Source organism: Nipponia nippon, unplaced genomic scaffold (assembly GCF_047370975.1).
Source record: "Nipponia nippon isolate SJK-2023a ecotype South Korea unplaced genomic scaffold, ASM4737097v1 scaffold_25, whole genome shotgun sequence".
NCBI classification, from domain to species: Eukaryota; Metazoa; Chordata; class Aves; order Pelecaniformes; family Threskiornithidae; genus Nipponia; species Nipponia nippon.
Genome location: NW_028262342.1, coordinates 7,025,698 through 7,094,192, shown reverse-complemented (window position 1 = coordinate 7,094,192; position 68,495 = coordinate 7,025,698). Strand labels below are relative to the sequence as shown.

The window sequence follows — 68,495 nt, the reverse complement described above, 5'->3', positions numbered from 1 at the left end:
ACATCAAAACTAAACAGGGCAGCAAAGAAGCTGGTGGTGGCTGGCAGCATCCCCGCGGGCGGGCAGGGGCAATGTGGGAGGGAGGGGCTGCAAGGGTGGGGGGCACCCGCTGCAAGGGGTGGGGGGGCACCCACTGCAAGGGGCTTGCAGGGGCTGGAGGATGTGCAGTGCAAGGGAATGGGGGACACAGTGGAAGGGACAGGAGGGGACATGTTTTTCCTGCCCTTCCCAGTGGAAGGGCTGGCTCTTCCGTCCCCTGGAGTCCCCTCCATCCCCTGCGGTCTCGGCAGGCCCCAGGCGGTGGGGAAGGAGCCCCCCGCTCCCTGGCCAGCCGGCAGCCCCACTGCCCCACATGCAAAGGCCACCCCGAGCTGTCCCCGCTGGGCACCCAGTTTTGTGCGGGGGCACGTCCTGAGCTCATCCTCCCGCTCGGGGCAGCACCCAGGGGACGCTCATCAGCCGCACTCTGGGTACCTCTGGGACAGGAGACCCAGCCCAGGGGACGCTTGGGTCCGGAGCCGCTGCTGCTTCCCCGTTCCTCCCGGAGGGGTGTTCCCAGCACCGTCCCCCTGTGCGTGTGCGGGTGTGTGGACACAGCACCGTGTACTTGTTTGCCAGGGGTTGTGCTCGCCGCCAGTGGTCCCGAGTTCACTGTGGCAAAGGGGACGTGCTGGAGAGGCTGCTCCTTGTCGGAGCTCCAAGAAAACACTTTTCCCAGCCAAATTCCTTGACACTTTCCCTTTTACTCAGCTCCGGTTGGAAAAGCATTGGGGGCCGAGGGACTTCCCTCCGTGCAGTGACTCAGGTGGCGGTCACGCGTGACTCAGCTGCTGGCAGCGTCCCCCTCTCCGGGGGCCCGGGGGCCCGGGGTGACTGCAGAGGCAGGGAAGCGGGAGTGGAAGGCGATGCTGGAGGTGACAGGGACGGGGGACGGGGCCAAGCTGGCTGCTGGTGTAAAGGAGGGAGCCGGGAGCCGGAGCAGCCCTGTCTCTGCTGCGGATGCTGTGGCTCGTGTCCCCCTCCATGGGCTGGGGTGTTTAATTAACGGACTTTGAGGGAGATGGGTGACGGCGGGCAGTGGGTGCAGCACCTTATGGGTCAGTAAGTGACCCGAGAGGCCGCAGGGCTGGGTGGGATGGGGTGTCCCGAGATGTGACCGGCGGGTTTTCCTGGGGGGAGAACTCTCCCACCTTGCCGGAGCGGGTCCCTGGGGCGAAAAGGGCTGGAAAACTGTTTTCTGGCAGAAGGAAAACCTGCGTGCCCCCCGAGCCGGCGGCCCCCGCGCCAGCGGGCGGGATGCGGCCTCGTCCCCGGGGCGGGGGCGGCGGGGCCGGATCGGGGCATCCCCGCCGCATCCCGGGGCCGCTCGGCGGTGGCACCGCGGTCCCCTGCTGCCACCTAACGGGGAGAGGCCTCTCGGCAGCGGGGCGGGCTGGGGGTGCGAAGCCCCTTCCCCGGGGCCCTCCTTCCCCGTGGGGCGCGCCCACGCTGCCGTGGGGCGCAGGTCACCCGAGGGCCGCACCCCCCCTGCAGCCGGTCGGACACGCCGGAGCAAAGGGAGCATCAGCTGGGAGCTGTGGGGTGGGGGGACCCGTCCCTCTGCAGTGAGGGGAAACTGAGGCATGCAAGGGGATGATTGCACTGTGGTTGCAGAGGGACCTGGGGATCCTAATGCTCATCCCAGCCCACGCCTGGGTGCTGCTGGCACCTTCCAGCCAGGCTGGCTGCACCCAGCTTGGGGCTGGGGCTGCGGGAGCCGCGGATTGAGCCCAGCTGGGAGCCCACAGAGGTGTGAACTGGTGCTGCGCCTGCAGCTGGTCCCTGCCCCTCAAAGGCAGGGTGGGCAGGAGCTGGCCCTGGCTAGTGCCTGCCCCGCACCCTGCCCCGCAGGCCTTCGCACCCTGCCCCTGCCTGCAGGCAGGATTTGGCTGTCCCCAGGGTGAGTCTCAGCATCCCCCACCGGGGAGCAGGATGGTGCTGGGGTGGGGGGCAGCTGCTGGGGTGGGCGCGGGGCAAAGCGGGGCCGGGCAGGGCAGGGCTGAAACATATCCCTGCCTCTGCCAGCAGGCAGCCTGCCCGTGGCAGTCCCCGTGGGGGCTCGTTTGGTCCCCACGGGAGGGGACAGACAGGGGGATGCTGGTGACCCTGGCTGCAGCGCTGAGCCCTCCGCAGGCTGCTTCTTTGTCTCCCAAGGACTGCAGGGGCAGCGTGTTTCTCCCTAGCAGGGGACACCCAGGCATGTGGCGTGTCCCTGACCCTGCGATGCGTCTTGCCCATCCCTGGTGGGGACGACGTGACATCCAGCCTGGCCAGAGGATTAGGGCTGGCTATAACGGGCTGGGTGGTCACTGGTCGTTCCCGTCTCCGGTTACGCAGCGCCTGGCCTGGCAATGCCAGGGGTTCATCTTTCAAATGGCACAGACACACTGGCGGGGAGCTGGCGGGGTCACGAAGGAAAGGGGTGAAGGGCTGGGGGGGCTTCCACAATGCTGGAAGCCACCATGGGGCTGAGCATCCCACCGCTCCGTGCCCCGAAACCCACGGCAGGGTGCAGTGGGCTGTGGTTCCCCCCGCAGCCCCTGCCCAGGAGGGGGGTCCCACACGGCGCCTGCCGCCTTCATGGCTTTGTTGCAGGGGGCAGGAGGCTTCTCGCATGCTCCGGTCCCCCTCCATCCATCATGAGAGCAGCTCGGTGGGAGTTTGCAAGGCTGTCACCCACCTTCCCAGCTGGCGCCGGCTTAGCAACTGCTCGCTTAGCAACTGCTAATCTGTATGTAGGTGCTGAAGCCCACAGAGGTGCACGCGTGTCTCCCCGTGTCTCCCCTCGGAGGGGAGCATCACGACGGCGCGGGCTGGGGGGTGGATCGGCGTGACTCGGAGCCGGGGGAGGACAGCAGTGTTCCCGTTCCTGACGAGAGGCCCCAGGGTCCCTGTGGAGGGAGAGTACCCCTGAACCGGCCCACCCTCCGCCAGCACCCACGCATCACCCTTAAATAGGATGTATTTAATGGCTGCCTGGAGGGTCTCTGCTCCACAGCACCCTTGGGGAGAGCTTGGGGTGCATTGGCTGGCAGGGGGAATTTTTCCTTGAAGATTTAGGGAAGGCTCCTGGGGGGGTGTTGAGGATGTGACTTGTGTTTCACTGGGTGGGTGACGGGAGCCCGGCTGCGCAGGCGTCGCGTGCTCACGCTGTGCAACACCCTTTGCACGTGGGGGAGGAGGGGACGGTCCCCACCGCGGCCATGCATGAGTGGGGTGTTAGGCCGGTGACTTGCCCCAGATACCTTCCTGCCTTTCTCCCCGGCCTGAAGGGAGCCCAGCGTGGCCGGATCCGTCCCGCAGCATGGCTGCAGTGAGGACGGCTGCCACAGGAAGGCACTGGTGGCTTTTGCTGGAAGTCCAGGGATGTGAGATGCGGAGTCCAGGTTTGGGACTGGAGTCCTGGTGTGGGAAGCGTGGGCTGGGTGTGGGGCAGCCTGTGGGCCTGGCTGGGGGTCCCAGGGACCGGCAGTGCTCCCACGGGACCCATTCGTCGCTACTCCCAGCCCTGGCCAAGGCTGGCTTTTGGTCCTTGCTGCACAGATTCCTCCAGGTCGTTTTTCATTGCTCAGTGAAAACCCACCTACTGTGCTGAGCCCCCCTCCTTGTAAGCCCCGTCCCCTGCTGCCGGGGTGCCCTCTCCCCCTGGGACCCTGCAGCCCCCTCCTCTCTTTCCCTACCGCTGAGGCCCCTTGGGGCTGAGCAATGCACCCACCTTCATCTCCCCCCTTGTCCCAGGGGATGGATGGGGGCTTTGCTGGACCTTGCTATAGCCAATGCACAGGAGAATCCCCGGGATGCCTCATCCGGGGTGCAGGGAGCTGTGCGGCCCCAGCATGGCCGGAGCGCCCAGCTCGGGGTGAGGTTTGGCTGCTGAAGGCAGGCTTGATGGCAAAGGCTTTTTTTTTTTTTTTTTTTTTTTTTATTGGCTTATGGTGTGAGGGACCGTGAAACCTGGGCTGTGTTTTATTACAGCACATACTGCACTGGACAAGATGGGAGTAATTAAACGCGTGCTGCCCCTTGGCCCTGCTCAAGCATGGGCTTGTCCCCAAGCGGTGGTGGTTAAAGGACCCCTCTGTCACCAGGCTGGGTGCTCCACTTCAGTGTGGGTGTCCCCATGTGCCCCCGTGTACCCTGCCGGTGGCTGGGGAGATGTCCCCTCCACGCCAGCGGTCCCCAGACCCGCCTGCCCCGGGGGTTTGGTGCCTGGGTGCTGCTGAGCATATCTGGCTGCCAGAACCTCCCGTGGGAGCCCGGCCTGAGCCGGGGTTTGACTTATTGCCTGCGAATTGATTGGGTTATGGGTTAGAATTTTTTATTAGTTAATTTTAATAGCTAGGTCAGAACGGTTTCTCTGTGGGAAGCTGTTCTCTCGGCAATAAAAGCATCTTCAGCTGATGGTGCCGACCCTAAATTTCCGGGTGCAGTGCCACCGAGCACCCTGCATGGGCTGCGGCTTCTCCTGCTGCCGCTTCAGCAAAGCTGCGCCAGCTGAGCTGATGCAAGCAAGGGAGAAAAGCACTGCTGGGGGGAGGCTGCTCCGTGCTCCCCGGCTGAGCACTGGAGCCAGCGGGAGGTGATGCCACGCTGTGCCACGAGCGGGGGCCTGGGCTGGGGACGCGGGACCCTTGCTGCCCCGAAATGCTGCTCAGAAGCGAGCTCCTTCATGGCCGGCTGCTCCCTCCCTAGCACGGGCCCCCCACCCCCCACCCTCCTGGGCTCCTGTGACCAGACCTTGTGGTGCTGCCAGTGCTGGGAAAGGGAAAAAGCAAGCAATAATAATAATAATAATAAAGGGTTTGAATATTGTGCAGCTGAATGGGGCTGTGGCCCTCTGCCGAACTCTGCAAATGGAGCTAAATATGAAGGAGCCCTTAATTAATTGACCAGCATCCAAATCGCGAGCAGAAAGAGGCTGGGGGGTGCTGTCTGCCGGCATGTAATCACAGGCACGTCGGGCTGTCTGTGCGCGAGGGCTGTGGGCAGGACTGGGATGGGGCCAGATCGGCTCCGGGGGGATACGGTCCCTCCTGGGGTGGCTTTGCTGGTGCAATGAGGTGCAACCACGGAGATGGGGAATCTCTTGGGATGCCACTTCATGGTGCACATCCAGCCCACCTCTTCCCAAGCCCTTTCATACCTCTTCCAAAAGGCACTTTGTTGCACGGGGGACACACCCCGATACCGGCTGGGGGGCCCTTCCCGGCGCGGCCCCTCTCGTTGCAGCACCCGATCGATGAGGAACATAATTACTCTTGGAAAGGCAAATCTGTGCCGGCCTTGGCTGCTTGGTCGTGCTCCAAGGAAGACAGTGTTTCCTTGCAAAGTATGAGACCATGAATATTTTATGCCCGAGGAGGATATTTCTTCCAGGAGGTTGTTGCATGAATTATGGAAAAGTTGGGAGGAGAAGATGGGTGTTATTTCGACGGGGTTGGCTCCGTGGGGGAGGCTGCCCTGGTGCCACAGGGCTTTGCTTGCCCGGGGTCCCTTTCCCTGGGTGGGGGCGAGGTCTGCCCCTCGCCCTCCACTGCAGCCTCAGGCAGGGGGTGCTGGAGGAGCCCTTCGTGCAAATCCATCCCAGTTTGGAGTGGTTTGCTTTCAGTGAATGAAGCACAGTGAATGCACAGTGAATGGGGCAATTTTTGCATGGCGTTGGATGCAGGTCAAGAGCTTTAACTGCTGGCTTGGGGGCCTTTGAGAGGGGTACGGCGGCTGCCCCAGCTGCTCAGAGGGGAGAAGCAAGGCAATGGCAGCCTTGCTGGCCTGCTCCATGCTCTCCTCCTTGCTTTCCCACATCTGCTGCATATCCTTGTGCCTGGCTGGGGGCGTGAGATGCCGATGCTCGGTGGTGGGCCCCTCTGGCATCCCGTGGCTTTCCAGCACTGCGCCCTCCCTGACGGCTCGGGGGCTGTTTCTGGCTGGGAGCCGGCGATGTGCTGCCCTCCCGTCAGCCCTGTCCTGCATCCGGGGCACTGCTGCTGCCCTGCTCCGGCAGGGCTGGTCGGGAAGGACGAGGGGATTAACCACCCGCACCATCAGTGGCTTTCACGTTAGTTAATATGTAAAGATTTTCCTCTAATTGTCCTGTTGGTGCAGGGGGAGTATGTGCTGTCTGGCCGTCACAGTTAATTTTACCACCAAATGTGCTCTCTCCATCCTTTTTCTTCCTTTTTAATTTTTCTTTAAAGAAAGCATTTCCAGCTGCTCATGATCCCTGTGGGTGGAAAAACCCCTCCTGCATCCAGATGGAAAAGCAGCTGGAGTTGTCTGCCCTCCTCTCCCTGGGAAACCACCCCATGCCTGGGTTGGGGCCGTGTCCGTGTCCCCGGGGTGTTGCACTGGGGACAGGGGGACATCTCTGGCTTCGAAGAGAAAATTCGGGGGGGGGAGAAAAGGAAGGTTGGTCGGGGGGAGCTGGGCAGCATGGCCGGGACCCCTGGCACCTCCGAGGCTATGTGGGGGGTGACTTCTGCGCCGTGCCAGGCTCTTGCTGCAAGATGAAGCTTTAAAAACAGGATGGGAATAGAAGCCCCCACTCATTGCCCCCAGCCCTGCTTCAAACGCAGGTGCAGGTGGCTTCTGCTTGGTGCACTATTTAGCCTAAAATACACGGCTGCGCTAATGACAGCAGCGTGGCCAGTGCTGCCGGCCTGTCAGGCAGCTCCGTGGCTCGGGTCCTGTCCTGCATCCCTCCAGGGCTTCACAACCCTCATCGGCTGCGCATCTTTGCTGTGGCAGCAGGACAGCAGCTTCAGCGAAAGCGGCATCACCAGCATCCCCAAACCTGTGCTCCTGCAGGATGCGGGTTGATCAGAGCAGGGGTGTGATGAGTTTGAGCCGTCTCTGCACCGGTTCAGGTGTAGGTCCTGTGGTCTCTGGAGCACCAGCAAAAAAAAGGTGCTGAAGGTGCACAACGAGAGATTTCCAATGTAGCATTGTGCCTTGGCTCTTCCTATTTCTGTATTGTTTAGACCCAAAAGCTGGAGTAATCGCTTGCCCAAAATAGCCTCTGTCTGCTCAGCTGCGTCCCTGGGCCAGCACCACGTGAGCCTGCGCTCTCCAACACGGAGCAACTCCTGCAAACCCATTAAATCTGTCACGGCTATTTCATTTTTAAGGACTGTTTAAAGGGTTTTAGCATTGAGGAGGGGTGGCTCGATGTCAGCGGGAGGCGAGAGCAGGAAGGTGCCGCGGGGCATTTGCTGCCGCTCAGCATTAGCCAGAAAAGCATCGACGCTGCTTTATGCCGGGGCTGGATCCCAGGACGAGAAATCTGTCTTCTCCCTTTTCCCTTCTTTTCCCCATCAGCTTTCTCAGGAGGGGGGCAGCAGCTTGGGAGGGGAGGAGGGTTGGGCCCGGTTTCCAGTTTTCTTTGCCTCCGGGTGAGATCTGGCATTTCGCTCAGCCGCGGATCCCAGTAGGGAGGAGGAAAAATTAAATCAATGTGTTTTGTCAAAGACTTTGTGTGTGTCCATGGACACTTTCTGTCTGGAGATGTCCCAGCCTGTCCCACACTGGTAGCAGCTAAAATAACCCTGAGCTTTTTGTGCCACCAGCTCGGCGGCTGCTCGTGTGTGAATCGGACCCAGCGAGTTAGGCACCGGCTCCTTTTCATCCTCCTTTATGAGCCGTGGCTTCCCACGGGGGTGGGACCAACTCACCAGTTACGTTGAGTGGGTCAGACTGGAGAGCACGGCCAACAGCAGCCCTCGTGCTCACCAGCAAGCAGCAAAGCGGGGTGCAAGCTTGGGGTGCACGGCTCCCGCATCCCCTCTCCCTTCCCGGCGCGGCCGTGCCGGAGCAGCAGCCACAAGAGGGAGGCAGGACATCACCCAGAGGATGGAGCGGGCCGAGGAGGGAGCAGCGGGGTGGAAAACCCCCGTTTGTGCGGGTCCTGGCTTTGCGGGGGCTCCCCAGGGAAGGGCTGCGAGCGCAGGGCTTGGCCCCAGAGGGGTATAACGTGGGGGTACAAGTTATGGGTTGTGCGGGGAATAAATGCAGCCCAGGCGATGCTGGGAGTGCCAAACGGCTGCGAAGTGTGTGGTGAAGCGTCACGCTGTCCAGGCAACGTGTGCCGGATTGGTGCAGTTCTGTCACAAAACTGCCTTTCTTATTTAATCGAGCAAAACCCCCCATTGCTGGAGCCTCCGGTACCCGCTCACAAGGTCGGCGCTGGGGGCAAAGCCGCAGCTTTTCCTTGCCTGAGGTCTGAGCCAGGCTGGATCCATCGGTGCACTGAGCTGTGCCAGAGTCTGCTCAGTGCCTGGGGTGCGATGTGGGTGCCGTGGGGTGGGTGGCCCTGGCGCCGAGAGCTGCCTCCTTGCCCGTACGCTTGCCGTTAGGTGGAAGCGTTGCAGAGGAGAAGAGCGCTGATGCTGCCCGACTCCGGCTCAGAGAGCAGCGAAAGCCAGGCATGAGTCCTTTGTCCTCCTGAAATACGGAGGCACTGAGGTACAAAGGGGAATTTTTGGGCTGGATACATTCAGAAAAGAGGAATAAATCCCTGACAAGAGGCTTGGACATGGTGGCTGGAGGAGGTTTGGCCAGGGATGGGTATTGCCATGAAGCATCAGTGCCTGCTGCTGCCCTCGGCTGCTCACGGAGGAGTGGGGCCGGATCCCCAGCACTTGCTCCATCCCCTCAGTGCTGGCATGGGTTTTTTTTGGAAAAAGCCCACAAGCCCAGGGAAAGCTCCCCCTTGGTGAACTCCAGCAAAGAGGCAGGTTGGGGTCTGGCTGCTTGGCCTCAAACGGGGTCCTGCCGGGGTCCTGCCGCAGCTGGCTGGGATGCAGGCACCAGCCGCTGGTGGGGGCTTGGCAGCCCCCAGTGCAGGGAAGGGGCAGCCGGAGGGGCTGCCAGGGAGCTGGCACGGCTGCAGCAGCCTTCCTCCTGAGGAAGAGGAGGAGCTGTCGCTCACAGCCTGCAGCCGCATCATCCCTCTTTCATTGCTAATTCCTCCCCGCAAGCCCGGATGGGCTTTTTTTTTCTCCCCATTTCTTTAAAATGCAACTCTTTCCATCGAAATCTGGTTAGTCATGAAGCGTATAATGAGTTTTATATATATTTAAAATGGTCTGACATTCGGCATCCCATTATCCTCACTCCTCAAGAGAAACATGGACTCAATGTGTGAATGTTGATCCAATAAGAACGCAGTCAGTACCATTTTCACTCGCTGAAATATCCATATCTATTACCCATATTCATGTGCTGTTTGTGTGTAGGAGTCTCTTTCTTGTGGAAAAAAATCCAAGGCTCGTTTTTTTTTTTTTTTCCTTGGGCCTGTTATTTAGGTATTATTTTTGGGCAAGCCAAATTATTTTGTCGCTTGGTTTTATTTTGCAATTTTGTTTCTTCCTTCTTCCTTCAGTAAATCCCATCTCCAGCTCTAATTGCCCAAAACAGGAAAGCTCGGTGGCTTTTTGCAAGCAGCTCATGTGATTTCTGCTGGCAAATGGCTGCGGGGGGCTGAGCCCGGGTCACCCCGCTCGATACCCAGCCCGAAACACCCTACCAACTTCCAGCAGAGCTTTTCCCATTCCCCATCCCCTGGCTGAGGCTCCTCGCTGCCTGACACCAGTGGAAACCTTCCCTTTGCTGCAACCCCTCCGCAAGGAGCAGGACAAAGGTGTCGATGTGTTCTTCTTTCTTTCCTTTTCCCTCTCAAATCCTTTTCCTCCTCTCTTCTTGCAAACCAGCTTTTCGCTTCCTCCTGTGTCACTGTCACCGAGCAGGAGCCCTCGACCTGCCGGAGCCCGCGTCCCTTCACTGCTGCTCCTCCCGGCCACGTTTCTCCCTCAGACAAGTGGGACACCAGAAAAACATCCTCAGCTCCCCCCCCCCCCCTTACCCTGCAAACATATTTTTGTTTAAATACACATGAAAATAGCTCTTGCTGGGACTCCTGCATTTTAATTGTGTAGATATTACAGCTAATTACAGTTCTATTAATATTTCACTTTGAATTAAAGATTTATTTTCCCCACCCTTCCATCCAGGAGGGAATTAAATCGACACCGAAGGCAATTGCAGGTGCTGGAAATGCGACCCACAGATAAAAAGGGCCGTGCGGGGTTCCCATGCCTGTGTCTCTTTGACGTGAGTGACCTGTGAAGAGGAAGGAGGTGGTGGTGGCTTGGCCATAAATTATTCAAAGCCCTACTGCACAGCCGAGCCGGAGAGTCCAGTCCATAAGATGCGGTTTCATGTTTTCCTATATTAAAAAAAAAATAAAATAAAAATTGCAAGCAGCATGTCTCCCTGGAGGTGCTTGGTGGCTGTAGCAGTGAACACGGTGACCTTCCTCGCTGGAGAGGGGCCAGGGCATTGGGAGGCTGGATGCTACGCGGCCGGAGCCGTGCCTGTCCAGGGGACAGCTGCGGGCTGAGCGGGCTCAGGGCATGGCAGAGCCCCGTGCCGGGGGTCTGTAGGTCCTGGAGGTTCGGGGAAAGGCTGCCAGTGGCCCTGGAGATGCTGGAGCACCCTCCAGTCCCTGGACGGACATGAACATGGAGCTGGGAATCGGCTCAGGGCGTACCCCGCCAACCCTGCCTCTGGGATGGGAGAGGCAGCGACTTGTTTAGTTCCTCTTGTTTTGAGCCTGATGAAGTGGTATTGATCCTGCGGAGGATGGCACTGCATCCATTTGCTGATGGCATCGAACTCTCCTGGAGTGTTTGATCATGTTTTGACCCACGTCCCGAGGAGGAGCCCTGGCTGCAGCAGCAGCGACCTTTGTGGGATTTGCTGAACCACTCTCAGGGTAATCCTGTGCATGGGCTGCTTCCCTGGTAGCGCTGGGGCATCTCCCGTCTGTCCCCGAGCCCTCCCACCCGTCCCCCTCAGCTGCCACAGCGTGGCCTTTCCCGTTGTGCCAGGGGAAGCTCGGCAGCATTGGCCTGAGCCGGGTTTCCAAATGTTAATTGGGTTTTAACGTTCTCGGTGGTGACACAAGTGCTGATGATATTTTGGCTTCTGGCTGATGGCGGGGAGAGGCGTGTGAGAAGGGGAGACGTGCGGTCCGTGAGGCTAGGAGAAAAGAAGAGAGACTCTGCCAGCTGCAGCCACAGTGGCAGGAGCATCCCCAAATCCCTGGGACTCAGGTCCCCAAGACTGGGGGGGTTGGATGATGATTATTTTCCATCGGAGCCAGGGGAGCAGGGACCACCAAGCATCCCTGGGCGAGCAGGCTGCCGGAGCAATTCAGGTGATGCTTCAGCCCAAACTTCTGCATAATTTAGCCCAGCCACCTTCCCCCAGCGATTCCTCAGGACCTGGGCAAAGCAGAGCAGGCTGGCCTGGTGGCCTCGTGCCGGGGGGCACAGCCCTGCCCTGGTGCTGCAAGACCCCAGGCTGTGAGTGGGATGTCCTCTTTTCTCCTCGAAGGCAGAGCGCATGTCTTCAAAATCCCGCGGGAGCCGAGGGCTTCACCTGACCCGGAGCAGAGAGCTTGACCTCAGGGTGCCTCCGAGAGCTGCTTCTGGCGAAGGAATTTGCGCCAGCTTATCCCGCAGTGGCCGGAGCCCCCTCAATCCTGGCTCATGTGTGACCCATGAGCGTGGGCCACTGGCTGGTGCCTCTGGTGTGCCCCGAGGCTCTTCCAGGCTTGGGGCAGGGAAGGGGCTCCTCTCCTCCCAGGGACTCGGTGGCCCTGGGCACCGATGGGCGCAGACCCCCCTCCTGCCCATGAATCCCTGCCCTACATCATGCCGGTTCAAATAGCCCCCACGGGTCACCAGGTGATCCCAGGTGTGGGTCCTGGCTGGGTCCCGGGGGGCTCTCCCAACCCATTGCGGTGTTCCCACTGCTGCCCGTGGTGGGGACAACGTGGCTCCTCGACGGTCGGACCCCCCACTGGCTGCCCTGCTCCCTGCGCAGAAGGGCAAGGGCGAGTCCTCGCCCCCTGAGAGCCTTTTGGAAATACGTCAGGGACCCCCAAGACAGGCAGACGCTGGGTGAAAGCTGCTGCCCTGGAGCCCTGCTCAGGAACAGGAGGTTGCTCCTGGCAGGGCAGATCACAGCTAAGAGCGGGGCTGTCACCATCATCCCTCCTTGCGTCCCCTCCCCATGAGCCACAGTGCAGAGGTCCTTTTGGTTTGATTCCTGGCATCGGTGCTGGCACGGATGAGGGTTGCACGCCCTGTGTGCATGCGTGGGGGGGGCTGGATGGGGCTGTCCCCCTCCCAGGGCTGCCTTCCCCTGCATCAGAGCAGAATAACAACGAGAACTGCTTCAGCTCTCGCTGTAAATGAAATCACTGCAACAGCCTGGTCTCTCTGCAGGAGATAGTGCTCTGGGCATGATCCCGTGAGCATCTGAATCCATGGGAATATCGCCACTTATTTTAATGGCAGAAGGGCGGCTGGCCAGCTTTTCAGGCGAGTGCATCTTGCTGGAGAGCACGTAGCTCCTTCAAAGGCCTGGCCAGGGCGTTGCGCTGGGAGCTGGGCAGCCCGGAGTGCTTCTGGAAAATCACCTTGTCTCCAGCCCCCTGAACAGGATCCGGGTGACAGGGCTGCGATCGCCAGCGCCGAGCCCGTGGCAGCAGCACCTTCCTGCCCTGGACCTGGCTGACCCCGCACCAGGGCTGCTATTTCGCTATTCCAAGCAAGCAACACAAATCAGCCCTTAGGGAAGATGAGGCTGGAAATGTGGGATGGAAGGGCTGTGCTTTGCTTTTTGGTGCTCGGAGGGGCAGGTGGAGCTGCAGAGAGCCCCCCTGCAGCCAGGTCCCCCACTCCGGGGTCCCTGCATGGGCTGGGTGCTCTCGCAGCCCTGGTGTGCAGGCAGGTGTACTCCCTAATCGCCACGGTGACCGATTATCTCGCAGTCATTACCGTGATGGATCGGAGCAGTTAATGTGTCAATGGCCATTACTAGGGGGCTGTGTTTTCTCCGGATTAATGAATTGACACACCACGATGGGCTCCTCGGAGCCGCCGGGGCCTGGGGGGTGGTTTGATAGTGAAGGGAGGCGATGCACGAGCCGTGCGCTACGGGGTGTTGGCATCATTTTATGGGAGGCTGAGGAGAAGGGCAATGGTTTGGAGCGAGGTGGCTCTGGTGAGAGCCTCCTCCCTTATCCCTGCCCCGTGGAGCTGCTCCCACCGTGGGGAGGGGAAATTTGGGGATGGCTGTTAGCGCACACAGTGGGAGCCGGAGCCTCTCAGCGGCCTGGCGCAGGGGACCCTTCCTGTGCCCACGCCATGCACCCAGCTCCTTGCAGGGTCCTGCAGGGCTCGGCAAAGGCTGGGGCGTTTGCACCCATGGGAGCTGTCGTGGGCCTTCGCTTCTGCAGATGCTGAAATGAGAGGATGTGACCTGCGGGAAGCTCTTGAGCACGGCGGGGTCTGGAGGCCCGGACGCCTGCCAGTCCTGCTGCTGCGTTCGCGGCCGGGATGGTGGCTGTAGGTGACGGGCAGGGATAGAAGGAAAGGACAAGTACAAGCAAAACGCGTCTCGATGCTCAGGACCAGGAGGGGAGAGATTCTGGGGACAGCGGGGCATGAGGGGGGCAGGTCCATCCCTCCTCCCGCCGGCCGGGGCTTTTGTAGCCCTTCGTGCCCGGTGCTGCTCGGTGGAGGGGGCGTGCGGGGCTGCTGCCGCCCCTCCCGCGCCGGCAGCCGGGGGCGGGTGCGGGGGTCCCCCGCCGCCTCCCCGCCGCGGTGCGCTAGTGCTTTAAAAGGCTGGCAAAGCCGGCGGCGGGCTTCCCAGCGCCTCTTCATGCAAAACTTCCCCGGCCCCGGCCCTCCTCCTCCTCCTCTTCCTCCTCCTTCTCCTCCTCCTCCTCCTCCTCCTCCTCCTCCTCGTCGCGGCTGCGGTGTGCGGAGCGCGGCGGGTCCCGCCCGGCTGCGGCTCGCTCGGCTGCCCGGGCCGGGGCCGGGGCTGGGGCCGGGGCCGGGGCTGGGGGGGCCGCGGGCCGCCCCCGCCGCTTGCCGCAGGGCCCCCCCGGGCTGCCCGCGCCCCGCCGGGGCCGCAGCCGGACCGCGGCACCGGGCACCGGACAGCGGCCGCGGGCGGGGACGGGGTCGGCGGCGCCGCCAACTTCGCGCTGCCCGCGGGTAAGTGCGGGGCGGCGCGGGGGGGGCGCGGAGCATCCCCGGGACGCCCGGTCCCCCCAGACCCTCCCGGCGGGGCCCCCTCCTCCCCCTCCCGCAGCCCCGCTGCTCCCCCCCCAACGCTCCAGCAAATTTTCCGCCTTTCCTTCTTTTTTCTGTTTTGTTAGGGGGGGCTGCGACAGCGGGGGCTGCAGCAGGGACCCCCTGAGCCCCAGCCCGTCGCCCCCGGCTGCCCCCACCCTCCCGCGGCAGCTCCCCTCTCCCACCCACCGCGTTGTTCACAGTTGTGGGGCTGCGGAGCGCTGCCCCTCGCCTCCCCGCAGCATCCCGCCGTGGGGGGGCACGGGGGGACACCCCCTCTGCCCCAGTCCCCAAGCCTGCCACCTTTGTCCCCAGAGGTGCCCGTGGCCCCGGCGGGGGCTGCGGGAGGAGGCCGGGAAGGGGTTCGGGGCAGGGGGCACCGGGCAGGGGCTGGTGGCCGTGGCGGAGCCGCAGGCGGGCGGCTGCCCTCGCCTCGCCGCAGCGGGCAGGGCCCGCAGAGCCCGCCGCAGGCAGGGCAGGGGGAGAGGCAGCCGGTGCTTTGCCCAGGTCAGTGGGGAAGGGGCTGCCCCTTGGCGCTTGGAGGGGCTTCGGGGGGGTAAGACCCTTCCCCGCAGCCGTGGAGGTGTCCCCGGTTCGGGGCAGGGTGCCCCGCTCCATGTGCAGACACACGCTCTCGGGCTTGTTTTCCTCTCCGGAGCACTCTCCCGCTCCTCGGAGCTTTTTGGGAGAGCGGATCTGCGTGGCTTCGGGAGCCGCTGGGGAAGTTGGCAGCCGTGGGAAAAAAACGGAGAACTCTCCCACCGCCTGCCTGGGTGCAGCCCCGCCGCCCTCCTCCTCCTCCTGCTGTGATGAGTTTGCCGTGCTCTGCCAGCCGCGTTTATTTTTCTGTGGGCTGCTTCGGGTTTGGGGGGGATGCCCACTGCCTTCAGCGGCGGCTGCGACAGAGAGGCTGCGGAGTGAGTCATTGCCATCGCCGCTGCCGGGTGACCTGTGGCTCGGGGCTTGACGGGAGGGATGGCACGAAGCAGGGCTGGAGGGACCGGCGGAGCTCACCGGCACTGGCCACTGGCCCGAGGGAGGGCCCGGGGAGGGAGGGAACTGAGCTGATCTGTTGAACGCAGTGAGGAGCTCAGGAAAATGCCAACAGAAGTGCCAAAAGGAGAAAAAAAAAAGCTCATTTCCTTCCCTCCCTTCGCTCCCTGTACACGGGGATTTATCCGCACCAGGGCAGCGGGTGGGGGGTGCAGGGGGACATGCTGGGCAAGGCTCCGGCTGGGGGGAGAGCCGGGGGGGGACCCTGCTCCCCGAGACCTGCTGCCTCTGTGCCGAGAGCGGCGGTCCGATGGGACGTGCAGAGAGGCTGGCTGCTTCTGGCCAGCCTGGCCGAGCCGGGGGGATGCAGTGCTGGGGGCCGGGGCGAGGGTCTTTGCCAGGGTGGTGGGTCCCCACAGGCAGCAGCGGGCTCCAGCTGCCCCAGGCTGGCGGGCACAGGCGAGCGCATTTTGGGGAGGGCAGCAGGTGCTGGGCTGGTGGTGCTGAGCTGCACTCTGGGGTGTTGGGGCAGCTGAGGGGGAGCTTCAAGGGGGTTTTACAGTGGGAACCAAAGCTTGGGTGCAGCCATGGTCTGGGCCCGCGTCCCGGGGGCCAGCGTCGCCCTGTGGAGGAGCTTGCTGGCTCCCCAAAAAAGGGTGTCACGTGCTTCAACTTTGGCATCAGGCAGGAGGAGGATGGATTTGTCAGCTCAGCCACCCCCTTCCAGCTCTTCCCAGAAAGGCAACGGCTTGAAGATGTGGCAGGTCCTAATTATAACATATGCGAACCCGCTCCTGCCGCCCTCCCCGGCTTCATGCCCGCTGTGGGCACCATCTCTTCCTCTCGGGCTTCGCATCTAACGGAGGGGTTTCCTCTGCGGGGTGGTCCGGTTCCCCATGCCCCTGTGCTGTGGATGGCCCTGCACAAAGCCCGGCTCAGGACAGGGGTCTCTGCCCCCACCGGGGCTTTCCCAGGCTGGGTACCAGCAGGGTCTCATGCTGCCAGATCTCAGTCTTGGGGCATAGGCGTGATGGGGAGCAGAAACGCCGGGCAGTGCCGCAGGCACCGCTGGGGACCGGCAGTCAGGCTGCGCTCTTGCTCTGAGCCAGCGCCGTCCCAATTTGCAGAAGGTGATCAAAAATTAATTGCGGGATTTCGCTGCACGTGGCAGGAGCGGGGATGAGCGCCGGCTCCTTCCCTCCCTCCGGCCTCTCCCAGCTGGAGCTCTGTGCGTTGGCTGCCGGCAGAGACCCCGCACCGCCTCCCGCAAGGTGAGCCGCTGCGATCTCCGCTTGCTCCGCGGCCGGATCCTGCTCGCCTTCCCCTCGCCGCGCCATCCGATCCTTCAAAGAGAAGGATTAGCCCTGGCCTGCTTTGCATCGGGGAGGGAGGGGGAAGGAGAGCGCTTGCCTGCAGTTAAGGAGATAGAGGTATATATATCTCTCGTGATAAATATTCCCTGGGTCTGCTCTGCGCCCAGTGGGAGCCTTTTTCTTTGGACTTCAGCATCCTTCAGGGGATGCTCCAGGGCAGCGAGGAGGGTGGCGATACCGGCTTTTCCCCCCGTGGGGCTCCGAGCCGGGCGCTGGCAGAACCCAGTTGCAGAGGGGTTGAGTCGGCACCCTGGCGCTGGGCTTGGGCTTGCGCAAGCGTTGCGATATCGTTTCATGCATTGATTGAGGGATTGCTGGGGGGGAGCCACATCTTGGAGCGCGTCGGGTGGGTTTTGATGGTAAAATCTGGGGTCTCTGCTCACCGCTGCCTGCTGAGCCGCGGCCTTGCTTTTCCTCCGAGTGAACGCTGGGGTACTTGACCTGAATACTTAAGGTTTTGCTTGTCGAGAGAGAACTTCACCTGGCGTCCCTTCCTTCCGTGTCTAAATTCTGCTGTACTTCATGGAGCTTTTACAATTAAAAAAACCCAGGAGCCAAAGCGAAGTTCCCCGTAATCGCTTGCAAGTGGGGAAGAGTGAGTGTGCGCTAATTGGGATATTGTGCTGCGTGCCGGCTGGCCTCGCTTGCCGAAGGAATAGCAGGTGGGGAAAGAAACGGCCTTGATTTTCAAAAAGATGCTGGCGAGCTTGCGGCAGCCAGTGCAGCAGAAGCCGTCACAGCCCTCCCAGTGCCGGGGCCGGGCTGGGGAGGTCTCCTTGGTGGTGGGCTGATGGGCGGTCGGCTCCTCGGCTGTGGTCGTGCAGGTGAGTGCTGGGTGCAGCCTCTTGGCCGCTTCTTCCTGCAACTCCTAGACCGTGTCACCAGCTCAGCCTTTGCCTGGTTTAACAAGCCCCGATGCAATGGGGTGGGCTCGGTGCAAAACCAGTGAGTACCTTCGCTCTGAACTGGAAACCAACAGGTCCTGCACTACCGAAGGAGCCCGGTCCTGCTGCAGGCAGAGCTCTGCGGTCTGTGGGAGCAGGGTCTGCTCAGAGAGGGGTGGGATGCTCAGGCTGCCCTGCGATAAGCCCTGGCTGCGATCCGAATAACTCGCCTCTCGGTGTTGCCCGCTGCTGGCGGTGATAAAGCTGCGGTGATTAGCGCTTAGCCGGCACTTGGGTTGATGGCACATGAGATGTGAACTTGCCTGCCTGCAGCGGCACGGGCTCCATGGAGCTAATGGCAGTAAAATGACTTGGTTTTGACTGGGAGTCCTGCAGGGAGCAGAGCGAGGGAGAGAAATGGGCCGTTTCCTTCTTTATTTATTTATTTCCCCCCCAAAGGAAGTTTTTTATCGCTGCAAAACCCCAGTGTTGAGGGGCAGGTTGGGGAGCTCTTTGCCGTGCAGCCGCGATGGGCCAGGTCTCCTCTGGCCCCAGCGCTGGGGGTCAGGCTGGGAGGCCGCTCTCTCGGAGCGGTCGGTGTGGTTTGGGGGTCCCTCTGGGCTGTTTGTTCCCAGGGCTGTTGCAGCACCAGGCTGGGGAAGGGAAACTTTGCAAACAAAATCCAGGTGATGTGTGCGGGGGGGGGCTCCAGCTGCCTCTCCTGGAGGTGCACCAGCCCCGGGGAGCGACCGCAACCGCTTGCCTTGGCTCCAGAGCCCTGGGGTGCAGACCCCTGCGACAGGACGGGCTGCCCGGCTCCAGGGCTGTGTGTCCGGCGCAGCCGGTGGTGATGCAGCCGGGGATGCATCCCAGTGCCCGCAAGCACCTCTGGGCTCTGCGGGATGTGGCGAGCCCGAGTTGTGTCTCTGCAGCCCCGTGGGCGCTGGTGCAGCCCCGGCTGGTGCGATGCTTGCAGGGATGCATGGAAGGAGCCGTGGGAAGGAGCTGCAGCGATGAAGGCCGGGGTGGTCGGTCCCTGCTCCTGGCACTGGAGACGGTTTTGCAGCCGGACTCGGCGTGGCGCAGGGGAGTTTTTAATCAGCGTTGGACTTCTCCTGCCCAGCTGAGCCCTCGCCCTGCCCCGTCCAGGGGCCTCCGTGGACGGCGATGCCGGTGCGGGCCGGTGGCTCGGTGGCATGGCCACCACTAGAGGGGGGCAGGATGCCACCGTGCAGGACCGGCCGCGTGTCCCGGGCTGCGGGGGCCCCGCGGGGCTGGGGCGCAGCCCGGAGCCCGGCGCTGCCCGCGGCCCCTTGGCTCTCGGTGTTCCGGGGCGGCGGCGGCCCCGGCGCCCGCTTCTGCAGGCCTGACCCCCGTGAGAGCCGCCTGGCTCGGGCCGGGCGGGGACCCGTGCCCGGGATCCGGGGATCTGCTCGCTTTGGTTAGTTCTTGTGCCGCTTGCTGGATGGCCGCTCCGGCTGTGGCACGGGGCGATGGAAAGGCTCGTTCCTCACCGCTTGTCGGACGCGGGAGGAAGCAGCATCGCTCCTTCCTTTGGCGTGGTGATGAACGCCACGCTGGGCATTTATCCCGCCCCGTTCATTACCACCCTCGGGGGTGCGCACCTGCACCTGGCTTGTTGCAAATCTGTAAATGGTTTTCCCCCAGGGTGGTGCTGCCCCCGCGGAGCTGTGCAGACGGGGCAGGAGGGCAGCTCCGTCCCCTCGCTGCCTGTAGCAGGTGGGTAGGGCTGTTCCCTGCTCCGTGAGCATGTGCTGGAGGCAGGCGTCTCGCTCCAGATGTGCATCTCCCTCCAGATGTGCAGGACCTGGCCTCACGGTGGAAGGGCTGCTTTGGGGAGGTGCAGGAGCTGGGCTCCCTGGGGATGCAGAGGCTGGTCCCACACCTTGGAGGAAGGATGGGTTTTCCTCCTCCTTGCCCTTGAGCTTTAAGGCCTGGGCTCCTGCTCGCCCAGCCCCACGCGCTGCCCACCCCTCTGGGCAGCATCCCAGGGCTGGGCGCATCCCTGGCACCAGGGGGACGAAGGTTTGGGCTGTGTGGGGAGCAGCGGCTGGTGTGCGGCCGTGGGGATGCCCGGGGCAGCGGAGGGGGACGGGAGGAAGGGGATGCTCATCTCCTGTCCCTTCCCAACGCGTGCTCAGGCCGTTTGCAGCACAGGCTCATCGGGTAATTCAGGCTGCATCTCCCCTAATGATTCAGCGAGGGATTCAAACCAGCTCTCCCCTCCCCTCCCCATTATTTGTGCTTTCTTCTTGCCTGCCGTGATATTTTTACCTTCAGTTCGTTCAGATTATATGATCAAAGGAGGCACAAAGGGGAGAGAACAGAGAGGAAAAAGCTTAAAAGAAGAAAGGGAGAGGCTGTGGGCTCTGGGGGCACTGCCAGCTCTGCGGGAGCTGCCGTGCGCTTGGAGATTTTTCCTGGGAGCGGGTCTGCATGGTGACCCATCGCACCTTCTCCGATAGGCAGAAATGTCGTGACTCCTGGGGTAGGATGCAAGAAATGACCTGATTTCAGCTGGCGTGGGGCTGCAGGGGGCGGCTGCAGTTTGAGCATCACTGGGTCTCCCCATCATCTGCCTCCTTGCCACGGGCAGAGCCTGACCCGCTTCCAGGCTGCAGCAGGAAACACTTTACCTGGCTCCTGCTGGCGATGCATGGGATGGTTTTGCAAAGGAGATGGGACTGTACGGAGGGTTGATCCCTGTCCGTGATCCCCATCTGAGCGGGGCTGCGCTCACAGGAGGTCTCCCGGCGGCTGGGCAGGCTGGGGTGGGCGAGTGTCGTGCTGCAGCACTCCCAAGCTCCTGCCTTTTGAAGCAAAGAGCTCGGCACTGGGTAATTCTGGTTGCTTAAAAGCTCCGGCTGTCAGAAACGCTTTGGAGATGGGCCTTCAAGTGGCTCCGACGGGCAGGGATGTGCATAATTTATGGAGGTGAGTTGAGGCAAGGGCCCTCCTGACTGGGGTGGCTGCAGAGCTGGGAACCTCCTCCGCGGTGTAAAGGGGCTCGGCATGGCTGCTCTGGGGGGCAGCACCCCTCGGGGCCAGCTGAGGATCTGGCCGGGCAGGCGTGGGCTCGGATGCTGGGCTCTGCGCTTGAGCTGAGATTAATTTAAGCTGTTTCTTCAGTCTGGCTGTTGCAGCCCATCCTGCTTGGGGAATGCATTTGCCTGCTCGGCTCTCCTCCGCTTTTTGGTGCCTTGCATTAATCATGTGCTGCCCTCGCAGCATCCATCAGCGGCCACTTGGAGACAGCAGGGATGGGCTGCAGGGGAGAGCCTTCCCCTAAAGGGGAAACTGAGGCAGGGGGCCGTGCTGCTTGGGCAGGCTGTCCTGCAGCGATCTCGGAGCCAAGACTGTGGCAGCAGCCTGTGCCCGCTCGAGGGGCTCTGTGGTGAAAGCAGAAGAGATGGTGAGAGCACAGGGGATTGCAGGAGGATGGAGAGAGGCCAGGCCCCCCGGCTGCGAGCAGGAGGCTCCTGCAGGGGTGTGGGGCCAGGATGGAGGGGCTGGGATGGGCTGAGCCGGCGCCTCCGAGATACGGTGTGGGCACCGGTGTGCTGGGGCAGTGGGGCACAGCGGCACTTAGCAAGAGCGGGTGGGATTTTTTCCACCTGGTGAAAGAACCAAATCTCACCCCATGCTGTTCGATGGTTAATGGGGACCCGAGGGTGCCTCCCCCTGTGCCGCGCTGCAGGGCAGGGCTGCTCTTCAATGGCTGCTTCTTGGGGGAGCGCAGCCAGTGATGCTGAAATGCTCCCCGTGGGCTGTGCTTGGTGCTGGGACTGGCAATGACCGGTGACCCGCGGGGAGGCGTTGGGATGCAGGTCGGGATGCAGCGTGCGTGCTTGGCACAGCCTGTGGGCATCACCCAGGCACCGCTCCCAGTGCCGTCACCACCAGTTTTGCCCCCAGTTTCCCAAGGGACTGTTCGCTCCCTCCTTCCCCTGCGGGCACCAAGCTCGGGGTCCGAGGGCCTTTGCAGCCCCACGCTCTCGGCACGCAGCTGACCGACCATCCTTCCTGCTTTTAATTTGAGCGGACCCTTGGGTTGCTTGCCTGGGGCAGCCAGAAAGCCAGACTCCTGCCACGGCTCAGGCGAGCCCTCGGTGCTGTCGATACTTGCTGCTGGAAGCTGTCGATAACGGATGCTTGCAAGGAAGCAGCTGCTGGTTGAGAAATCAGTGGCCCGAAGGAAGAGCGGCAGGAGCAGCAATGCTTGCAGTAGCAATTCAGATCCATAACGCCAGGTTTTGTCAGTGCGTGGCCATGTCGGCTCTCGCTTAAGGCACAGATCAGCTCCCAGCCTGCTCGGTTTGCCGTGCGGTGTTCGAGATGTGGGGACTCGCGGCAGGCGATTGTAAAACCCATTGGGAAGCAGCCCCCAGCTCCTTTGGCACCTCCCTTGCATGAGCTCAGTGGTGCAGGCGATGGGGGATGGCTCGTGTCCCTGACCCCTGCCAAGTGCCCGGCAGACGTGGGAGGAGGCTTGGCAAGATCTTCAGCCTCCGCTTGCTTTGCTGGGGACAGGAGCTTGTGTCTGGCTGGGCCATCGATGGGGACAAGGAAAGGGCAGGTGGGCGCAGTATGGGATGCTCAGCAGAGGAGGGGACTCGCCACTCGATAGAGTGGCTGTTTAAGGAGCAGGTTTCTCCCCAGATCAGCTCAGGGTTTAAATCAAGCTCAGCTTTAAGGCAGTCGCTTGGTTCCTCTGCCTGGCTCTGCCCTGGGGCAAGAAGGATGCTCTAGGGCCAGTGGGGACCAGGGCTGCGGTGCATGCAGGGTTTGACCCGCTCCGAGCACTGTCTCAGGGTCTGTCCTGCCCCAGCAGCTCCCTGAAGAGGGGATGGGATGGGACGGGTCCTGGGAACTCCCTCCAGCCCTGGTCCTGCTCCTCAGGGCAGAGTGAGCCGGGGCCCCTGCACCGGCCCCTCCCTCTGGATGTGGTTTGGGCTGAGCCAAAGCTGCTGGCGTGAATCAAAAATCAAATGAATCCTGAATCCTTTTTTTGCAATAACCCCCAGTGCTAATTTCTGCCGGGCTCCCTGATAAAAGCTCAGAATAGCTGATGTCCTCTCCATCCTCCTGCTGAATTTTCTCTCTCTCCCTCCCTCCTGTCCGCCCCCCCCAAGGACTCCGGAGGAAGGACCCGGAGCTTTGCTTGGGCTCAAGTCTCTGCCGTCGCCTCTTCTCCCCGGCGTAGCCATGCAGACCCCGGCACCCTCCTGCAGCCTGGCTCCTTGCTGCTGCCCGGGGACCGGCATCACCGACAGGAGCCGCTGACAGTGCCGCGAGCGGGAGCCCGCTGGGAGCCATGCCGCCCGCCTGTGCCAGCCTCGCTCCCTGACCGCTGCCAGGTTTTGGGCCACGAGCTCTGCCCCAGCACGGCTTTGGCGATGAGCGGGGGTTATTTTTGCATGGAGCGTCTCTCCTTCTGCCTCCTCCTGAGTGCCTGGAGCTGGGGGTGGGCGCCCGGGGGTGCCGCCAAGCCCAAAGGCCAGGGCTACCCGCACATGAACTCCATCCGCATCGACGGGGACATCACGCTCGGGGGGCTCTTCCCCGTGCACGGCCGAGGCACGGAGGGCAAAGCCTGTGGGGAGCTGAAGAAGGAGAAGGGCATCCATCGCCTGGAGGCCATGCTCTTTGCCCTGGACCGCATCAACAACGACCCCGACCTGCTCCCCAACATCACCCTGGGCGCCCGCATCCTGGACACGTGCTCGCGGGACACGCATGCCCTGGAGCAGTCGCTGACCTTCGTGCAAGCCCTCATCGAGAAGGACAGCACTGAGGTGCGCTGTGTCAACGGCGGTCCCCCCATCATCACCAAACCGGAGCGGGTGGTCGGCGTCATCGGCGCCTCGGGCAGCTCCGTCTCCATCATGGTGGCCAACATCCTGCGGCTCTTCAAGGTAGGGCTTGGCGAGGGTAAAAATAACCACTCGGCAAAACCACCGCGGGTGTTTTTGGCAGTGTTTCTACACTCGTGCCTTTTCCTCCACGGCTGGGGGTAGGCAGGAGCCAGTGTCTTCAAAACCCTTCTCCTGCCTCCCCCGAGTCCCTGGGGATCCCTTCCTCCATCCCCCTCCAGCGACGACACTTTTAGCAGGAGGATTTTTCTCTTCTCCCCCAGCTTCGTGGCGAGGGTGGCTGCTGATGCTCCTGGTGTCAGCAGGGCTGTGGAAGGGAGGTCGCCTTGCAGGGGCTGGATGGGGAGGTGGGCTGAGGGTGGGTGCAGGGTGGGATAACTCAGGCTGGAAGGGACTGTGGGGGGGCTCAGCCCACCGCCCATGCCCACTGGGTCCGTCTCTGGGGTCAGACCAGGTTGCTCAGGGCTTAGTTGTGGTGGATCTTGGAAACCTCTGAGGCTGGAGAAGGTCTAGCCTCCCTGGGAGCCCTCCGAGGGTTTCTGGGATGCAGCCCTCCCCCCCTCCCCAGCTGTTACTTGAGGGTCCTTGGCTGGTCTGTGGGGGCAGTGTCACCCGGGGGTCAGCCTGGGGGGACCCTGGACGTCCCACTCAGCACCCTGGGTGTAAGATACCCTTTGCCATCATATAAGACACGCTGGGCACCTCCCTGCCTGTGGCTGTCACCTATAGACTGATGCTCTCAACTTGCCTGCCTGCGAGCAGCTTGGTCGTTGGGAGCATTTCAGCAGAGACCACCCTGGCACCGGCTGTGGGGGATGGCTTGATAAGGGGGTGTGGGTTATACCCCCAAAATGCAAGCTCATACCTGAGCCAAGTGGCTGGGGAGCCGCAGGGTTGCTGCGTTCGCTGCTGGGATGGAGGCAGCTATCGCTGACAGGGTGTGAGGATGGCTAGGACGGGTCTGTGCTCCAGGCCAGGGGACATCAGCCAGGCTGGGGACACTTGTCCTGTGTTGCCAGCCCCCGGCGTGCAGAGGGGAACAGGGCACTCGGGGCTGTGGTGGGACGAGGGCTGGCTCTCCCTCCCGCTCTCTGTGCCAGCCGCAGGAAAGCTGAGGAGTGGATAATTACTTTCCCCCTCACTGTGCGTTTATTTATCTGCAGCAATGTCCCTGGGCTAGAGAGAGTGTTTGAACAAGGGCCCCCTCCGCAGTAAATGACTGGGAGAAATGTAAATACTCCGCACAGCCAGCGGCGGTGGGAGCCCTGTGCTGTCCCTGGGGCGGGGTCCCAGCTCTGCCTCCCCTCCCAGCACCCCGAACCCCCTCGGTTCCGCAGGGCTGATGCCGTTTTCCTTTTTCTCTTTCCCCCCTCCTCTTCCTCCGCCGGCCCAGCGTGCTGAGAGCGCCGGGTGCCCTCCTGGGAGGGCTGGAAGCTGTTGGCAAAGATGGAAAAAACAGATCGCTGATGGAGTTTGATTTTTCTGGGTCCCTTTTTTTAAAACATGTTAATGTTCCAGGCGACGAGTGAGAGGGCTATTCAATAATTAAAATAATATAAATTAGAGAGAGCGGGAGGAACTTAAAAGCTATTTGCCGAGACAAAAAAGATTGAATGCTCGCCTCGGCGAGGAGGAGGGAGGCAGGCAGCGGGAAGGGAGGCAGGAGAGTGACAGCTGGAGGAGTGGAGGGTACCTACGTCCTTTCTAGGTTATTATTTTTTTTTCTCCCCCTTCTCCAATTTTGATCCTTGGGCAAAGCAGCCGTGACCCGTGCAGGAAGGATGTCACTGAGCCCAGATGCACCCATGCCCCAGCCTGGCACCAAGGCACTGGCGCTGCCAGTGGCCTGGTGAGGGCACGTCTGGAGCCCTGGCTGTCCCCAGCAACTTTAAAATCCAGAGTTGATCTCAGCCCAACGTGACAGTGAGGAGGTGGGTAGAGGATGGAGACTTTGAAATCCTTGGGGGGGGGACGATGCAGGACGAGCTCAACCCTTCCTCGACAGCAGTGAATCCCTGTGTGTGGGGACGGGGTGTGCATGCAGGTGGGCGCAGCGTGGGTGCGCTCCCCGGCGGTCCCCAGCGCAGGGACATCGTTCCCATGGGACGTGGGGTCTCACCCCGCCTCGCTGGGCACAGCCGTGTTCCTGCAGCGGCGGGGGCTCGAGGAGGCTCTTCCCCACATCACGACTGTCCCCCGCCACGGCCTGAGAGCTACTGCTGTTCTTTGTTATTCAAATCATGGGTTTATGGCAGGGACATGCTTAAAATGAAAATAAGGCAACTTCCATTTCACGTCGCTGCTGACCTTTAAGTGCAGGTGACTCTGCTCTGAGGTTCAGCAAAGCGTTTGCCTTCCCGGGCACCGCTGCGCAGGCAGTTGCCTTTGTCCATTCCCTCGGGAATGAGACTTGCTGGAGCTCTGGCTCCTGCCATGGCATCATGGCACAAGGCGAGTACCGCTCACGTCCCCCTCAGCGCCTGTGCCAGGAGCCCTCGGTGTAAAGTGCTGGGAGCCGAAACAGGAGGACGCGCTCCTGATGCTGGGGCAAGCACCGGGGATGCCTGCCCTGGACGGGGCTCGGTGCCGCCTCCCCGCAGGCAGCTGGTGCGGGGGGATGCGTGGGGGCATTTCAAGTGCCCTCGAAGTACTTTGATTTTTAAATCGCTGAAGTGGTTCTCCGGGAGGGTTGTAGCACATCCAGCGAGCTGCGCAGGCACAAAATCAATTAGAAAGTACGACAAGGTGAGGAGCAAGCAGCTTCCCCCCTCCCGCCCCTGCGCCTGGGTGTGCGCTCACACCCATGCACCCGCTGCAGGCGGGAGCCGTCCCCTCCCTTTGCTGAGCCCCATTTCAGCCACGGCTCCCCTCGCCCCGCTCCCCGCAGCGGTGGATGGGTCGCAGCAGGTCTGTATCCCACCGTGCAAGTGCTGCAGAGCTCTCCCTGGGAGGGGGTCACAGCAGCCCCCCAGGTTATCCCCGGGAGCTTGGAGCAGCCCCATCTCTACCTCCGACCATACGCATGGTGGAGGTGGCTGTTCCTGCATAGGGATGATGCTGTCCCCCTCCATGGTCTCTCGCCCCACCCCACACTCCCGTCCTGTGCATCCCACTCTGCTCCATCCCTGCTCCATCCCTGCTCCCCTCCCGCACAGCCCACCAGCCCTCCCCCACTGGTGGTGAGCCTTGCCCCCTCCCTGCCAGGGGTTTTGTTGCTCCCGCGCTACATAAATAAATAACGTGTCCTTCCTTAGATGCCACAGCCTAATTAAAGCTGTACATCAGTGGAACAACTTGCAGATGCGGCATCCTCTGTCCAAGCCGGTTTCATCACTCCTTGTAGCTCTGCCTGCAGAAAAACCTTCCCCCAGATCCCCGGGCTCGGCTCCGTGTGATACCATCTCTCTGGCGTCACTGCAAGAGCTTTCTGGCACGCTCCAGCTCCTTCCCACCCCTTTCCGCTGGCTTTCCAGCCCCAGCTCTACCCGGTTTCTCCTGAACCACCACAGCCATGATGGTGTCAAAGGAACCAGCTCCATCCCCTGCAAATGTGATCCCTGAAAAGCTGTGTCAGAGCCTGGGTGCATTTTTCAACCCCATCCAGAAGCACCTGGGATGTGATGGACCTCAAGCGCTCAGCCGGGGCGAGGAGCATCCCTGGTGAGAGGATGGACTCGACACATGCAGGATACTTCGAGGCGCTTGGTTTCTTCATGGCAGCGAGTGCAGCAGCTCTTTTTAGCACAGGAGCGTTGCACAGCATGAATAATTCACCTAATGGAGGACGCTGCCCGTTGTGTGCGCGGTGGGAGCCGGGTGCGCTCCGCACCTGCAGGCACGCGAGGTTTTGCTGCTCGGGGCTGGGTTGCTGCAGTTGTGGGGGGTGCGGAGCTGGATCGGGTCCCCGGTACTAAGCCCCCCAGGTTTGTGTCTGCTCCCTGCTGGGGGAATGCCCCAAGGCTTTGGGGGCAGTGGGATGGGGGGGATGCGGCATTCAGCACCACGCTTCCCCACTTAGTGGGTAAATAACCTTCATGAAGCCAGGAATGTGGAAATTGTCTGGGGGACGCTCTGATTAATCACTCACTCTGCTCCTGCCACTTCATTTCCTTGTTCTTCACTGGGTTTATTAGAACAAATTGCAGCTGCCTGGCTCCCCTGGGCTGTCCCGGCCCCGCAGCCCCCGGCCTCGGTGCCCACGGCATGGCTCTGTGAGGAGGAGCGGGAGGCCGAAGGCGGAGGGGATGGCAGGTCTGGCAAGGAGCATGCCGAAGGGCAATGGCCATGGCTCTCTGCTTTGCTCTCAGCTGGGTTGTTTTCTTTTTGAAAAAGGGATGCAACTGCCCCCTGGCAGCACTGGGGTTTTCTGCTGGAGCTGCCTGCCTGGTGCGGGAAACCAGGTCCGTGGGCAATTAAGGAAAAGTTTTCTTTCTCATCACTGGTTTTACGTCTGCTTCCGGCACCCCCAGGTGAGCTGTCTCCTTTTGGCGTAAGCCCGCACCAGGGCTGGCCAGGAGATCCTCCCACAGCTGCTGCGCTTCCCGGTGCTTTATTTCTTGACAAGAGCCAGATTTATTGAAGGGACTGATCAGCCCGTGCCCGGCCGGTGTCAGCCCCGGCGTTGGAGCTGCCTGATTTACACACTCAGTTTAACAGGTTGCGGCAAAGGAGCGGGCAGGTCGGGGAGTCCATTGCTCCCTGCCCCAAGCTGTGTCCCCTTGAGCGCGGCTGTCGTGTCACCGCAGAACAGCTGGAGCTGGCAAATGGAGGAATTTGTTACCGGCTCTGTGGGTGTTGGTGCATTGCGATGCCTGAGCGATTTGCTTGACCTGTCCTCATTTTCAGTTGGGGAAACTGAGGCACAGAGACCTGGTGAGCAGCCCAGGGTCTGCGGGGTGTGGGGTCTTTATCACTCTCCAAGGAGATGCCGAGGGCTGGATCCTGTCTTGGCACTGGGCCGGATCCTGTGGCCCTGGGGACGGGGCAGTGGGCCAGGGGCTGCAGCTCGCTCTGCTCCGGTGACAAGGTCTGACCATCCCCGCTCAGCCCCTTGCTCCTCCAGCCCCTGCGGTGCTTTATGCTCTCGCTAATTAAAAGCTGCTGTCCAAATGGCTCGATGATGGAAATTCTAATTAAATCAATTCCATCTTGTTGGTGAACCAGAGGTTTGCATAAGATATGCATGAAATTAATAATTATGGTTAGGGAATTAGCTGCTCCCGACCCTGTCTCTGGTGTGGGGGGACTGGTGCCAGGAGCGGTGGGGCCAGTGCAGGAGCCCCTTCTCGTGGGGCTGCTCCTGACCGCTGTGCGCGGCTCTGGCTGTGCAATGGCCCGTTTGTTTTTCGGCTCCTTCCCTCCTGGCTGCTCAGGCTGATGTTCAGATTGATGGTTTACGTTGGAGCATTGCAGCCCCCAAGCCTTGGCTGGGGCCGTGCTGAAATCGCTGCCTTTGCCTAATTCTCCTCGATCTGGAGGGGATTCTGTCCACTGTCGGTGGAGAAAATGCCGCATCAGCTCATAAGCCAGCGGCAATGAAATGGGTACGAAATCAAGGTGTGTTTGCGGTGCATTTGAGGGTGATCACACCAGTCCATTGTCCCGGGGCTGGGGGGAGCGGGGTGGCACCCCCGACCCTGGCTCCTGCCTGATCTCTTACCCTGAGGGACATTTCTCCAGGCTGGGGGTGCTTCTGGTTTTTGGTTCAAAATAAGGGAAGGAGGAGGTTTTTCCCCCTCCCCTGGGGTTACTCCTGAATCTTGATGGGACATGGGAGCCTTGGGGTGCAGGAGAGCTGGTCCCGCTGATCCCCCCCGTGGTATTTATCCCAGGCTGGTGATGAGCCAGGCAAGGTACCTCCGGTGCCCAAATATGCAGCTGAGAGATGTTTCCAGCTCCCCCTCTCCACCACATCCTCCTTCTTTCTAAGAATCTTGAATTCCCTGCCTGCATTTTGCTTTTATGGACCTAAAAGGACTTTTGTCTTTTATCTGAGAAAATAGCTGGTGCCGGGAGTTGGGCTATTGTAGACCAGGAGATCAAAAAGGCAGAGGGGGAAAAAGGCAGAAGAAGTCTATGAAATGGTCATTTGGGAACTGGTATTTTATTTTCACTTCCACCCAAGGCAGAGGAGTGAGAGAGAAAAGCTCTTTGCATTTGTTTATTAAAATACAGCTTCCAGTTCATAGCCTGTAGATCAACAGGTATTTTCTAGGCTTCGTTTTCCAGCAGGCGTTCGAGCAGGATGGGCGCCCCGGGCATCTGGGCTTGGGCGGGATGCACAGTGTCACAGGGGAATAGCCGGGAAGTCTCCGTGCCAGTGCCCTGCTGAGGAGGCAGGGATCTATTTAATCTAAACCACTGTGCAGAGAAAAAGTCGTTGGGAAAGGATCCTCTGGAAAGGCAGGGTTGCGTTCCTGCCCCCGAATCTCCTTTGACATGGGCGCTGCTGCTCTCCATGCCCGCTTGCCCTTGTCGCAGGGGCGCGCTGCAGGCATCGCCTCCTCCCCAAGCCCCGTGCCCGTCCTTTGGCCAGCACGGCTGCAGGCGGGGAGGAGGCAAGGCGAGCAGGCACGGAGCAGCCCCCCCGTTCCCTCCCCAGGATGAATGATTGCCAGACGAGCGCCTCGCCTGCTGAGCGGAATTTTAATCGAGTCTCATGCACCGGCTCCCGGTCACAGATACCCAACGAGCAGATCACAGCCCCTCGGAAAGGAGCACAAAGCAGATTGTCACAGAGAGTAATCCTATTTGTGCTTTGATAAAGGTTCCTTCCTCTCCCACTCCTTCTCCATCTCTCCCTTTTCTCATCTTATATTTTGCAGGTAGGTAGAAGGGTGGCTGCTCCTTTCCAGGGGCCTCTTAGCATTCAGGTGGAGTCGTGGGTTTATAACACCGGTATCGCATTTAATAGAGAGAGAAGGGAGTGGAAGAGGGAAAAATAATGGAGAAACAAAGGAGAAACTGTGAGATGCAGCCTGGGAGCAGGAGCGGAGGAGGACGGGGAGGGCCCAAAGGGTTGGGAGACCCAGGTGGCTCCGGTGCAAGTGCCCCTGTCCTTGGTCTGCCGCTTCCCAGCTGGTGCTGTGCCCGCAGGGATGGGGGCTTCTCCCAGCCTCTGGGCAGGGATGGCTTGGACGAGGTGTTGGGATGGGACAATACTGATATTTAACCAGGGAGCTGTGGTGGTGAAGCACCATCATTAAGAGGCAGCTACCAAAATTTCAGGCTCCTGGCAGGGTGGCTTAATCTTGTAACACAAGCTAGGGACCTACAGACCCCAAACCTCTCCCCCTCCCCTCCAAGCCCACCCAGGTGTCTCTGCTGCTGGGAATTGGCCAGCTGCTTAATGGGGGGTGGTGATGGGTGAGGCCAAAGGCAGTGTGAGCTGATTTGGGCATCCGGCACGCCCCAGGTGCCTGCTGAGCCCGGGGATTACTGGGATCCATTGCAGTCCCCTGTGGCTCCGGCAGCATTTGTGCTCCTGCAAGCGGTAATTACTGAATTATTCCTAAACTGGATTAGAGGGAGCAGGAGAGGGGGAAAGTCCTCTAAGAGCTGAGATTGCTGCTCTGCACCCGCTTGCCCCCATGGGGAAGGTTGGGAGTGGCGGTACCCTGGGCTGTTCCTCCTCCGTTTGCTCTGTCCTGGCAGTAAAGCAGCATCTGTGGGAAGGCGAGAGGGCAGCGGGTGGCCGGACCCTTCCCCGGGCTGTGCCGGCTCCGGGTAGGGCTGTCGCTGTCTCTGCAGCCCTGTAGCCACGGTGAGGCTGTGCCATGGCAGCTGGCTGAGCTCCAGCCCCTGCGATTATATCGCTGTTGAATTTAAAACCTTGCCCAGGCTTTGGGCAGGGCTCTGCCAGCCCTCGCAATGTGCCAGGGAGGTGTTGGGCTGCGCCCGCGAGAGGTGTGTGGTACCGTGGTACCTGGGTGTGGACAAGGGGACGATGGATGGGGCTGTGTGGGTATTCACTGCGTCTTTGGTAGGGAGCTTTGTTCTAGCAGGGAGAACCTGGGCTTGATAATTTAATAAGCCTTTTCGGTCTTTAATATAAATTAACATCTGTAGTGTGTTTTGGAGATGTCAAGTGCTGTGTAAGTGTTAAGCATTGCATGATCCTCTGGTGCTAAATCATTCTAATGTACTGTGTGAGGTGCAGCAGCTCTGGTTAATTTAAAGGGCTTATTTATGGCTTGGGTGGACAGGACCTGGTGGGGTGGGGTGGGATCTGTCCTTCCTGGGGCAGGAAGCCAAAGGGAGACCTTAGAAGTGCTGTCCAGGGCAGAAGCATTTGGCCTCTCCCATTCTGGGCACATCTGATGCTCGGGAAACCCTTCTGGGGTCCTGCTGGGTGTCCCTGAGCTTCAGGTGGTCCCCGAGCCCCGACACCTCCAGGGTCCGGGCCAGCTGCATGGCCAAGGCTTGGTACCTGCTTTCCCCGGGTGGTGCTGGTCCCCTTTGCCCAGGCAGCACCTAGAGGCACCCACAGCTCTCGTTCTGGCCGGCACCTGGGGAGCACGGAGGGGAGATCAGAGTAGACAGGCAGGTGTGTTACATGCAGAAATGAAAGCTCGGGATGCTCTGAACCTCTCCCTGCAAACCCCAGGGCTGCGCAGCTCCTTGGTGGACCTCGAAGGGACTTACTGGTGGCTGCTCTGCCCCGGGGCTGGTTTCTGTTCTTCCTCAGGAGATCCTGGAGTCCTTCGGCCCTGCTGGGCTCTGCCCAGCCAGGCACTTGTGTGGGCAGAAATGTAAAGCAGCAGCTCTGTGCTTTCTGATGGTTTTATTTTCCCCCTTTCCAGATGTTGGTGTGGGGGGGTTTAGACTGGTCTGGAGGGTGCAGAGGAGCTGTGTGTCCTGGTATGGGTTGAGCTGGTTTTGTGTCTCCTGTACCCAATTATGGATGGAAATCATCAGATCAAAGCCTTTGGGTTGCCACCAAGACTCAGTAGAGCTGATCACCCTCCACTTCGTGGTCTCCCCTCCATGAGTTGCTGGTCCTGGGTGCTGTGGAGCATCCCATGTCTGTCTGGTGGCACGTGCTCCCAGCCGACCCATAGTCTTCCTTGGATTCCACCTCCCTCTCCTCCAGAGCAGGGCTTTGGGAACATGGGCAAGGTGAGAGCATCGCAGTGGGGTGGAGATCACCTCTTTCTCCTGACGCTTTGTCTTTTTCCATCCCAGATCCCCCAGATCAGCTATGCCTCCACCGCGCCGGACCTGAGCGACAACAGCCGCTACGACTTCTTCTCCCGCGTCGTCCCATCTGACACCTACCAGGCCCAAGCCATGGTGGACATCGTCAAAGCCCTCAAGTGGAACTACGTCTCCACCTTGGCCTCTGAGGGCAGCTATGGCGAAAGCGGCGTGGAGGCCTTCATCCAGAAGTCCAGGGAGGATGGTGAGTGGGTCTCCCCCAGGATGGGGGCTTGGCGTGGGCTTTGGAGCACCTGGGGCTGGAGCAGAAAAGGCAACGGATGGGAATGGAGGGGTGCATCTGGTTGGGCTCCTTGGCCTGAGCTGAGATGTGGTTGTGGCGCATGAGCAGGGGTGGATGGCATGGTTTTGGGGACAGTCCCAGGGTGGTGCGGGTTTTGGGGCTGCCTTGCTGATTGCAAGGACAGTGTGGTGTCCAGCAAGGATCTGAGCTCTCCAGCAAGGATCGGGACCAGCAATCCCAAGCTGCCTCTGCTCTGCAAGGCAGGCTGCTTTATTGCTGCCAGCTCCTTTCAGAAAGCACCTCGAGATCCCGTTCCCTGCTCACTGGGAGACCTCAGATCCAGCGGGCTGGTGGCTGCCGAGCTGGTCCAACCCCCTCCCTCCGCAGCTGAGCCGCGGAGCTGGGTGCATTACAGAAGAAAAGGCTTTTACAAATACTCCCAGGTTTTAACAGAAAATAAAGTTGGCACCAATGCGCGCTTCGCCCAATTTTAGTGGAATTATCCCCAAGGGCAGGTGCTTTAACTTGTCTATAGGCTTTGGACAGGCGGAAAGTCCGTGCTCAGCAAAACTCTTTGGGAGGATTTGTCTGGAGCCAGAAAGCGTTTTGCTGACGGGAGCACTGGGATGCTTAGGGGGATTAGCAGCCTCGGGAGCGGCGGAGGAGCTCGTAGGTACCCACTGGTGGCTGAGCGTCAGTCCCAGGACCGGCTGGTATGGTGAAGACCCCCGGGTGTTGCTGTCGTGGGTGCTGTTAACATGAGCCCAATGTGGCCCTGAGACCCTGCAGAGGGACCGGCACAGCACCGGGGCCCCTCCTTGCTCCGGCACTGCTTCGCCTCCGCAGCATCGCGTGCACGGGGCGAGACGGGAGCTAAAGAGTGTTTTCCGAGGCAGTTAAAACCCTGCAGTGCACAGGCTGCTGCCTATTACTGGCTTAACTGTATCTGAATGGCACATTAAGTTCTGGCAAAATCGGTGGGACACCAGCCTATCTGGAGCTAGTCAAACTGTGTTATGGCCTTATAAATGGATAAAGGGAATAAAAACTTCTAGGTGACGAGCTCCTAATCAAAGCCCTATAAATAGGAACAGCGTTAATTCTGTCTCGCACGCGCGCCCTGGCACTGGGAACCGGCTGTGCTTTTAATATGCGGAGAAACCCATCTGGGGATTCAACCTGGAATCTGCTCTTCAGGATTTTAACTTGAAAAGCAGAATATTTTCATGGGGCTGCAGTTTTGCAAGGAGGAGTGCATGGGGACGCTTCGGAGTAGGCGGGTGCAATGCTTGTTGTACAGCTGGGCACGGGGCATGCTGCCTGCGTGCCCCGCGGTGGGGATGCGGGTGTGAGTGGCGCCGGGTGCCTGCGCTGAGCTGGGGCTGCGTCTGCACGCAGCCAGGCGAGACGGCGAGTTGCTGCAGGGGATGCACGGGGCTGCAGAGGGAAAGGTGCCCTCGGGCACACAGGGTGCCCGGCAGGCCTGGGGGAGCTGGATGGGGTGACCCACGGGATGGGTGCCCCGTGCAAGGGCCGTAGGGCTGCGAGCCAAGGGCTGCCTTTATGGCTCTGTTAACGGCTTCACCGCTAACCCTGCCGGGGTTTGTAAGTGCTAACAGCAGCCCCATCTGGCTAGTGATGATAATGAGATCCTCATCTGAGGAATAAGGGAAAGCAGCCTTTCGTGGGGGCGAGGGGCGCGTTTTGCATTATCATAAGCGTTTTTCCACCCAAAAAGGAGAGTTTCCTTGCCCACCTTGGGCCGTCAGGTCCTGCCCCGTGGGGTGGCTGGGGCAGGGCTGATGGGACCGCTGGGTGACGCGGGGGGGGTGACAGTAACACTGGGCTAAGCAGCTTGGTTAGCCCATGCCTGGCCCTGTTGTGCCCTTCTCCTGCAGCAAGCGCAGCTGGAGGACGCCCTGCTGCCCCATCCGTGACTGCTGCTCCCCGGGGGGGGCCGGGTGCCGGGCTGCACGTGGCTGGGAGGGGCCGGTTGATGCACAGGCACGATTCGAACCCACGCTCCTCCTCCATTAAGCACCAGTAAGGAGCGGTTGTCATGACTGGTGGTCCCACTGCAGCACGAGCACTTCTTCTTTGAGATACCTGTGGTTACCACGAATTCCTATAACCAGACAGTTAATGATATGACGGCATAATTGCAGAGTAAACGAGTGTACATGCAGTCGAAATGCACACGTATTAATCTGGGGCTGAGGCAGTCCTGTAATTTGTGTATCCACATAACCCAACGATTATGTGCATTAGTGATAATTTAGTTATCAAAAAGCATAATTCCACTGTAATTGCGGTATAACAGCGGCATAAGCGCAGCCCATGCGTTATCAGCAGTAACGCTGCTTCCCTGCTCGTGCTGCAGGCATACGTTTATTTGTAAGAGCCGTCATACATCAGCCCGAGCACGGGGCCGCGGGGAAGCGGCTCTCCCTTGGGTGCCTGGGTGGGCTCTGAGCTGCTCCCTAAAGGAGGGAGCGCCGGGGCCGGCCTCGCTGCTTTGCCCCGGAAGGTAGCTGCACAGCCGTGAATAATGGTGGAGTTGGACCAAGAACGTGCTTTTTCTTTTTTTTTTTTTTTTTTTTTTAATTTTTTTTATTTGAAAATCCCCCAGCCTTGCTTCCTGTGGTGGCAACTGCAAGGTTGGAGAAGAGCTGGGCTGTGCCTGCTTTGCCTTTCTGTCTTCCCCCATAACAGGGACAGCTCTGCTGGCACCAAAAGGCTTTACAGCAGCACAGAGCTGCTGGGGATGGGTGAAGGATCCGTCCCCTTCTTTTACAGCCTGTTTGTATATGCCTGGCTCTCATTTGCACTACTCTGGCAGCATAAAGTGTCCTGCGATTTACTGCTGCTTCAAGGTGCCTCCAGCCTCTCAGAGTGCTGTAAAAGGGCTGCCGGTTGACTCAGGATCTGGCCTCTGCCTCGGGCTTGCCAGCAGTTACCCCCCATGCCGGGGTATTTATGCCAGGGGAAGGAGCCAGCCAACCCAGGATCAGGGTGAGCATCTCCCCGCGCTCCTCCCGAACAGCGCTCGCTTCATTTTTCATGCCAAGCCTGAGTCTTCAGAGTCCGTTTTCATTTCCATCAGGCAATAATGCTCATTGCTGTAGTTAGCAGTTAGCATTCAAGCTGTTTGCTTTCTGATGCATTATCAACTTGACCTTCAGTTTCAATTTTTAGCAAAGCCTGACATTAAAGCCTTCGCCGTCGCAGTGGAAAGCGTTTCTGCTCAAGGCACAAACTGATGCCCTCCGCTGGCGGGGGGAGAAGAACCTCGCCCTGGGGACAGGCTATTCCTGCAGCCGGGGCTGGCCCTGGGCCGCTGAGGCGGACTGACCTGGGAAGGCCATTATATCTTATATTTTGCAATTACTCTGGCAATTATGCTGTTGGCCCCTGGCGATTGCTGGTGGTTGCACATGGCTGGACAGCCCTTATTCACTAGAGTGAAGGTTTTTTAGGTGCAAAGATGTTATGTCTGTAAAGGATGAATTTCCTTGGACCTTATTTAAGTGTTTTAGGTGCTCCCCCAAAGCGTCCTGCAAAGGCAGTGGGTGTCAGCTGCATTTACACCTTGACACCAAGGTGCAAGGCAGGGCCAGCAGCGGAGTGTCCCCAGTGTCCCCATCTTCATCTCCTCTTGCACAGCATCTCCCCACGACCCTGATCCGGGGCATCGTTTAGTGGACGGACAGACCCGTCCGCAGCCCTTTGGCTCTGCGTGCGTTGACAGCTCCGCTGTCGCCGAGCCCTTGGAGATGAAGTATTAGATTTATGTTTATGTAATTTAGTTGGTGAGCGCAGCAAGTTATGCCGTGCGTCGTAATGTGCAGTGCTCGGTTTTGTGAAGAGGGTAATATTTCCAGTCAAACGCAAGACTCCTTAGTCGTGTCTGGATCTGTTTTACACTGTCATTTTCCCCCTCTATTGTTTTATCCTTCACTGAGTTTTCTATATTTTTAGTTAAGAGGCTGATATATATCTGTGATGCATTTGTTCATCCCCATGTGACATTCATGGCTGTCTCTGGTTTTAACCAAGTTCATTACTTTTGGTTGATGCATCAGGATGTCACCCCCAAAAAGCCGCTCCCAAGTCTTAAGGCATAAACAAGCCTCGAATATGACTTTACAGCAGATTTGGATATGCAGTCCTGGGGGCTGCTAATCCTGGTTATTTGCTGGCCTTGGGGATCATCCCATCCTGCACCCTGTGGATGCCGTCCCCATGGGACAGCTGGGATGGATGGGAGGACGATGCTGGTGGGTACCTGCCCCTGGAGCTCCCCCCGCAACGCGTGCAGGAGTTAAAGCGAGTGACCTTCAGCCCCGTGAGAGGAGGCGCGACGAGCGGTAGGGCAGAGCAGGGCTGGCGGTCCAGCTCCCTTTCGTCCCCGAGGACGGCTGTTCTTGTGCAGTCAGCACTCAATTACCGCGGCGCACCGCAGGGCTGTTATTTGCTGCCGGCGTCTCGGCTCCCCAGCCAAATCCTCCCAGCTGGCACGGAGCTGGACATTTTTTTGTGGCACGATGCCCAAATCTCCAGGGTTTGGGTGAACCTTTTCCTGCAGGTGTTTTCTGGCCGCTAACACCGAGGGTGGTGGCACCTCTGTCCCCTCTGGGGCTCGAATGGAGCACCTCTGAGCAGGTCCTGTCACAGCATGGCTCAGGAAGGGTCCCTGGCACCCATGGGTCAAAATCGTGGTTATACCCATCCCTGGAGCTTCTGTGCTGGTTTCTGTCGTCCCACCCCCTGCCCAAAAATCAGCGCCAGCTCTTGCTGGATGTGGCACCTCGTTGTGCCGGACGGGGCAGCCAGAGGGACAGGTCTGGTCACCGAGGTTCTGCTGCCGTTGCCACTTTGGGTCCTGGAACTCTTACAGGCTCCTCGGAGGAGAAACCACATTTCCTGGGTTATTTTCCTATTTCTTTCCCCCCACTGCTTCTTTTCTTTTTGCCACTGTCAGCACTGTGTACCCCAAAACAGCCCGGCGTGCCTCAGTTTCCCCACCTAAAAACCTTCCCTGCCCTTGAGCTGTTTGCTGGTGGATGCAAAGTGTCCTGTGGGCTGGGACTGGGGAGAGCCAGAGCTGAACTGGGGAGAGCCAGAGCTGAACTGGGGCTGCTGGGCTGGGAAAACGCTCCCTCCAGTCTTGGGGCCTGCTCCGTTTGCTGGCTGCAATCTGCCTGTAAATAACGCTGCCCTCGCCTCTTAACTCTGCTCCTTGTTTTCGCGTCTCGCAGCGCTCCCCTTGCGCGATCGGGAGCGGGGCCGGACAAAGAGGAGCTATTAGTTGTGGTCAGGCTGGCGCGCGGGCTCTGGCTCGCGGCCCAAACCTGGGCTTTGGAGGCAGCCCGAGTCGATATCTTGCTCTTTAATATTTTCGGTGTCTGTTTGGGGGTGCCCGCGGGCTGCCGACCTGGGCTGGTCGCACCAGGGAAATGCCGCTGGCTCCGTGGAGCTCCCGCTGAGGTCCGGTCCCAGGGGGGCGAGATGGGAGATGCAGCCCTGGGATGTCGGTGAAGCAAAGAGCATGTGTGTTTTGTGTGATGTGGGCTTGGGTTAGGAGCAATGCCATAAATGATTATGATAAATGAGATAAATGCAGGAAAACGACATCTTTGCTTTCAGGACTCAACTGGTACTTCAAGCCCCAGCTCCTGGAATCATGTGATGGGTAGGGGCCTCTCCTGCAGAGGATATACTCAAGCCTCTGACTGCAGAGCAATGCTCCCTTTGCAGAGCAGTAGATGGGGGAAAGACTGCAAAATCTCGCTATAAACCTCCCCCAAATCCCAGAGTCTCCTGGCTCTTCCTGATTCAGGGCTGGAGCAGGGTGAGGGGGAAGGAGATGCAGCCCAAGGCGCAGCTCGCCCACAGAGGGGCTGCAGGAGCTGGGGGGCTTGACTCACCGGAGCCCCTGATTAGGTCTTGAGCAGAAGATCCTTCCCATGGGCACAGTCTGCGGTGTTATTACCTAAGTAAGAAACCTGGATTTTCTGCTCCCTGGCATCCCACCCAAGGCCCGAGGTTTGTACTGAAGACTTGCTTTTTTCCTCCTTCTTTTCCCCATTGCAAATTCATTAATTACTGGTTTAGCCCAGCAATGCAGGCAGTTGAAAAGCAGGCGCAAATTGCTCAGATTCATAATGTCTGAGATTTCAAAACACTGAAAAGCAGCATTTGAGCTGCTTCCAGGGACGAGGAAGCCAGTTCCAGGGACGAGGCAGGCAGCGAGTGCCAGGAGCCTCCAGTGACGGGGACGCGTGATGCAGAGCCCAGGGCACACAAGGAGGGACCCGCCATCCCCACAGTGGGACCAGGCTGCTAAAACACGGGGGTCAGGGAGCTGCCATCACTCCCCGCTTTGTGTTCCCAGGAGGGAAGGGGCGAGATGCCCACCTTGCAGTGAAGTGCAGGAGTCTACAAGCTGAGACCTGGCTGCACCGGGGGATGCGTTGGAGCCGGTTTTGGGTGACAAAGGCAGGTTGGTGTCCCCAGGCACACCCAAGCTGGTAGCAGAGACGCTTTGCCAGTAGCGGGACTGGGACTCAGGGGATATCACAGCCTTCGTGCCGGGTAATCTGCGTATCGCTCTCATTAGGGATCCGCCACAACAAAGGAGGGATTAGAGCCACATGTGACGGGACCTGGCGCTGCCGTTCTCCCTCAGCTCGTGCTGTGGCACGGGGCCGTTTCCCCATCACACCGCTCTCCCCAGCCTGGCTTGTGTGTACCCTAGGATGTGGGGAGCCTTTCCCAAATTGCAAAGCCACTTGTTGCTGCAGTGCTGAGGATGGACGAAGGGGTGGGTGGGTGGGTGGACGGACGGACGGATGGACGGACGGATGGATGGTGCAAACCCTTGCCCTGTGCAGGACATCCCGTGCTCCGTGATTAAACCAAAGCGCACTGGTCCTGTGGTGGCACAGGAGCTTTGCCTCTATGAGGCCACAGAGCCATGTCCCTAATGACTTCTCCTCTAATGAGTTGGTTCCTGGAGGCTTTGAAGTGACGTGAATAATGAATCCCGGGGCAGGGGAGCAGCCAACCGCTCACCAATTAAGGCTCTGGGCTGGGGAATCTCATTTAAATGGTTTGGGGTTAGGAAGGGGAGGCCAGGAGCATGCAGGGGAGCCGTGCAGGTGCTGCTTGCAGAAGCCGGGCTGTGCAGAGCCCGGTCTGCTCCTCGGGGTGCCCAGGGCTGCCCAGGGAGCACGTTGTGGTGGAGGGGACATGCACGTTGCTGTTCCCAGCACAGCTGAGCCAGGCCCCCCTTCTCCAACATGCTGGGCCCATGCTCACCCAGTGCTTCGCAGCCACCAGCTCTGCAGGGACCGCTGGCAGAGCGCTCCCTGATTGATGATGTACGTTAGCGACAGCAAAAGCTTATTATCTACCTGCAATCAAGAGGGCACTTCAGCGTCGCTCTTCCCGGAGCAGCTGCGCTCCCACTGAGCCCATAATGGTGGAGATTAAACCCTGACCTGTGTTTGACAACACGCATTAACCCCACCTTAATGAGGAGAGTCCCCGAGGCCCCCGGTGAGCAGCTGCAGAGCCGCGGGGATGCCGGGGGAGGCTGAGATCCCGCCGGGCTGGGGGTGATGCCGGTGAGAAGGACATGACCATGTGCTTGAGGATGGTGCGGCCAGTGGTTTGCTCCCGGAGGGCTCTGGGATACGGTGTGCACTAACAAGGCTCTGGAGGGCTGAGGACACAGGCAGTCCAGTCCCAAAGCACATCAGACTAAGCATGCTGGGGCATCTGTCGTGCCTTGCTCAGGAGTCCCGCATTTCAAAGTGGATAGATTTGGTTTAGAGTCTGATGTAGTTATGCGGTTGCAGCTCTGTGACAGCAGGGCGAGGAAGGGGATTCTCCCCCTCTGCTCTGCTCTGGTGAGACCCCACCAGCACTGCATCCAGCTCTGGGGCCCCCAGCGTAAGAAGGACACGGACCTGTTGGAGCCAGTCCAGAGGAGGGCCACAAGGATGATCAGAGGCCTGGAGCACCTCTCCTATGAGGACAGGCTGGGAGAGTTGAGGTGGTTCAGCCTGGAGAGGAGAGGGCTCCAGGGAGACCTTAGAGCAGCCTTCCAGTGCCTGAAGGGGGTCTACAAGACAGCTGGAGAGGGACTTTTACAAGGGAGCATAGTGATAGGGCAAGGAGTAATGGCTTTAAACTGAAAGAGGGGAGATTTAGATTAGATATAAGGAAGAAATTCTTAACTCTGAGTGTGGTGAGGCACTGGACCAGGTTGCCCAGAGAAGCTGTGCATGCCCCATCCCTGGAAGTGTTCAAGGCCAGGTTGGATGGGGCTTGAGCAACCTGGTCTGGTGGAAGGTGTCCCTGCCCTTGGCAGGGGGTTGGAACCAGGTGATCTTTGAGGTTCGTTCCAACCCCAACCATTCTATGATTCTATGATATGCTCACAGGCAAGCTTTGCACAGCTGGGATGGGTGCACGGGGCTGTTGGGTGGCACTGGGTGCAGACCCTTGCAGTTTTGCCCCTGGGGCCAAGGTGGGACTCAGGTGCAGACACGTCCCCGCTGGCCTGGCCCTCCTGGCAGGAGGGTGGGTTGTTTGCCGGAGGACGAGCCCTGCGGCAAACCCTTCCCTTTGCAGAGCTGCTTTCACTGCACAGCCTGGTTTTGCAGGGAGGTTTTCCCTCTTGACCTGATGGGCATCTGTGCCAAGACCCGCCTGGGTGGGACGGGGTCGTCACCACTTATTAACTGGCGTGAGTCGTTATGGCGAGCTCTGGCAGGCAGCAGAGCAAGGGCTGCAAGTGGCAACGCCGGGTGTGCTTGGCCACCTCCCGTAATTACATCCCCACCATTTCACTCTCCCTGTCGGTCTCTGCTTCCCTGGATGCCGGCTGCTGAATAGTTCATCCTTGGCTCTTCCCAGCAGCCTCCCGCAAAGCTGCTGGCTCTGCCACCGTGGGACCGGGATGCTACCACTGCGGGGGCTCGGGCCAGGAGCCAAAAGCAGCTCCAGACCCTGGGACTGCAGCTCCAGGTCCCTGGCTGCTGCCCCAGCCCGCGGGAGGTTTGGGAATGGGTCCAAGCTGGGTTTTTTGCTGTTTCTTGCTATAAGCGCCCTGCATCCCGTGCTGCTGTCCATCAGTGATGGCACACGTGGGATCTTGTGGCTGAGCATCCTTAAATTGGGTGCCTGTCTCCGAGCTGTGTCTGGCAGCTGGCTGTGGGATGCTGCCCCAGTCCTGGAGGCTTTCTCCACTATTCCTGCTCCTCTTTGGTCCTTTTCCAAAGCTGGGGGAGGAAAGGGGTCCCCATTCCTCACCTCCTGCCTTCTCCCAGAGTCAGACCTTGGCCCAAGTGGGGGAGCGATGCTGTGCCATCCCGCTGGAGGAGGGAGAGCGGCCGCCTCCTCCCCATCGCTGCCGCCTCCTCGCTTTGATTTCTTGCTTTAAAGGAGTGTTTTGACTAAATGTATTTTTGTGTGAAGACAGTAGGAGCATCACTTGGCAAATCCCCCTTTCCGCCGCGGCGCCCGGGGGCCATGAATAATGCAGGTGCTGAGAGCCCGGGCTGCTGGAGGTGAGCGAAGCTGCCCCGAAACCCTCAGCTCTGCCCACCCCAGCCACCTCCCCCTGACCCCCCTGACCTCTTTTTTTCATTATTAAGACAATTTCATTAATTAAGAAGATAAAAATGTTAAGCAGTGTTGCTAGCATCAGTGCACGGGCTGGAGAAGGGTGCTGCGGGAATGTGGGGCTCCCAGACCCTCCGAGGGCTTTTAGCTGGCATAGGTTTGTGTTATTTTTAAGCCTGGAGAGCCCTGATGAGCTGTAGTAAACTGTAGGGCACAGGCGGTGCAGCCAGGGGTTGCAGACATCCGTGTCCATCCTTGGGGCAGTTTTCTCCTGGCATCCAGCCACTTTTTTGGGTCCCCATCCCCGCTTTCCCTCCCGCTGGCCTGGCTGCGTCCCGCTCGCGTGCTCCGCGCTCTCCGGCCGCTGCGTTAAGAAGGTCCTCATTACGTCCTAATTGCACGTATCCCCTTTTTGTTACATTCCTCGTTAGTTTGATTTAACGGAGCTGCCGAGTAACTTGGTCATTTCTGAATTGCCATCGATTTAGTTTCCTTTCTTATTTATTTATGGGCCTGTCTCCTCTGCCAGCCCCTCTTGCCATGCATACGAGAAGACAGTCCCTGCTACAAGCTCACCCAGGGCCACTTGCTGCCCCTGCGGGGTTTATCCTCCCCTTGCGAGCTTGTGTTTGCTGAGCGTCCTCCCAGTCGGGGTCCTGTGTACCCCAGCAGCGTGGGCAGAGCTGGCATGGGACAGCCACCGGATCCTGGGGCTGCTCAAAGCCACTGCTCGGGGCGAGGGGAATAAAACGCGTAGGGAGGTCCCCAGCGCAAAGGGGCGGCCTGGGAAAGTCTCAAAGCTGGGTTTGCTCTGGCTGTGCTGGGAAGGGGCCGGCGCTGCAGCCACCGTGTGCATGCCCGGAACCCCCGCATCCCTGTGCCACACGCTCACGGGCACCCACGCCTGCAGGGGCACCCAACGTGGTGGGACACGCAGCGGTGCATACCTTCCTGCGCTCACAGGAGCCCGGAGCAGAGCACGGACGGCACGGGAGCCTCGCAGTGTTGGTGCTCGGTGGCACGTAGGTGTGCACTTGTGCCAGCCCTGAGCTGTCACCTGCGTGTGCATGCACCCGCCTGACTCTGCGCCGGGGCTTTTGGAAGGCTCTCGTGTTTGCAAACTGCTGCATTTGTTGGATTTTCTCCTTTTACTGCCATGGAAACTGTAATTAAGCTGCACTGGCTCCTTAGCTGGAGCTACCGTCTCTGGCAGCACCGCCGGTGCCACCCTGGCCTGGCTGGGGGCTCGGCGGTGACCCAGGCCAAGCACCCCCGGGCAGGGATGTGACGGTCCTGCCGGCGCTGCCTGCTGCTGCCCGTCTCGCCTGGCTGATCTGTCTGTCCGGGAGTCTGTTTATCCAACTCCCTCCTTTCCATCCATCTGGCTCCCCATATGGGAAGCAAACAGCAAATTGGCCCAATTTCTTACCATAGGAAAAAAAACCTGAAAAAAGCCCTCTCTGTGGCTGGGCTGCGTGGGGCTGGGGTGGGCGATGCTTCCCCGGCCAGCGGGTATTTGCTGGGAGATGCTGTTATCCCCATCCCTGCAACCTCCCTTGCTGCCTGCTCGGCACTCATCAGATTCCCCCCTCTCTCTGTTGTTAGGCTGCAAAGGGCCAAATTACCCCAATTTTCCTCCAGCCCTGCGGGAGGGAGCGAACCTTCCCGTTCCAGAGGCCTCTGCTTGACTCTACTTCGGTGCCTGTCCCCGTCCTGTCCCGTCCTCCCCCTGCTCCTCTCCAGAGCCGTAAACTGGGAAATCTCATCCTGCCGCCATGTGCTAATTACTCTGACCTTTGCTTAAGCGGCGATCTTTTAGTGACAGGCGAGGTATCAGCCGTGTCATTTACTATGCAAATTGAGACCATCAATTACATCCAGAAGGTCCCACAATGTTTAATTTTCTCTCCCATCTCTCTTTTTATTGGCATCTGCAAAAGTGCAGGAGCAGGAGGGCTCTGGCTTTTCAGAGCTGGAGGCTGGGAGCCCAGCAGCCGTGTGTGGGGACTCTTCCAATTGCCAGCTTCCCCTTGTCTCTTTTAATTTTAATTAGCTGCTTTTGCAATTGCCCTGTGGAAAGCTGGGCTGGGAGCTCGGCCGGTGCCACAGGGATGGGAATAAAACCCTTTGCAGGCCCAGGCTGCTGTCTTGGGGGCGAAGGGCTTGTGGCGGGGCTGCAGCCCATCGTCTCCTCTTCCCACGGGCTGTTTTTGCCAGTATTTGACCATTGCATGTGCAGGGCCCTTTGCAAAACCCAGTCCTGGGCTGGGGAGGGGCTGGTGCTTGGAGCTGGCTGGAAAACCCTCTTGGAGCTGCTGGGATGGGACTGTGTGTCCGTCGGGGGGACGGGGTGTGATGTGGCTGTGGCTCGAGATGACAGGCACTAAGAGGAGTGGGTGGAAGGCGGAGATGAGCTACAGAGATGCGGGATGGGAGAGAAGGTGGCGCAGAAGAGCTGAGCTGTGAGGAAGAGGAGGGGTGAAGGCAGCGACCTGGGAGAGCAGGCGTAAGGGGAGGGCTCGGGTACGTGTCCCGGGGGCTGGGTGGTGGCCAGGGGGCTCTGGGGGCCGTGGGCTGCGGAGATGGTGCAGTGCTGAGCCCCTCACTGTGGCTGGGGTGCAGGTGAGCTGGGGAGACCCCCGGTTGCCTGCTGGGGGGCTGAGAAGCCCTGGGAGAGGGGCTGTCCCCAGGGAATGGGGACTCACGGGGCTGTCTCAGTGCTGGGGCTCTCTCTGCCGCAGGCGGGGTGTGCGTGGCCCAGTCCGTCAAGATCCCACGGGAGCCCAAGCCGGGAGAGTTCGACAAGATCATCCGCCGCCTCCTGGAGACCTCCCACGCACGGGCCGTCATCATCTTCGCTAATGAAGACGATATCAGGTGCGGAGGGGCCAGCCTGGCTGGGAGGGGAGGCTGGGGACGGGGAATGCACTTCAGGCACCCGCACCCAGCCTGACATGTGCTCTGCGCATGCTGCTGGCCGGGGCGTGGGATGCTAATGGCAGGAGCTGGGCACTGCAACAGGAGCTGACCATGCCTGCAGCATGCACACGTGTCTGCAACGTGGTGTAGATGTGTCTGCAACGTGGAGCCCATGTGCCTGCGTAGCTGCCTTTGCAGTGTGGCACGGATGTGTCTGCAGTGGGAGAGGATGCATCTTGCAGCGTGGCACGGACGCGTCTGCAGCAGGGACGCACCAGAGCTGACTTCCGAGTGGCCGCCTGGCATGGTGCTGCCATCAAACCGCAGCAACACACAGCTCAAAGGAGGAAACATCCACTTTCTGTTGGCTTCGGAAACCCCTGCTGTCACAACCCGTCTGCTTCACGCTGCTCACGAGCTGGGTCAGAGCTGGCGTGGGGCCTCGCTGAGCATCGGCCGTGGCAGGATCCAGGCGCCGGTTCTGCTTCGCTGTGCGGCCTCAGTTCCCAGCATGGAAGAGGAATGGGTCTGGGGGGGCCTTTCGGGGACCCCCCCTTGCCACCTTGCCTGCCTGGCGGGGCTGGGGACGCAACCACGCTTCGAGGTGATGAGCTGCTCTGCGGGCGAAGCGACGTCTTGCAGCTCCCGTTGTTTACGGAGCAGAATGATTCACATGGAACTACCCCTGATTTCCTAAGTATCTAATTTATTAATCAGCAAACATTATGTAAATGTGGGTAAACTGCAATTTTAAATCAGTTTACATCAGATGTGCAAACGCTCCGAGTTTCTTTTTTCCTTCCTTAATAGAAATGTCTGCAAACCTGACATTTACGCGGGTGTGTGGTGAGAAACGGGGGATTTACCTCGCTGTGTAAATGGCAAGCCCCATTAACTGGGGTTTGTAAACATTTACCCATCCAAATAGGATTCCGTCCCGTGACCAGTGGTTTACGCACACCCACCTAGCACCGGGCAAGCGTGGGCTTAGCCCGGGCATGGAGACTGCTGTGATCCCGACCCTTGGACCAGCTTGGGCTGTGGAGCCTGGAAGATGGTGTGCTGCCTCTCCCGAAATGTGCAGGGCCATGCTGCCGAGCAAGACGGTCCGGGAATGGTTGTTGCTCGAATTTCTGCCTGGCTCAGATCAGGTGTAAATCACTGATCTCACAGGAATGTCCTCGATTTGCCCTGGGGAGATCCTGCCCCGCACGGGACTGCGGGCAGCTGGAGATGCTGCTTGTGCTGGGAGCGGGACGTGGGCTTCGCTGACCTCCCTGCGGCAGGATGCACCCGGAGCTTGGGGCAACCTGGGATGAGCACGAAGCAGCCGGCACGGCTCCCCGGCTGCTTGCTGGCCCCGCGGCTCCCAGAGCATGCCTGCCTCTTCCCGTCTTGTCTCCACTCTCAGCTCGTTTTATATGGTTTTTTTCCCTTATCACGCGTTTCAAACACCATCTGGACTTGAAATGATCAGCTCCCGATGGCGGGGGGTGAGTCACAAGCCTGCCTCCTCGCTGCACGGGGAGACGGGGAGACGAAGCTGCCCTGGGCCCTGCTCCAATGGTGCTAGGGACCCACACAAGCGCCCGAGGGGACAGCGAGCCCTGGGGAAAAAAGAGCCCGGAGGGTCGGATCCCGGAAAGCTCCCATCCGCCTACTCAGATTTTCTGAACTGGCTGGCGCCGGTGGAGCGTGCTAGCATGTGTGCGGCTGAGTGTCTGGCCACGGTGAGGGATGCTTGGCAGGACGGATGGCATCTCTAGCTCCCCACTGCTGCTCAGCTGCCCAGCTGAGCCTAGCAGAGCCCAGTTTAGCTCTAGCCTGGGCACTGGCAACACTGGCTGGCTTGCAGTGCTGATTGGAGCTGCAAGCACACATGCGCTCTCCAGTGCTGCTGCTTTTCCTGCCTGCTGTGGCATAACCTGATTCTTTTTTTCCCTGATGTTGGATAACTAAGGGGGTCATACACGTATGCCCCGTGCCAGGATCCCCGCTGCCATGGGGCCAGCCACGAAGCTGGTGCCCCGGCCCTGCGGTGCCAGCGAGCACCAGCTCCTGTTGCTTCTCTCCGCAGAAGGGTGCTGGAGGCGGCCAAGAGGGCGAACCAGACAGGACACTTCATCTGGATGGGCTCGGACAGCTGGGGCTCCAAAATCTCCCCGGTCCTGCACCTGGAGGAGGTGGCCGAGGGCTCTGTCACCATCCTGCCCAAGCGGGTCTCTGTCAAAGGTAAGGGGCTGTGCTCAGTGGGTTCCCGCGGCTCGCCCCCGGGCCGGCTGCCCCCCCGACAGCATCTCCTTGACTGCAAGGTTTTGGCTTTGAAAGCCTCTGTGTTTTGCAGTGGGTCTTCCCTGGGTTTTCCAGTCTGCAGTCTTGCCCGAGTGGCAGCTCGGACACAAACCTGCCGCACTCTTACGTGTCCCTAGACCCCACCGCTCACCAGACCCTTCTTCCCCTCTGCCTGGGAAGTTTTGGGCCATGTTAAACACCTCTCTGCCATCCCAGAGGTTTATCCCCTCCGTCCCCTCTTCCCCGGGCAGGTTTCGACCGCTACTTCTCCAGCAGGACGCTGGACAACAACCGCCGAAACATCTGGTTTGCTGAGTTTTGGGAGGAAAATTTCCACTGCAAGCTGAGCCGGCACGCGCTGAAGAAGGGCAGCAGCATCAAGAAGTGCACCAGTAAGAGCTGTGGGGATGCTGCAGGCGAGCGGAGGCTTATGGCTGTGTGTTGGTGTTCGCACGGGGTGCACAGGGGCGTGAAGGCGATGGCAGAGAGCCCAGGGCAGGCGTTAGAAAAGTTTCGCTTGCTTTCCCCTTATGGCCTTTCAGCTCAGCCACATCCTTATTGCTCCAGAGCTGTCAACGCAGCTCAAGGCAGCTACGTGGCAATTATCGCTCTGTGTGTGGCAGTCTCGGTTGCAAGCAGGCTTTTTTTGGACTAAACATCAAAGCCAGGTGGGAATTTGGGGAAGGCTGGAGAAACGCCGGTGCTTCTGCAGCATGGAGAATGCGGGCGATGCAGAGCTGCTCGCCTGCGCGGGCACTCGGGTGTCTGCTGGGCTGGTGATGGTGGCGGCTCGCTTAGTAGCGGACAGGAGCGTTGCACAAAAATGCTTCTGTGGATCCCAAGGTGCTGTGTGACCAGGAGGCGTGAGGGGCCTGCTTGGTTTGTGTGTGTGCGGAGGCACGGTCCCTGTGCAAAGCTCCCAGGGCTGCTCCCTCTCATGCACGCTTCTTGCACATCTCCCTTCCCTTGGCCCCATGTTCTGTGGGTACAAAACCACCCAGATTTGGGGGATTTGGGGCTGAGTTCTGCATTGTTTTGCAGCATTTGGACAACTGCCTCTTTCTCATCGTGTGCTTGGCAGAAGCACCGTTGTCCTGTGCAAGGCATGAAGCCACCAGTGCATCCTTGCTCCATTGCAAGCACCTCCTGTCTCACCTGAGCAGGATAAAAGCTGGGGTGGTTGTAGAGAAATAAAGCCAATTGATAGCGCAGGGTCAGGATCTGGCTCTTGCTTAGCCAGCACTGAGGCTGCAGCGTGCCCGTGCCTGCAGGGAGGGTGCTGCTGGGCACCCCACGGGAGGGTGCAGGGGTGCCCAGAGAGGAGGTGATCGCCCCGGGGCACGCCTGGCGTGGCGTTCGCCCGTGTCTCATTGCAAACTGCTTTGCTGACGTGCCCTTTTCCCTCCAGGCAGGGACCCTTGTCCTGGCAGAGCCTGATCCCAGCCCCCCTCCTCACCCCCCACTGTGCATTTTTAGCCATTGCCAGCTACAGGAGGCTTGCAGGGATTAATGCAGTAAACAAGGCAGGCAGGGGACCTGCCTCGCTGACAGCGCTGCTGCCGAAGTGATGGTTGGAGGCTCAAGGAGGTGACGTTTACTGAGAGATGGGAGAGATTTACTGCCTGCCTGGCACCGGCTGAAGACCGATAACGACACAGTGGCTCACGGGCTGCGACACGGCAGGACCTGGGGACATTTGCACATCCCCCTGTCCCCTTGCAAGGGACGGCGCACCTCGCCGTGCCTGGGAAGTTTGATCATTCAGGGCTTTTTTTCCCTGCTTTCGCTGCTGCGGATGAGAGGGATGGTGCTTCCACATCCTCTCCCTTGCAGGCATTCCCCAAATGTTCAGCTGATGACTTGGGGACACCTCTCTGTCCTCACAAGGGCTTTCCAGTGCCGCAGCTTCCCCAGGTAGTCTTGTGGCTAATGCATAGGCGTGAGCTTGGTAAGCAGCAAGGGCATGCAAGAAAACTTGCCCGTGGCCATGGCCTTGGGCAGCTGAGAGCTCCTCATCTTTCCCAATTGCATCAAGAAATCCCTAGGAAATGCATGAGCAGGTCCTGCAAACCGCTGATCTCTTCATCTTCATAGTAATGTAGCATTTAAACAAGCAATATTTCAGGGCCAAGGTATTAGTGGAGGCAGCTGAAACCACGACATGGCAAATGTCCTAGGAACTGTCTTTAAATTATCTGAATTTGTCAGCAAATAAATTCTCTCTTGAACATTTGCTTGGCAGATAAACAGAGAGGGGAAATAATGCACGATGAAGCAAATAACCTGCCTGTGTGGTTCCATGAGCTCCTGTGCTTTGCACGGCTTATGCAAATGTCCTCTTTGGGGCTGTTTTATAGAGGGAATTGTACTGACTTTCCCCAGGAGCTTCACGTTTGGGCAGAGCCCAACATGCACAGAGAAATGCCAGCTTTGCTTGCTTTTGCATCCCCAAAAACCAAACCGAAAGGTCCCAGCACCGAACAGGACAGCGCATGGCTCTCGTTCATGTATGGGAGAGCTGGGAGGAAGGTGAGGGGCAAGGGCTGGGGTGGACACCAGGTTTTGGGGTGATTCCCGCTGGCAGCTGCTCACATTATCCCCCAGACCAGCCCTAGCACCCATCAGGACCTGGCCATCCCCAGGCTGTCCTGTCCCCAGGATCAGGCTGGGACCAGGATCGGGCTGGGACCAGGATCAGGCCAGCACCCATCTCCCAGCTGCTTTTGCAGTAGGCTCGCTTCCGCATCCTTCCCCACCTCCAAGCTCCCTCCGCCGGGCTGCGTCCCTGAGCTTCCCGGGTTGGGCAGGCTCTGGCGGGGGAGCCAGCCGCTGCTCGCGCCCGGCTGGAAAGGATCCTGCCGGCCGCCACTTCATTAATAATTCACACACGCGTGGATGCAGACAGGGAGGTGCTGGGGTGCTGCAAGTGGAGACGGAGGAGCCGATGGCAGCGCCAGGTTTGCCGGGCCGATGGGGTGGCAAGGGCAGGAGGACAGGGCACAGCTTGGGGCCACGTCCCCCCGCCTGCCACCCGCGGGGGCGCCGCAGGATGCTCCCAGGCCCCACGGGCTACTCGTTATCCAGAAGAGCTAATTAATGGCCTTCGTTTAGCAGGGCTGGATGGTAACTTGGCGTTGGAGCAGGGCTGGGGATTTCTCTGTGTGCTCACCTCCGCCCAAGCGGGCTGCAGAGAGATGCAGAGCAGCAACGTGGGCGGGGGGGGAGAGGAGCTTTTATTTGATTTTCCTTCTTTATTTGTGGCTCTTCATATTCTTTTCCCTTTCTGTTTTGCTTCTCTCCAGTCTCTTCTTAACGTGGGGTTGTTTTTTTGTGGCACTGGCTGTTCCCCAGCACAGCGTGCCCCAGCCAGGCCAGCGGGGGAGGATTTGCACTGCTCGCCTGGTGGTTAAGGTGGTAAAAGGCTCCCGTTGCCCAAGGCCGGGTTTGAGCGGGCAGGGGCGTCCCGGCAATGCCTCTGCTCGCCCTTCCTTCGGATCCACCGCCTGTCCAAACGGGCACTGCCAGCCTCGCTGCGAGGGCAGCTCAAGCCTTCGTTGCAGAGAGATGTTTGCAGCGAGCATCCCTCGTGGGGGGACAGTCCCTGCTCCCCGGATGGGCTCACCCAGCCCGAAAACGTGGCCATGGGTGCTGGGTGCTGCCAGCACCCATGAGCTTCGGATATTCAGAGAGGACACCATCCCCCAGCTCTCCGGAGCAGCACTGTGACTCATTTTGATCAACTCCTGCTGAAAGCTGGTGCCAGCAATGTGATGGGAATTGATGCTAATCCCGTCTCATCCACCACTTGAGAAGATAGCTGCGTCCATCCTCCGAGGGGTGCCCGTGGAGGTTCATCACGCTCTTGAAAATTAATTATCAGCCCTGTAGAATGATGCACGACCCTGCTATTATAATCAGCGGGGTCACATCCTTTTTGCGGCCCTAATCTACTGCGAGTTTGGTGGAGATTTATTGTCTCCATGTCAGGAACGAGCCTCAGCTTTCTGCTCCGCATTGCCCCCTCTGTGCATCAGCCTAATTCCCGTCTGCAAAAAGCAGCTGGGGCTTGGGGCGAGCTGCCCGACGGACAGCCCGGAGACGTCTGCTTATCTGCAACGGCTCAGCTTTGGCACCGGAGCCGGCTTCTCCCAGCGTGCCGGGCTGGCGCTGCTCGCTGCAAGCCAGAGGGATGTTTGGGAGGAAAATCCAGCCTCCGCAGCCTGTGTTATCACAGCAGGTTGTATTTTACTTGCTGGGACCTGTGTGGGATTTGAGGTGCCTGCTAGGAAGCTGAGGAGCCGGGAAGGGACAAGTCCTGGGTCCCGTGTGTCCCCTGGGCTTGGCAGCCTCTACGGGGCGGCAGGGCGGTGCGGGGGGTGGCAGCGGGGCTGGGACATCCCCGCGGGCTCAGCTCCCCTGGACAGTCTATTACAGCCTTTTTTTTAACGGGTAATTATCTTGACAAGATAGAGTGGCTTGTCTGCACCTTGAGAGATGAATGCAGGGAAAGGCCCAAAGTTGAGGGAGAAGATTAATAGCCCTTGTCAATAAAGTGGAAGAAAGGATAACTTGACGGGTTTCGCATGAGTAATCTCCACGTAGTCCAAAAGCATTTTTATAACTTTGAAGGATGGGCTATAAATTCACCTCCTTGATATCATCTTTTCTTGTTGGTCAGTTTGCTATCAATTTGCTTTAGTGTCTTGTCAGCGGCACGTTTCGCTCTCCGTCCCGGTGCAGGGACCTCTGGGCGCATGGCTCTCGGGGACGGCCCCGCTTAGCGGGGATTTGCTCCGCACCCAGTGCTGGCTTCATCCCACCTTCCTGCAGCGGGGAGGGAGGGGATCAGCAGCTGCTGCTTGCCTATGCCTTTTCTGTCCCCGGCTGCGCAGGCTGTGTCTCCTGGTCCCCTGCAGTCACCGTAAATCCCCACCTTGCATCGGAGCATCCGTGCGCAGTGGAGCCAGAATTAATTCTGGACACCCTTGGATGGTTTTCTAGGATGCCTCTGCCTCTCCAAAGTATGAAGGCTGTGCCTTCGGCTCTCTGGGGAACCCTCCTTCCCTTTTGCTGTTGCCGAAGGAGCTGTGACCTGGCGGGGTGCCCGGCCACGCCGCAGAGGCAGTGATGGAGGTGCAGAGGCCGTGGCTCTCCGACGTGGCATCGCCCCATGGGAGATGCTTTCTTAGCTGTAATTAACAGTGTGCTACATTAATCGGTGTCTTTTGCTAAATGATTAACATGTTTCTAGTCCCATTAAGGGTGGTTATGACAGGAGAGGCAGGCAGCTGTCGCTGGTAATTACCAGATCCTTGCAGGATCCTGCAAGCCAGGATGGCCAGGGCGGCTGCAAAGGGCTGCGGGGTCAGCGGGGTGGGAGAGAGGCAGGGGTGACGAGGGGACCAGGGTGACAGGAGGTTTCAGGAGTGAGATGGAGGACATGCAGCCAGTGATGGATACTGCCTGGGTGGTCCCTTGATGCTGCTGATAGAGACTGAGCCGGTGGGAGCTCCTGGCAAGATGGAGGAGGTCAGCCCGTGGGGGTGAGGATGGGACGTCGATCACAGCCCAGCCCTCATCCCGCTGGGGTCCGGGGGACCTTGGGAGTATGGGGACATCCCATGGCACTGGGATGTGACACCCTGAGGGCTCTTGGAAGTGCAGCCTAGGTGCCAGCACCCACATTTTCAGAAAGGCATTATAGGGAGGTTGGTTGGATATTTCCCCAGTTGATATGTTTTTTTGGCAGCACATCACCCTCCTCCTGCCCACAGAGGCAACGTCACGTACCCCAAATCTTCCTGGCGTGCCACTCGGAGGGGCTGGGGCGAGAGCCATAGTGTCCCCCCAGCTGTCCCTCCTGACCCCCCGGACAAAGGACACACAGGCAGTGGGAGGACTTTCAGCTGGCAGAGAGGCTCGAGCCCTGAGCCCTGGCAGTGCAGACACAGCCGATGCCTTGGGCTGGCACTGCAAAATACATCTGCAATGTGGGGCTTGTTTTCGGAGGAGTTTGGTGGTGTTTGAGATGCATTTCTGCCCCGCTGCTCCCTCCTGGGCATGCCTAGGTAGCAGAAGCTTCCCGCTGGGAAAGAGCCGCTCCGGCTGGCCGATGGGTTTGCAGTTTTGGGAATGGGGTTGGAGTTTCTGGCTGCTTCAGTCCTGGGGATGAGTGGATTTGTTTGCAAGGTTCGGCTGCCGCAGAAATATCCCTGCGGGACACGGCTGGGACAGCAGGGAGATGGCAGCCCCACTTTACGTGTATCCACAGACCGAGAGCGGATCGGCCAGGACTCCTCGTACGAGCAGGAGGGCAAGGTTCAGTTTGTCATCGACGCCGTCTATGCCATGGGGCACGCTCTGCACAACATGCACAAGAACCTCTGCCCCGGCAAGGTGGGGCTGTGCCCCAGGATGGACCCGGTGGACGGCATGGAGCTGCTCAAGTACATCCGCAACGTCAACTTCTCAGGTCTGTCCATCCCCGGGGTGGTGGGGAGGAACGGCCCCATGGGGCTGGGTGCCTCAGGTTGTCCCCCGCTGTGAGTCACACAGCAGCACCCATAAGTTGTTCACGTTACCATTTGGCACCTCATTGCGAAGGCAGGGTACAAAGATGGGGTGGTTTTGCAGCAGATCGAGAGACGAGGAGGTCTGAGCTCACATCTCCTGGGAGCCTGTGGAGGGTAACCCAGCGGCAGTCCTGCCCTCAGCCTGCTGCCCTGCCTGCCCCGCGCTCCCAGCCTCCCCCCTCGCCCGCTCCCCCACTGCTGCCTCATGTCGTGGCTGGCCGAGGTCCCGATGAATCGCGCTGCTGTGTCCTTGTCTGTCTTCAGATCTCCTCTGGAAATACATCTTTTCCTCTGCTCTGTCTCCTTAATAAACATTTTCTGTCTTGTCCTCCTTATTACTTCTATTTATCTCCACTCTGTGATCTCCTCTGCAGTGTCTCTTTTATTTATTTTTCCCTCTTGCTTGATTTTTCTCTTCCTTCCTTTCATTAGTGTTTATCTGCACAGTTCACTTGATTTAACTTTAAAGCTGCTTTTCCCCCCTTTCTTAAAAGAAGCAGTAAACCGGCTGCTGTAACAGCGCTCGGTGCCTGGCATCGCTCAGTGAGCTCCGGCTCCCGGGGAGGGTCGGTGGGTCGATACCATAAGGTCCTCACACCGGCTTGGTTTTGGGGTTGATTTTCTTTTCCCCCGTTGCTTCCTCTGGCCTGTGCCCGTGCTGGCATTGTCCTGGCAGCTTGCGGCGCTCCCAGCAGTGAGAACCCCACGCCGAGGGGGAAGCATCAAACGAGAGCCCCCTTCGACACCGTCACCCAGGGCACCCCGTGCTGCTGGGTGCCGCGGGTGCTGAGCCCTCCCTGTCTTGCAGGCATTGCTGGGACTCCCGTGACGTTCAACGAGAACGGGGACGCGCCGGGGCGTTACGACATCTACCAGTACCAGATCAGGAACTCCACTCCTGAGTACAAAGTCATTGGGCAATGGACCGACCACCTCCACCTAAAAGTAAGGCTGGGGGCTGGCTGGTGCCTGTGGTGTGGCCATGCACGGGCCGTGCCAAAGGGAAGGTCCTGCAGATTTCTCCTGCACCCATTAAGGCCACGTAGGGTGCAGCAAACCCGGTTGGGAGCCAGGGAGCCCATGGGTGCAAAGGTAGGCAGCCAAAGTTGGGGGCGGTCAGAGGGGAGGGTGTCCCCCGAGTACACGCTTGAGGTTCAGCCACGGTGACCCACCATCAGCGTGTGTGACCGTATCCCACGGGCTCCGGGCACCTGACTTTGCAGCTCTGATAAGGGAAGGAGAAGCCAGAACAGAGCAGAGGGGCTTTCCCAGGGAAGGAGGGACTTTGTTTTGGGTTTCTGGTGTTGAATGCTCCCAAAAGGCCGATGGAGAGCTTCACCTTCTCCCTCTCCCCATGCTGGGTAGGGCTGGGGTCCTTCATGGGATGTACTGATGGGGCGAGGGGCTGGATCTGGGCAATGCTGCTGCGAGCAGAGGTGGAGCATCCCCCCGTGCTCCAGGGATGCTTGGCAGATGCCCAGCAAGAACATCAGTGGGGCTGGTGCCATCTCACCCCACAGGTGGAGAGAATGCTGTGGCCGGGGGGTGGGAGCCAGCTCCCCAGCTCCATCTGCAGCCTGCCCTGCAAGCCGGGTGAGCGGAAGAAGTTGGTGAAGGGCATTCCCTGCTGCTGGCACTGTGAGCGCTGCGACGGCTACCAGTACCAGCTGGACGAGTTCCACTGCAAGCGGTGCCACTTCAACGAGCGGCCCAACGAGAACCACACCAGCTGCACCCCCATTCCCATCATCAAGCTGGAGTGGAGCTCACCCTGGGCAGTGGTGCCCGTCTTCATCGCCATCGTGGGCATCATCGCCACCCTCTTTGTGGTGGTCACCTTTGTGCGCTACAATGATACGCCCATCGTCAAGGCGTCAGGGCGGGAGCTGAGCTATGTCCTGCTGACAGGCATCTTCCTCTGCTACGCCACCACCTTCCTCATGATCGCCGAGCCCGACCTGAGCACGTGCTCTTTGCGACGCATCTTCCTCGGGCTCGGCATGAGCATCAGCTATGCCGCCCTGCTCACCAAGACCAACCGCATCTACCGCATCTTCGAGCAGGGCAAGAAGTCGGTGAGTGCCCCCCGGTTCATCAGCCCCGCGTCCCAGCTGGTCATCACCTTCAGCCTCATCTCGCTGCAGCTCGTGGGCGTCTGCATCTGGTTCATCGTGGACCCGTCCCACTCTGTCATTGACTATGAGGACCAGCGGACTACAAACCCCCACTTTGCCCGGGGCATCCTCAAATGTGACATTTCGGACCTCTCCCTCATCTGTTTGCTTGGGTACAGCATGCTTCTCATGGTCACCTGCACTGTGTATGCTATTAAGACCCGCGGGGTCCCAGAGACCTTTAATGAAGCCAAACCCATCGGGTTCACCATGTACACTACTTGCATTGTGTGGTTAGCCTTCATCCCTATATTTTTTGGGACGTCGCAGTCGGCAGAAAAGGTAAGGGAGGGGAGAGTCGTGGCCTGGTGACCCTGTGGGCTGCAGGGAAGGGGGCTGAGAGAGGCTGACATGTCCTAAGCAAGGAAGGGTGCTTCTCTGCACTCCCGCCGGCGTGGGAATCGTGGTGGGAAGCGTTGGTTTGCAAACCTCTTGCTCTACCGGGGAGCAGAGACTGCCTCCAACCCCGTTTTCATTTTCCCGTTATTTGTGGGTTTCCTCACTCTTCCCTTCCTGGCTTTCCTGTTTCATTTTCTCCCTCTCCCTCTGGTTTTCTGTGCCCCGTTGGCCCCGCTGCCCCTCTCTGGCCAGGGCTGGGCAGGATGAATCCTCAGGGCAGCTCCAGGCCCCCAGTGTCATGAGCACCATTTCTGCATGGACAAGGGACCGAGCGCTGCCCAGCTGGCGCCTTTTGCCAGTGCTGAGTTAGTGATGGAGGTTGGAGAGACGGACCTGCCCGCCAAAATCCCTGAGAACTGGAAGCAGCGGAGGGCAAGGGCAAAGGAGAGGGAGCAGAGCAGCCCCTCGGCGCGTCCCCTCCCTTGCCGGGGCATGCGGCAGCTTGCGGCTTCTCACTCAATTACTGTTTCGCTGTGATTTTAATTAACACCTATGTGTTTGGCAACACGGCACCGATGACAAATTGCTCGGCTGAGCTGCGGCGGGCAGGGTGGCAGAGCTGCGGGGGGAGCAGGGCGGCTCCCTCTTGCTGAGGGGCCTGGGGAGCAAGCATCCCCTGCGACTCCGAACGTGGCTGCACACAGTGCAGATGAGGCCAGGCCAGGGAATCCCAGAGATGGATTTGTGCTGTGAAACAACCTGTCTGTCTGTCCTCCTCCCCGTCCTTGGCTCCTGGAGGGTGGTCCCGGTGCCGCTACCCACGGGACCGAGGCCAGCCTGGATGAAACTCCATGCTCAAGTGAGAGGGAGTGAGAACAAAGAAGAAAAATCTCATGAATGAGACCCAAATCCCCTTTGCCTGCCAGCCAAAACAAGAATCGCATTTATGTTAAATGCAAACAGCTCGCGCCTGCCAGCCTGGAGCTGCCTGTGACAAATAAACCTCGGTGTTGCTATTCCCTGGAAATCCCCGGGGTGACCCGCTGCCCGCATTCCCTCTCTGGACCCATCACGACTGGGACAGTTTCCCCTGAGCGTGTCCCCTGTGCTGCTGAGCGCTGAAGACACAGGTTTTGGAAACACCGATTGCAAAAGGGCCTGGGGTGGTTTGCTGGGAAGGACCAGGAGATCTTTCACTGCAGACACCAGCGTTTCACACGTGTCCTGGAGAGATGGCTCTGCTCCGAGCATGAAACCCCGGAGCTCGAGGACGCCGGCTCTGCACAGGCACCTTTAACCTTGGCTCAACCAAAAAGCCTCTACCAAGCCAGCCCGTGCTGGCTAGAAGTGTGAAGGAGAATTAAAGGAAATAAATGGAGCCTTCTGCAGCATTTCCATTTTGATGAGATGGCAGGGGAGATACTAACAAGAAAGCAGGTTTTTTAAGAAATTATTGCAAAACAAAAGCTCCTTTAAAGCCTCCTTAATGTGCTCGGCATACTGTGGGTAATAAAGATGGAAATGATAATGATTGTAGATTATGCGCAAGGTTGCTCACCTCTTCACTGCAGCTTGTCATGGGATAATTTAGGGCTGCCGAAAGCTGGCTGTCAAGCAGCAATTCGACAATAGGCTGTGCCTCACTTCGGGGGCTTGTAATGTGCAGGGCTTCTCTGTTATTAGGCTGCTAACAAGCTGATTAGAGGCGGAAAAAGTGATGTTCCCAACTCCCCTTGGACACAGCTCTCTTTCTCAAAGCCTGCTGCTGCCGTGGCGTCCGCTGAGCAATCCCGGGAGGGGTTTGTGGTGTTTCGGCTCGGCCATGCCGAGGGGTTTGTGGTGTTTCAGCTCAGCCATGCGCCGTGGGATGTGAACCCCAAGTGTCTCCAGACTGTGGCTGAAGGGCAATGGATGCACTCAAAGGGGCAGCCGGAGGAATGGGATGCTCGTTACTGCCTCGATGGTTAGCAGTCTTGGGGAGAAAAAGGTCAAAAAGGTGTCGTTACGCAGCCTGCACAGAGGAGCTGGCTCCAAGCACATCCCTGGGATGAAAACGGGGAGTGTTGGCGTTGGCATCACCCCGCAGCACTGCTAGGGCTGCCCGGGACGCTCGGCAGGGCATCCCCAGGCCGCCGCGGGGAGGGATCCCCTCGCTTTCGACCCGTTGCTGCCGGGACCGAGGCCCCGCTGGGCTCCGCGGAGGGTCAGCACACCTGGAAAAAGAAAAGCCAGGAGCGTCGGCCAGGCCGTTGTTCTCCCCATTGAGCACGGCTGGAGTTTCGCTCGAGTCCTGAGGATGCCACGGGGCAGACCCACACCTCCAAATGCCGCCTGGTGCCTCTGCCCTGACCCCGTCTGAGCCGGCGGCCAAGGCTGCCTCACAGTCTGGAGGAGCTGGATAAAAATCTCCATTTTTATTTTATTTTGCTTTACCTCGTGCCTCCAACTTTGCATGGAGGTGGCATCTTATTATAACAAGTCCCCCAAGCCTTTTCTCAAAAGAACCTCTTATCCCTGCCGATCCCAGCGGATTACAGAAATAGCAATAACAGAGGATTTAAAGAAAGAGACAATTTCCTGCACTGATAAGGTGGCAGCTGAACAGCGGTGTCATTGTCTGGTTCTCTGTTTATCACATTTGCTTTCAGTGAGGGAAAAGAGGGAGAGAAGAAGGAATGAGAAGGACCGTCCGGTGGTTTGTTTAGCAGCGCTGGATGAGGGTTGAGCGGGTTTTCCCTTCCCCAGCACCCGTGGTGGTGCAGGATCTCTCGTAGCTGGGTCAGGCCTGGATTTAGAGGGGGGAATTCCCAATTAATGGCAGAGATTTGCTTTGGCACAAGCACAAGCTGTGCAGGGCTGTGCCTTGAGCCTGGGCTGCTCCCTGCAGGGCAGGGCGGGCTCATCCAGCCCTGGGGCAAGTCCGGGCACAGCGCTGGGCCTGGGGACTCGTGCTGGGTCATTTAGGGTTGCTGCGGTCCCTCGACGCAGCGTCATCGCCCTGAGTCAGAGACGGGCTGTGTTCTTTGATCCTGTCCACGAAGCAGCGGATGCTGCTGAACCAGGAGCCGTAACTTCTTTTATAACTGCAGCGCACACCTCGGAGGGCTCTGGAGGAAGCTCAAGTGTCGTTAATGGAGGGGCAAAGTGGGGTCCTGGGTCGGAAACCAATTAAGAGTGTAGGAACCAAAAGCGTGAGAAATGGTCGTTTTTTGATGTGGCAAAAGGTTAACTGTGCAGTGCTTTGTGGCTGCGTTTGGACTCCAGGCTAAAAATATTTCTCTCTGAGCTGAAAAAGGGCTTGCTGCGGTGTGATGCAAAGCTGTTGAGGTTAGTGTGGGCTGTCGAAAATGGGGCTGCTTCTGGCAAATGCATCATTAGGGTGAAGGTGGCCCTGCGAGACCCCAAAAGTGCTGCAGGGATTTGAGGAGGGCTAAGAGATGGGGGAGCGTGGGGATCCTGGAGCTGGTGCCACTGGGGCTGCCCAGGCTCTCGGCGGAGGGGAGTACCCGGCAGCGCTGGGGGCCAGAGCCCCGACCCAGGCGTGTAGGGGGACGCGTGCACGGAGACGTCTTCTCTTAGCTCAAGCTCAGCTCCTCTCTCCTCCTTTGCCGAAACGCCTCCGAGTCCCGAGGCACGGGTGGGAGTCGCTGCAGAGGCAGGAAATATGGAAATAGCTGGATTGAAAAGTGAGGCTCCTCCGAAAGGCATCTGCCGAGGACCGGGAGGGCGGGCAGGCGGGGGAGACGGGGAGGCGAAGGGCTGCTGAGCCTCAGCCGCATCCCACGGGGCGCCGGGACAAATTGTGCCCATCCCCGGGGCAGGGGTTGAGATGCCTGGAGTGGGTGTGCCAGTGCTGCCCTCATTCCCAGCAAGGCTGGTCCTTGCAGTGAAGGACACCTGTGGCATCGTCTGGAGAATTTCAGCAGGAAAAAAAAAAAAGGGAAAAAAAAAAAAAAGAGCAGATATTCTGGCACAGAGATATGTTTTGACTTTCCTTGATGAAATGACATTTTTATTTCCAAAAACTGCCTAGATTGACTCTGCGTGCATACAGAGAGAAGGTGGAACAAACAAACCAGCGCATGTGACAGCACTAGGTTTTATTCTGGGGACAAATGAAACTTTTTGGTTGACTCAGAACAAGCTTTGTTGCTTTTTTCCTTTTGGATTGAGGTGAAACACTTTGAGACCTGTGCATTTGTTTCTGAAGCAGGAGAAGAGCGTGAAATGTTTCTTTGCATGGTCGCACCTGGGACCCGCAGGTCCTGGGTTGGGATGACAGCCCCGGCCGGGAGCTGTTGCTTCCCGCTGGCTCTCGCTCATGGGTCGGAGCTGCCTCTGTGCACCTTCTCCCAGGGGAGCCGTGCAGAGTCTCTGTGCTCAGCTTCTGTCCTTGGTCACCTTTTTGCTCTATTGAGTCCAGAAAGTGAGCCCCCAAGTTACGCATGTGCAGCTGGGGAGGTGGGGACCCGCTGCCCTTGCTGGCGTTGCAGCCCCCGGGCTTCCCCTGGCTCCTCCAGGTCCTGCCACCTTGCACAGCACCAAATCCCATGCGTGAAACAATGGCAGAAGAAACCCCAGACACCACGCCGTGATTGAGCCACGGGATAAAGTTCAGAAACCGCCTTAAGCCTCCTTCTAAGACCTTGTTAGCAACATGTGAAACAGCCCTGGCATCTGAGCACAGCTGGAAGAGAAAAAAAGGTGTGTGCAAAGGCACCCAAAGACCCCGAGCCCTCTCCCTGCTCAGCCTGGAGAGACCCAACGGGTGAGCTATGCGGTAGAGGAGAGGATGCTGGAGAGGACGGAGCCGGGAGCAGGGATGCTGATGGAGCAGGGATGCTCACGGAAGGGCTTGCCCACCCGGCCTCCCGTGCTGCTCGGGGGCGAGAGGTGGGGATGGGTGGAGGGAGGGGGTCTCTTCGCCTCCCGTTGCTGCCTGCTTCAGATGCCCCCGGCTTGTGAGGAGCCTGCCAAACGCTTTCCATAGAAAAATGGATTATTCTACAGTCAGATTAATGGGCTTTCATTTTGCAAAACATCTGTCACTGTTAGTCCTGGACGGTGAGCGTGAAATTAGTTTTGACTGCAGAAAGGCAACGTCGGTGTGTAATATGTGACTTACATGACAACAGCTCAGGGAGCCAGCTGGGGAGTGGGAATTACCTGCTGAAGGGAGCTGGGGGAGCTGGGGGTGCTGCAGGCCGTGTCCTGGGCGTGGGCGTCCTTGCTGTGCCCATCACTGCAGCTCGCGGCTGGTGGAGCACGCTGTGAGTGCTGGGGAGGAGAGAGGGGGGGTGCAGAGGGCGCGGGGGCTCCGTCTCTGGTGATGTTGTTGAGTTGGGGTGCTGGCAGGTTGCTGCCGGAGCATGCACGAGTGCTGGGAGGGCTTGGCACAGCAAGGCTACGCCAGGACCCCGAAATGCAGGGTCAGGGCACCGGCACAGCCTCCCCGTGCTCGTAGGTGGGGAAACAGCAAAAGTGAGCTGAAGGCCTCTCCTCTTGGCCCATGCAACAAGTCAAGTCTGATGTTTAAGATCGAATACTGCCAACATTTCCAACCCTGGTTCCCCACTCCTTCGTTTAACCCCAACGTTTCCATGTTCCCCTGTTTCCTCTCCTCCTTTCCCAGCTGACCCTTCCTGGATCCTACAGAGCCGTGCTGGGTCTCAGCTTATGCCCTTGTGTCTTGCAGATGTACATCCAGACCACGACGCTCACCATCTCGGTGAGTCTGAGTGCCTCGGTGTCCCTGGGCATGCTCTACATGCCCAAGGTGTACATCATCCTCTTCCACCCGGAGCAGAACGTCCCCAAGCGCAAGCGGAGCCTCAAGGCGGTGGTGACAGCGGCCACCATGTCCAACAAGTTCTCTCAGAAGGGAGGTTTCCGCCCCAACGGAGAGGCCAAATCAGAGCTCTGTGAAAATCTGGAAACACAAGGTAATGTGGATCCCCACGGGCTTGGGGAGCTGGTCTTGCCAGGGACCGACATGGTGCTGGGAAGCCCAAAGCCCTGGATCGCCAGTGGGCTGTAACCGTGTTGTCCTCCATGAGCACAAGCAATGCCGGCAGGGCCGCTCCTTGGCAAAGGGACATCTCAGCTCCCTCCTGCCCCAAGGCTTGGCCCGCCATCCCCCAGGAGCGAGGGCAGCATGGGAAGGGATGCATCTCGCAGGCTGGGGTCCACTCTGCTCCCTGTCGTGCCCAGAGCCGCCCCGAGGAGGGAGGTGCACTCCGGTTATCTGCGCTCCAGCCGGGGCACAAGCGGGGATTCCTGGCTCTCGGCGAGGGGACAGCATCATCGCCTTGCTGTGGGCAGGGGAGATTCCCCCTTCATTAATTTATTCCCACCCAAGAAACACTGCTTTCCATCACCGCAGCTGAGACAGGACGTGTCCTGCCTCCCTCTGATTGGGACTGGTCCTGGCGCTCCCGTCCCTCCGCAGGCCTGTTTGCCTTATCCCGTGGGGAATGCTGCTGGGCGGGTGGCAGGGGAAGTTACGCTGGAGAGGTGCTCATGCCGCTGCTGGGTGAGATGCCAGCCGGGGCACGTGGAAATCTGCTCCAACACCTGGAGAAGGATCCTAATGTCAGCCCACCCTGGGTGTCCGGAGCTGCTCCCGGGAAGGCTGACAGAGAAAGGGGTTTGCTGTCTGCCTGCGGGCTGTTGCCGGGGGCCAGGCTGGAGCTAAGGCTGACACAGGGACAGAGACACCGGTCTCCCCTTGGAAGAGAGGCTGGGGGCTCGGGAAACCCTGGGAAAGTGGGTATATGCCTGTTCTGCGTTTGGGTTTCCAAAAACAGAGCCTTGCAGGAGGAAGAAATGGTTGGAGCCAATGCTGCTGCGGTCCTTTGAGAAGGGAAAGCCCGTTTGGTCCAAATCTGAAGAAAACCCCGCAGAAATACAATGTTCCTCATGTACCAGCAGAGTTTCTGGGTTCCAGCGTCAGTGGGATGGAGACCAAACGACATTTCCATGGAAAGCCATGATTGTCTTTGTAATCCCACGCTTGCTGTCTTTCCAGCCTGAGCTATTTAATATCCCTTGGCATCTCTGTATAACCTCTGTATATCCACATCGCTCTGTGTATGGCTCTCGCTGGCGGTAGCTCTGTATGCGATGTCTCTCCGTAGGCAGTCTCTCTGCAGAATCGACTCTTTCATCTACCTGTCTGCATTGTGAAGGGCAGCTACACAGTCAGACCCCCCTCGCCGCCTGTGCTGGAGGTGGCTTTTGTCAGCTGCTGCCGCAGATCCGTGTGGTCTGTGGTCCTATCCCAAGGCGGCAGTGGGTAGAGGTCCCTCTGCCACCCTCATTTTGTCTGTGCAAGAGATGCTCCATGCAAGACTCGGGGCATCTGTGGGCTCCCCACAGTGAGAGCTCGCCGGGAGCACGCCAGCCCTGTCCTGGGGACCCACCTGCTGCCAGACTCCCCATGGCATCGGTGTCACAGGCTGCGGTGCCGTACATGCGGGCCCTTGTCTCCCTCCGGCCACACGCGGCTCCCGGCCAGGGCTCTGCCAGCACAGAGGGCTGGTACTGCCTGTGCGGCAGGGCTGGGAGACCCAGATGCGTTGAGCCCCTCGTCCGGGACCTGGACCCAGACATTCTCATATGCTCTCCGCTGTGCTGAGCATCCTTCTCCCCCACAGGACTCGCAGCGGGAGCCTCTGGGGATCGTATGTGCTAGGAGCAGGGAGAGCTGAGGCTCCCGTCTGCCACGTCTCTGGCTCCAGTGTGTCTGCATGGGGAATGCGGGAGCTCGGCAGGAATGGGGCTGGCAGCGCGCTCCCGAGGTGTGCCAAGGCACGGAGCTGGGCACCGCACCAGTGCTGGAGGCAGGAGGCACGGTGGGGTTGTTGGTGCAGGGCCGAGGGGCCGTTTTTCACTCTGTCACTGGTGGGTCACGCATTCTTAAATAAACAACAGAATAAATAATTCACAGGGCTTTGATATGGGCAGATTGGCTATGAAAACATTGCGGCTAACAAATAGCTCTGTCAGCTCTAATTTCTTATGGCCTATCTAATTGTTATCTGGGAATACCAGTCTGAAATCTGCAGCAAGGTTCATTTGTCAGCGAGGCACCGAGACGGAGGGAGAGCTGCTGGGCGTCCCCTCTGCGCGGTGCCGTGGGGACGGTCTCCGCAGAGGACATGTTTGTGCTGCTCGTGGTGTCTCGGGCTTTGCTGTCTGCCCCAGCGCTTGCCTGTGTCCTTGGCTGGAGGGTGTCTGTGTGTTGGCTGAGCCCCACGGTACCCGGGGACCTCATGGTGGCATCTCCGCAGAGCATCGTGCCCAGCCGAAGCACCGAGACACGCCAGGGCGTTGCAAGCTGCCACTTCCACCTCTCCCTGAGCGGTGGCTGCTGCTAAAAGCAAGTGACGTGCTGCAGCCTCCTCCGAGCCCGAAGACAGCGGTGCAGCCCCATGGGGAGCGGGAGGAGTTATTGCTATCTGGCGTTTTCCTGGCTCTGGGCCTTGCTGCGGCTCCCCTGGTGTCAGTCTGGGACGTGTGGTGGCTTTGTAGCCATTGCTGCCTCCTCTCCTTGTGTGTTCAACCCCGTCCCGAGGGCCGGTGGAAGCTGGAAGGTGGCAGCAGCGTATGTGCTCTGCTCCTCCAGCACCTGAGCACGGGCACCGGGATCCTTGGTGAGGGACGCAGCCGGGCTGGCTGGCTTTGTGCCACGGGCTGCCGGCGCTGGCAGTGCCCTGCTGCTCATGGAGCGGCGTGCAGGGGTGCGGGGCACCCAGCTTGGACCCCACGTCATGCTCTTGCAGGGCTGGGGCAAGCCAAGCTTTTGGGAACGTGGGGCACCTGCGGGTTTGTCTGTAAGAAGGTGCTGAGGGAAGCCAACAGGAGCCTGAGAACACGTCCCCACAGCTTGTGTCAGGTGCTGGGGTCTCCCTTTGGGATGAGCTGTCTTTAGAGAGCCCCCAAGGGCTGCCGTGGGGCTCAGCCTCTCTGCCACGGCTCAGTGCCCTCGCAGGGAATGACCCTGAGCGCTGGCGCTGGCCGGAGCCGTGAGCAAGCCCCACGTCACGTCCCCGCCAGCATCTGCTGGCACGACAGTCAGGTCAGGGTGGTGGGACAGGAGCCAGAAAGGGGGGGTGGACTTCATTAATGATACATGTGAGCTTTGTCTCTCTTTCCAGCACTGGCTACCAAACAGACCTACGTCAGCTATAGCAACCACGCGATTTAGCTCCAGCGATCGCAATTGCCTGGCATAGAGGGAGGCTGGGGATGCCCCGACGCGGGAGGGAGCCGAGTCGCATCGCTCGTCGCGGGACGCTGGAGGGGGAGCCAGGCGGGATGGGGAGGTGGCGGGGGGGACATGCTCCTGGTGGAGCCGCTGGGCAGAGCTCCTGGGGAAGATGGTGATCAACAGCAGCAAAAAAACCCATAACGAAACAATAAAATAAACCACCGACTGCCGTGACAATGCATGCCTCCCCACGGAGGAAGAGGAACAGTTGAGCAGGGGGGACGTGGCGCGGGGAAGAGGTGACGGACTTCGGCAAGGCTTTGGGGTTTTTTTTTCTGTATCTTGGCAAAAAAAGAAGAGACCCAACATTTTCCCTTTTCTGGAATTTGTGAGATTGTTTGTGGTTGTGTAGAACCTTCTGTTTTCTCTTTCTTTTTTTTTTTAATCCTTCATTTTCTTTTGTTCCTGTCTTCCTCCGTCCCTCTTCACTCTCTCTCCCATATCCTACCAAATTCTATATGTTGCAAAAAGGAAAAATAAATAAAAATACATAAAATTTAAATAAAAAACAGACAACAAAATAAAATAAAATAAAACCTAGACCGTGTTCAAAGTGCTGATTTCTATAGGTGGTTAATTAATGTATGTGATGACCATATGGATTGAAATATGTCTGCTTTATGTACTGACCAGTCAAAAAACAAAAACACACAAAAAAACAAAGTTCAGTGCCTGGATGTTTATGAATTATTCGATGACTGTGTAGAGCATGATCATTTTTATACGAGGAGATTTCTAATAAAAGACCATGGTTTTGCACTCAGCGTTTGCTATCTTTTGGTGGCTGTTCGCTCCAGGAGGTGACGTGGTTTCGGCTGATGGGGAAGGCGTCGGGGGGCCAAGCGCTGGCTCGGTCCTCGCTCTCCAGGCCGTCCTGCTGCAAAGGGGGTCCTTGCGAGGGGATGGGGCAGGGAGAGGAGAGCTCAGCATCCCCTGGCAGGGCGCCCTTGGCCGCTGTAGCCTGCGCTGCCCCAGTGCCCAGGGCTGGGGCAGGAGCCAGGCAGAAAGGGCTGATTCCTCCTCCTTCGCGCTTCCCCAGGGCGTGGGCTGGGGCTGGAGGGATGGAGCTGAGAGGAAGGGATGGTTTTTTTTTTCTTCACACCCGTCAGGGGCAGGGCCACCCCCTCCCCATCAGGGCCAGCCCGGGCTAATTAGGGAGTTAGCAGCTAATGAAAGCAGCTCTGCCCCCCCTGCGGGGAGGGTTCCTCTTCCTGGCTCCCGCCTGGCCCCCGGCACGGCACAGCCTGGCGCGCAAGGTAGGGGGCTGCGGGCAGAGCCCGGGGGTTGCCTGTTTTGGGGAGGTTTGGTGCGGTTGCTGCCCGTGTCTCTGCCCTGGGAAAGGCTGGTGGAACGGGGGGGCTGTGCTTGCTTATTGCTGGGCAAGGAGGGGATGGTCCAAGCTTGTCTTTCTTCTCGGGAGCAGGCGGGGAAGGGAGGCGGGGAGGGTGCTGCTGCCTCCAGCTTTCGAGCAGGTTCTTGCTTTACGTGCCCAGTGAAAGTGCTGGCGGTGGTGTCCCGACCTTGCAGAGGCAGTGCGGGTGCTGGGATGTCTCCCCATCCCTTTGCACGTGTTCCTCCTGACCCAAAGGTGCCCATATATTCCCTTCTCTGAGCATGAGTGCAGTTACCCCTGCGTTTTGCACATCTCTAGACCTGTTTGTGTATTAACTGCAGCTTGGCTCTCGCTCTGTGGGTCGCCCAGGCCCTCTGGGCACCGTGGGGAGCTTCAGCCACAGATCAGTGCCAGAGGGAAACGCGACTGTTCCCTGCCAGGATGGAGAGGACAGAGCACGGCTTGAAGGCAGGAGTTAGAAGAAATATAATGAAAAGCTTGAAACTTTGATAAGATCATACTTGTCAAAAGAGCTTGTCAGGAGAAAAAACATGCTCCGTTCCCACCACATCCATCACTGTCGGATTGGATGTGAAATGCCGCCTGGTTCAGAGGGCTCCCAGAAAACCTGAGGTGATGTCTCTGGTGCTGTTTCTAGCTCTGAGATACTGCTCTGCTGTTTTTACAAGTAGCTTTCCACCCCAGACTGTGCCTGATAATGCCTGGAAAGGCTGATTGTACCTTAATTACAGCACCCCCTGCCTCCCCTTGCAGCATCCGTGAGGAGGGATGCTCCGAGTCCTCGGGAGAGGTGGTGGCTGGGGACTGCGTGCTGCCACCCAGCAGATCTCCCGGGCTCACCTCTCCTCTGATGGCCGGGCGGTTCTGCAGGGCACGGTGCTCGCACCAGAGCTGGGTGGGCTGCGGGAAAGCGCAGGTAGCAAGGTGATCTGCCTCGGCTGGTGCTTTCTACCCAGGCAGGACCCAGTGAGCTCTGCTGATCCAGCTGCTCTGCTTCAGTAGCTGAATGAATTATTTTTTTCACGGGCAAATACTTCTTCAAGGTGTTGCTCTGTGTCTCTTTCCTCAAACACTTCTGACTTCACACCGCTCCCTGGCAGCGCAGCCAGCCCCGGAGCGCGTCCCGCCGGCCGCGCCGGCTGACGAAAGGTGTGCAGCAGCGGGAGCTGTGCTGA

General features: G+C 59.3%; 1 protein-coding gene across 5 annotated transcripts; it reads left to right on the top strand.

Moving 5' to 3' along the window:
- The first annotated feature begins 14,030 nt into the window (after positions 1 to 14,030).
- Positions 14,031 to 66,729, top strand: GRM4 (glutamate metabotropic receptor 4). 5 transcript variants are annotated; one of them, XM_087762206.1, is made up of 11 exons: positions 14,031 to 14,105; positions 22,587 to 23,369; positions 32,511 to 32,727; positions 45,141 to 45,276; positions 47,396 to 47,550; positions 47,862 to 48,002; positions 53,882 to 54,082; positions 54,991 to 55,127; positions 55,703 to 56,638; positions 62,391 to 62,637; positions 65,854 to 66,729. In XM_087762206.1, exons 2-11 carry the CDS (start codon positions 22,851 to 22,853, stop codon positions 65,901 to 65,903), a joined length of 2,739 nt encoding a protein of 912 aa, XP_087618332.1. In that variant the 5' UTR covers positions 14,031 to 14,105; positions 22,587 to 22,850; the 3' UTR covers positions 65,904 to 66,729. The 5 variants fall into 5 exon arrangements, with proteins under 5 accessions (XP_087618332.1, XP_087618334.1, XP_087618333.1 ...); XM_087762208.1 differs by lacking the exon at positions 14,031 to 14,105 and adding an exon at positions 15,082 to 15,100; XM_087762207.1 differs by lacking the exon at positions 14,031 to 14,105 and adding an exon at positions 16,340 to 16,447.
- Positions 66,730 to 68,495: the final 1,766 nt, after the last annotated feature.

Coding starts and splice junctions, on each gene's coding strand:
- GRM4 (XM_087762205.1), top strand. Junction 54,083..54,990: donor CCGCAACGTCAACTTCTCAG/GTCTGTCCATCC, acceptor CCTGTCTTGCAG/GCATTGCTGGGACTCCCGTG. Junction 56,639..62,390: donor CGTCGCAGTCGGCAGAAAAG/GTAAGGGAGGGG, acceptor TGTGTCTTGCAG/ATGTACATCCAGACCACGAC.